Genomic DNA, 68599 nt, shown 5'->3' with positions numbered 1-68599 from the left:
TCTGTGATTATTAGCAGGTAAATATGCCCAATGGCCTGTGATGGGATGTTAGATGGGGTGAGATCTGAGTTACTACAGAGAATTCTTTCCTGGGTGTCTGGCTGGTGAGTCTTGCCCACATGCTGATCTCCATATTTGGGGTTGGGAAGGAATTTTCCTCCAGGGCAGATTGGCAGAGGCCCTGGAGGTTTTTCGCCTTCCTCTGCAGCGTGGGGCACGGGTCACTTGCTGGAGAATTCTCTGCACCTTGAGGTCTTTAAACCACGATTTGAGGACTTCAATAACTCAGACATAGGTCAGGGGTTTGTTACAGGAGTGGGTGGGTGAGATTCTGTGGCCTGCATTGTGCAGGAGGTCAGACTAGACGATCATAATGGTCCCTTCTGACCTTAAAGTCTATGAACTACATTTTTAGAGCAGTGCAATTTCCTGAATGGAGATCTTGCAATATTCTTCCGTCGTTTCTCCTCATTATTATACTAATTCTATCACAGGGATCATTCCCCCACATCCAACTCTGGTATGACGCACCCACCTGTTTTCTTCTCCCTCCAGTAGTGTCTTGTATGTAGCAATCTCAATCTCCAGGGCAGCTTGGCATGCCGCAGTTCCTGGTAATCATGCAGCGTACATGCCAGCTCATCCTTGGCCTTCCGTAGGGCATGCTGCAGTTCAACATATTTCTCCCGGGCATCTTTAAGGGCACCGTCACCATGTTGCTCAGCATCACTAATGGCTGATTGCAGACCGGCAACCTGTCACAGGAGAAAACAGAATGTGTTACTTCCTCTTTCTCTGTACCTTTATCTAGCTACTCCGCAATAAGAAATAAATTCTCTGAAAGCCCCAAACTCAGAACTATTGACTCAGCCTAAAAAAACAACAACCCATGTCGTCTCCCAGGCCAACATTCGGTCATTAACTCACTCTCCGGTATTATGGGGATGGTGGTAGCCCTTCCATAGTTTAAGGTTGAGATGAGTTTTTTTTTTTTTTAAGAGGCTTCCGGGCTTGTCTACATGTACAGCGCTGAAGTGGCACAACTGCACTGTGAGAGCTTCTCCCGTCGGCGTGTCTACACCGAGGGTTAGGTCGGCATAACTCACATTTGCATAACTACAGCACTCCGGGGTGGATTTTTCACACCCCTGAGTGATGTAGTTATACTGATGCAAGTTTGTAGTGTACACCTGGCCATAACCTCCTTGGTATTCTAGGTGGCGTCAGCTCCGGAAGTCCCGAGTTCAATCCCCAGTATACTGGCCAACGTAGCCAGACACAAATTGCTTTCGGTTTTCTTCTAACAGACTTAGCAGCACAGTTTTACAAATGCGGCCACACTGCAGCAACTTTTACCCAGGCAGCACAGACCCTGATCCATAGCCTCACAGTCTGAAGTCCTCACCCCGGAAACCCTTGCATCGTGTGCCCCAGAGCGTGAATGGAGGTGGCAGGGCTAGGCATGGGTGTAGGTAATGTTAAGGGCGGATGGGTTTCACACTAAGGCTAGGTCTACACTAAGGGGGGGGGGTTGATTTAAGATACGCAAATTCAGCTACGCGAGTAGCGTAGCTGAATTCGGCGTATCCTATTCGACTTACCCCGCTGTGAGGACGGCGGCAAATCGACCGCCACGGCTCCCCCGTCGACAGCGCTTACTCCTCCTGACGAGGTGGGAGTAAGCGCGTCGATTCAGGGATCGATTTATCCGTCTAGATGAGACGCGATAAATCGATCCCCGAGAGATCGATTTCTACCCGCCGATCCGGGCGGGTAGTGTAGACTAGCCCTTAGGCTATGTCTGCAGTGCACCTGGAGGTGTGACCGCAACACAAGCTGGGTAGGCAGGCTGCAGACGCCGGCTGTGCACTCGCATTGCTAGCCCGGGCCATTGCTATTTTTGGCTGGTGTGAGCCTGCCAGCCCACACTGCAATCACACAGCCGATTGCAGTGTAGACATACCTAAGAGGGACTACGATAAATTGCAAACCCTCCACCCACTCTCTGACTCACTAGGACACAGAGTAAGTGTGTGGTGTGGGCTGAGAATGAACATGTCTGAAGAGTTTATGCACCGTGCTAATGAGGTGCTTGGCTATGTTTTCTCCTCTTTGGGCTCATCCCTGCCGCTGTGCGAGAGTAACCTGGGGGCAGTGCAGCCTCCATCTCAGGTCACTCTCCGTCAAGTGCCTCTATTTTTTTTAAACCTTGCCCAGTACAGCGATACTAAGACTGTGGCTTTAATGTGTCTCCTGCGGCACATGATATTAAACCAGGGATTTAGTTATTAACCCGTCTAAGTTATTAACCAATCAGGATGCTTTTATTATGTTATTAACCAATTAAATTATCAACTTCCACTAAGTTATATATATATATATATATATGTATATCCTCACAGCAAATAAGTTATCTAAACATTTTCCCTGTCACACTGTTTAAATATGAATTCACACGACTGTGGTTCTTCTGGGTAATGTTGATCGCTAATTTGGCTCCTGAACCACAGAGGTCTGAGTATCACTGCCTTAGTGCAAAAATCAGGCCTCAGGTCTGCATAGGGTCAAACAAGGCTAATCCCTATATTCTTTTCAGACACTAGTAAAAACGCAAGCTCTTGGACAACCAGCGACTAGGACACTGGACTTCTGTGGTGAAATCCCAGCTCCGTGGAAATCGGTGGGAGTTTTGCAACTGACTTCAATGAGGCACAATTTCACCCTGGGATTCTATTCCCAGCTGTGCCACTGGCTTTATGTGAGACCACATCAATGCTCCATGCCTCAGTTTCCCCATCTGTAAAATTGAGATAATAATGCATCCCTTCCTTTGTAAATCCCATTGAGAGCTGTAGAAGAAAAATGTTAACACTAAGGACCGAACATGATTGTTAAATTTGGACTGTACTAACTATTTTATTATATATTCAGTCCAAATTATGTCTGACAAAAAGACAATAATAAAGGAGACGAAATACAGAGTGTGTTGTCTGATTATGGGTCAGATTTTCAAAGGCACAAAGAGCAACTAAGCGCCCAATTCCCACTGCAAGCTAATTACTTCTGGTGGCCCCCTTAGACAGCCAAAAAATATATATTTTTTCTAATTTCTGAAATTTGAAAAAGTCAAGAAAAATGTCAGTGAAATTTCTACCTCTAGAATTTTGGCATTTAAAATGTTCAGAAAATGGGAGAAATTTGATTAAATGTTTGAGAGATCTTTTCCCATTTTTTTTGCTCTAGCCAAAAAGATAATATCAATCACAGTGCTGTAAAGCAATAACTTGTCTTATCTGCTAGCCGGTCTCCAATAGCGATCAGTGCCAAACATTTCAGAAGATATGTAACCCCCTAAACACCCCGCAATAAGCCAAACCTCTCCAACGGGAACATTGCTTCCCTCAAAATAACAAAAGCCTAATTTACAGTGTGAAGGAAGATCAAGGATTAGCGTAACTGCAGGTTCCTGACAGCGCTACCCGTCACGCCCACACATGGAAAAGCAAGAGTGAATGAATTGGATTCAGCCATAACTAATGCAGTTCCAAACCTGAACAACTAGAACAACTGGATTTTATTCTGGGATGGGGGGACAAGCCACCTGGAGCCAGTCTGGGTCTACGTGTTTTCTCTCTCATATATCTTAACAACATGGGTGTGAACAGAAGGAACACACATCTCTTCTCTCTCCACTGATGCAACAGACACAGAGGTTGGCATTTCTGACATATCATGTTAATATGAAAACATATTCTGCGGGGATATCTCTAAAAACTGGCATGGGAAGAATCCATGGCTCTGTGCCCAAAAAGTAGAAAACAACCGTACTGCAAGGCAAAGTTGCTTGAACGTGCTATGCATTGGGATGAGAAAAAGAGCTGTATTCTGATCTCAGTTGTGTCTTTGAGAATCCAGAATAACTTCAGAGATTTCTGTAGGCTTCAGCCTTGCCAATTCTTGTGGTTTCTATTGTGAGTCTCGAGAGAGCTGATGTTTTTCCTAAAGCCCCATCTCCTGGAGTCATGTGAACATATCAGAATTTCCTCTCTCTCTCTATTGTTTTTGTCCATTTCTAGCCTTTGTAATTGTAGCGTAAACCTTGAAAACATGACTCACACACATCCTAAGCACTCACAATCCAGAAGGTAAATAAAGGCTTATTCCCCACCTCAAATGAGCTGAGTGTTCCTTAGCCTCAGCTAACAATCGGTGCCAGTTCCTCAACTACACTAGGACATCCTTGTCCCGAAGCCAGCAGATCCAGATCCTTGTACAGAGCAGCTGCAGGTGTGGAACAATCCCAGCAAGTCCTAACTCACATCCACCCTGGCAGCCAGATCAGGGGGCATGGCTGGGGAAAATTACACTCAGTTACAGCGGTGAAGGAGGCCACAAAAGAAAGGTGTGGCCAGGTAATCTCTATGCCTCGATTCGCACCAGCTGCCCAAATGGCTCCTCGGAGCCACAAACTGACGATACAACCCTCCGGCAGCTCTTACTTGTACTGCGGTAGGTGTGGGTGCCCGGCTTGGCACAGATGAGGCCATAGATTAGGGGAGCATGAAGGTGGTTTAAGAATGATCCCTTCTGGCTTGAAATGCTACGGCATCTTGGCATGACTTCCCCCTCCCAAGAGCTGTCCAGATTCTTTTTGTGTGTTGTTTAATATTGGGGACGGTTTTTCTAGCATGAAAATACACCAGATCGTCTCCACCTATTTGGATTCAGTTGATGGAGCGTTTCGTTTACATGCCTGAGCAAGGTCTCCTTTTTTTAAAATTATTTATTGTTTTGGCTGCAAAGATCATCTCTGCTGAATTCTTCCCCGTCAGGAGTTTTGGAAAGAGGCCCAGGAGAAAGGGAGAGGGAGCAGAAAGGAATCATTTTCATCTGTGTTCCTTTGGAAGGCAAAGAGCACTCAAGCATCTCCAGATCTTGGACCAGAGCGACGTAATCATCAGAGTTCCGTTTTTGCCACGACTGCCCGAGTTCTCCTTTTTTCCACCAGGTGGTGCTAGCTGATGCACATCTGAATCTTTTAGTAGGGATGGGAATCCACTTGGTTTGTGTTGTCATCAATTTGCTAGCAACAAAACCGGTCGTCTCCAGCTAGTGGTGCGCTTCCATGGTGCCTCCAGCACTTGTGAGGATGGCTGCTCCTGGGCTGACACCCTGCCTCAGCGGGTCTTACTCAACTCTAAGTAACCCAGTGAACCAGCCACAATCCATTCAGCAAGAGCCAGCTCAAAGCGCTAGATGGCGAAGTTTATTTAGAGGCAGCGGCAACATGGGAACAAAACAAATGAATCATTGAAGCTAACGAAGCAAATCCTCAAGCAAAGACTACAGTGGAGTGCTTGGCTCCTCAACCCTGGCTGGATCTGGTCGCCCCATCTCAAAAAAGAGATATTGGAATTGGAAAAGGTTCAGAAAAGGGCAACAAAATTATTAGAGGTATGGAACGGTTGCCGTATGAGGAGAGATTAATAAGACTGGGACTTTTCAGCTTGGAAAAGAGACGACTAAGGGGGGATATGATCGAGGTCTATAAAATCATGACTGGTGTGGAGAAAATAAATAAGAAAGTGTTATTTACTCCTTCTCTTAACACAGGAACTAGGAGTCACCACATGAAATTAATAGGCAGCAGATTTAAAACAAACAAACAAAAGGAAGTATTTTTTCCACACAACGGACAGTCAACCTGTGGAACTCCTTGACAGAGGATGTTGTGAAAGCCAAGACTATAACTGGGTTCAAAAAAGAACTAGATAAGTTCCTGGAGGATCAGTCCTTCAATGGCTATTAGCCACGATGGGCAGGGATGGTGTCCCCAGCCTCGGTTTGCCAGAATGGGCAACATAGGATGGATCATTTGATGATTGACCGTTCTGTTCATTCCCTCTGGGGCACCTGGCATTGGCCACTGTTGGAAGACAGGACACTGGGCTAGATGGATCTTTGGTCTGACCCAGTATGGCCGTTCTTATCTTAGCCGTCTCCAGTGTCTTCCCCGGGCTAAACTAACGGTGGCAGAGTCTCCAATGGTGTGGAACAGCGTAGCTCCTTAGAAGTCAATAGAGCGACGCCGACTTACTAGCTGGTGGGCCAGATCTCCCCAGCCTAGCAGCAGGGGCTCAATGGTGAGCAATAGCTCGTCCATATTGCCTTGAGACATTGACTGAGATTTTCCGTGCTGAATAAGAGATTTCAGGGGGGGTTGCATGGCTGCATCCCTGTCAGCTTTGAAATCCCGAGCCATTGTGCCTTCTCCTGGCCTTTGCAAGTGGGATGCAGTCCACCCAGTGCCCCTCCTTCCCCGCTTATCCTTCACTGCACGGTTCTGCCACTGAGGGAGACAGTTTGGTCCCCTATCGTTTTGCCTTGTTAATATGATGGCTGCTACGTTTGCCAACATGCCAAGGATTAACCCAGACACCTCTGGAGCTAAAGACACAAGCAGCTACAACGTTCTAGACAGGGCTATAAGAGACACATCTCCTCTGTGGATCAAGCACAGATGAGGCCCTGAAACCCACAGTCACCCGTGGATCACATTAACATAGCTTATCTTTAATTATTATTTATATGACATGACCTAGAGACCGTAATTGGATAGAGAGCCATATTGTGCTAGTCATTACATGTATATATAGTAAGAGACAATCCCCGCTCCAAAGCGTTTACGATCCCAACACCCAAAGGAAGCACCATTATCTCCATTTAACAGATGGGGAACTGGCTCCCAGAGAGATTAAGTGACTTGCTCAAGGCTGCACAGGAAGTCTGTGGCAGAGCGCGGAGTGCCTGAAAGCATGGACGGAGGTGGGGGATGTTGGCCCCCAAAGTGTACACATTGACAGTGGGCGGGACACAATTTAAAGGTTTGGCTGCCCACCGAACAGCTCGAGTCATGACCCCCCTCCCTGGGCAGGCTCCACCCCTTATCCTCAGTCTCCCCGCCCAGCTGTTGCGTCTGCCTCTCCCCACTGGGCACAGCTCGCAGCTCGCCCGGCCTCCGAGGTCACTTGACTGGCTCGGCTCCGCCAGATGCCATGCAGGGAGGGGGCCCAGCGGCACCATGTGACCGAGCGCGGGGCCGGCTCTGAGTCAATGGGAAACTCACGCGCGGGAGTGGGGCGGCCCCGGCCCTACCCCGAAGCCCTGGAGGCTGGGTGGTTTCCAGCCATGGCTTCCAATGGCCAGTCCTGTGTATTAGCCCTCCTTCCTTCCCCCAGGTTCCTGCGTGAGACCAAACACACACCGGGGCAGGTGACCCCATGGCAGGCCCAGCCCTGCACGCTTTGGGACGAGGCAGAATTTGCCCCCTGCGCACAGCCTCATTGGCCTGGCTGGAGGGCCACTGCCTTCCCCAACTATGGAAGTCAAACTACACCTATGCCTAAAAGCCTCCTTCTGCTACAGCAGGGGTGGGCAAACGTTTTGGCCCGAGGGCCACATAGGGGTTGCGAAACGGTATGGAGGGCCAGGTAGGGAAGGCTGTGCCTCCCCAAACAGCCTGGCCCCTGCCCCCTATCCGCCCCCTCCCACTTCCCGCCCCTGACTGTCCCCCTCAGAACCCCTGACCCATCCAACTCCTGCCCCCCGCTCCTTGTCCCCTGATCGCACCCTCCCGGGATCCCCCACCCCCCTGGGACCCCACCCCCAATCCAACCCCCCCTCCACCTTGTCCCCTGACTGCCCCCGCCCAGGACCCCATCCCCTATCCAACCTCCCCTGCTCCCTATCCCCTGCCCTCTTACCATGCTGCTCAGAGCGGCAGGACGGGCTTATTGGAAAGCCTGGGAGGTGGGCGGGCACAAGCCGCGCTGCCCACGCAGCGGCATAGCTGCGGGGGAGGGGGAGCAGCGGGGGAGGGGCCAGGGGCTAGCCTCCCCAGCCAGGAGCTCAGGGTCCGGGCGGGACGGTCCCGCAGGCCGGATGTGGCCCACAGGCCGCAGTTTGCCCACCTCTGTGCTACAGGCTAATACTCTAACCACAAGAGTATCCTTCTTTCTTGTAAAAGCAGGAGAGTATCACTTCAGCAGGGCTATTAGAGGCTGATGTGCGGTATTGGAGTAGATGGCCATGCAGGGAGAATATCATTCCCAATAAAGCTGCTCCCTCTGACCCAGAAACACCGAGGGAACAGAGTGGCTGTGAACCCCACCTGCCTGCAGTGGGCCTATGACGGCTTCACGCTCGGCAAGCGGCAGACACCAACGTCATATCAACCGTCCCCACAGAGGAAGCCAGGGATAGGACCCTTGTTCTTCAGATCCAACCATCGCACAGGCTTCAAACAGCTGAGCCTGGCATTTAGTCTCTCTGTGGGAAGAGCCACTAGATGGTGCCGTGACTCACTCCACCACTTCTACACACGTTATTAGATGCAGTATTGCAGGAATGGTACCACTCAGAGCAGCACCCCACTGTGCTAGGCGCTGTACAAATACAGAGCAAAAAGACAAACAGGGGGCATAAACAGTAGGAGTAGAGGGGTTGGTTTACCTCTATTTAGCACTGGGTTGTGATCACTGCAAAATTACTGGGTCCAGTTCTGGGTTCTCACAGTTCAAGGAGGATGGTGATAAATTGGAGGGGGTTCAGAGAATGATTAAACAATTGGAACACATGCTTTACCATGATAGTCTCAAGGGAGTCAAATTTATTTAGCTTAACAAGGGCTTGTTCTACACTGCGGAGGAGGGAAAATCGATCTAAGTTACGTAACTCCAGCTACGTGAATAACATAGCTGAAGTTGACGTACTTAGATCGACTTGCCGCAGTGTCTTCACTGCAGTAAGTCGATGGCTGACGCTCTCCTGTTGACTCCACCTGTGCCTCTCGCCATGGTGGAGTATGATGGGAGAGCGCTTGGCGGTTGATTTATCGTGTCTAGACTAGACACGATAAATCGACCCCCGCTGGATCAATCGCTGCCGGTCAATCCAGCGGGTAATGTAGAGAAGGTTAAGGTGTGACTTGATCACAGTTGATCAGTGGGCTTGGCAGAATTTGATTTTTATCATTGTGACGGATAATACCCATGTTTAGTTTTAAGCATTTAAAATGTTACCTATTTAAATGTTCACAGTTGTGGAAAATTATGGGGGGAGGGCGTTCAGAGAATGGCAAGGGGGTCAGCCACTAATTATTTAATGATGGTAGATGTTGAGATGCAAGAAATTAAAGCTTAAGGTTAAGATTCTTTTGCCCTGAACCTCATGCATTTATTTACACCAGTGCAGGGGGGCTGGAACAATTTCTATAGTGGGGGGACTGCGAGCCATTGAACCAAACTGTAAACTCTGTATGTGATGGAAACCACTTCAAGCCGGGGGTGCAGCAGCACCCCCAGCACTTATGCACCAGTGTACAGTGTGTTGAAGACACTCCCAAATAAGGATGGGAATCATTTCACACCAACTTTGCATTTAATTTTCACCGGTGTATGTGACTACACAACATGTAAGCGAACAGAGAACCCGGCTGTAATGGTCATAATGTGACCTCAGTTGAACCTATGTCAAACTGGAGTCAATCCACTGAACTAAGTGGAGTCACTCGCAATCATGCCCCTGAGATCTAAACTCCAGCAGTGCTAGTGGTGTTGCAATTTCTCCTCCCCGCCCCCGCATTGATAACAAGTTCCCAGTCTCACCCTGTCCGTGAAGGAGGCAAATTTGTTGGAGCAGCTCAAAATCCTCAACTTCTCCTGCACTTGCATTCCCTGGATCTCTGGCTCCATCTCCGCATTTCATAGGGCAAGGAAGTTCTTCTGGATGATCGCTTTATGGATGCCACCAAGACTGCCTTCTGGAACTCTGCCAACAAACCCTCCAACACCACATCCCCTGGTGCCAAAACTTAAACCATCACCAACGGTGCTGCCCGGACCAGCACTACTGCCAACACCTCCAGCAAAATTGCTGATCATTGCACCGTAGCCAACACCCCCACCACTCCCAAGGCCACTTCAACTGCCAACGCTTCTGCTACCACAATCTCCACCAAGTACATTACCTAGGCCAACAGAAATCCTTGGATCATTACACAAAGTAAAAACTATTTCCCCATGCTAATTTTTCCCATGCTAATTTTTCCCCTACTGTTACTCACACCTTCTTGTCAACTGTTGGAAATGGGCCATCCTGATCATCACGACAAAAGTTTTTTTTCTCCTGCTGATAATAGCCCACCTTAATTGATTACTCTCGTTATAGTTAGTATGGCAACACCCATTTTTTCATGTCCTCTGTGTATATATATCTTCCTACTGTATTTTCCACTGCATGCATCCAATGAAGTGGGTTTTAGCCCACGAAAGCTTATGCTCAAATAAATTTGTTAGTCTCTAAGGTGCCACAAGTCCTCCTCGCTCTTTTTGCTGATACAGACTAACATGGCTACTGCTCTGAAACCTGTGATGGGAGAACAGGAGATGCTCCCGATACGAATGTGAGGAACAGGGCTTGGTTGCTATGGGAGTGAGAACATTAACGCAGAACCTTCGTGAGCGGGGCTTACCTGGGAGCAACACGTTCTCTTGTAATTATCCAGCACTTTCAATCTACCAGGCGGCTTTGAAGGGTCAAAACTGCTCGGCTCGCAGCCTTCACCCGCCTGGGGCTGTCTGATGGAACACGCTGTGTTTTGTACAGTATCCAGAGCAGCTGTTCAGAGATACAAGCAGAGGGCTACTTTCCTATCTTTCCCCTCAGTGTATTTTTTTAAAGCACTGTGCTAGGGCACATCAACCGTAGCCCCATTTCTTCCACAAAGTCAGGGCCACTCTGAGACCTTTCTTGTTTGTAAACACCAACAAGTGCTTAACGGACAGTGTCTCAGGCCCTCCACTAATGCAAATTGGGGCTTCCCAGCTTTCTGGCCCCTTCTCCAAAGATGAGGTGGGGAGCGAGTGGTCCCTACTCAGAGGGCTCCCCTAGCTTTGCTTCCCCTCCTTCTGTCACTCCCCCCCTTCCTTTCCAAACACTGCCTTCCTGTGCTCTGTTTAAGCCCCTTGACTGGTAATGGGCTAATTAGCTCATTTGCTTCCTAACCCAGGTCTGGCCTGGCAACCAGGCACACCCCTGATCAATTAGGCCTTCTTCCAGGGAATCTAATTAGTGCTAATAGAGATCAGCTTGCTGACTCAAGCTCCATCTCGAAGAACTCTGCCACAAGGGTCTAAATGCAGTGCCCTCTGGCAGGAAGTGCTTTGTACAGCTGAGCTGACAAAGCAGAAATTTGGACTAGTTCCTTTACAGCAGAGGTCCCCAAACTGGAGCACACACACACACACACACACCCCTTGGGGGGCACAGAGGAATGTTCGGGGGGGCGCAGCTGGGGCCTGGGCCAGACCCCATGGAGGGTGGGGAGGAAGCACCACCTAGATCCTCTCCTGGCCTGGGGATCTTCTCCCTGCCCCGCACTTGGACCCTGGAGGGGGGACAGGGATAAGGGGGGGCGTGACCCTGAAAAGTTTGGGGACCACTGCTCTACAGGCAGAAGGGTGGGTTTCCTGACACAAGTTTTCACAGCTGAGAGGCACAAAGAAGATGAGCCTGTGAGGGGAACCCCAGCAACTGTGACAGCAACACAAAGAACTCATCATGGGGAAAGAAGGCAAACTCTGTTGCCTCCGTACGCTCGCTGCCTTTATCTTCGTACTCTCTGGGCCCCTAAGGAAGCATATACGATACAAAACAATAGAGATTCAAATAGCCACCTGAATCACCAGCCATTGCTCATGCTGGCTTCATGGTACTGATAATGTCTTCCATTGAACGTCAATGGGAGTTAGGCACCTAACTCACTTAACAGTTTGAGTAAATCCCGCTAGATGTCTGGCTGCCCCTTTAGGCACCTAAATACCTTTGGGAATCTGCTCCTCGGGAGCTTAAGTCTCATGGAAAGTCAATGGGATGTATGCGCCTATGTTACTTGTGAAAATGGGACTTACACTACAAAGTCCCCCAGGTGCTTTTTGGGGGGAGGGATAGCTCAGTGGTTTGAGCATTGGCCTGCTAAACCCAGGGTTGTGAGTTCAATCCTTGAGGGGGCCACTTAGGGATCTGGGGCAAAATCAGTACTTGGTCCTGCTAGTGAAGGCAGGGGGCTGGACCCAATGACCTTTCAAGGTCCCATCCAGTTCTAGGAGATAGGATCTGGCAAGTAGTGTAGACATACCTTAAGTTACCCCAGTGCAACAAAAGACTAGCCCAACCAGCAGTTTAAGGCAACAGCCTAGTTTAAAAACTCAGCCACATGACGTTAATGACACAATGCAGTTTATTGGTGATGCACGGAGTGAAAAGCCGCAGGTCCTTTAACAACGAGGGAAGAATAAGGCAACGCTGTTACATTTTATGAACATCACACAGGAGTGGGCCCGCAGAAAGGAAGTAGTAGGGATGTGTTGACTCATGGCCTCTATTAACGTTCGTGATGCTAAATGGGTGGGATTCATGTCCTCTGCGGAGAGCCAGTACAATGCACCATATTCCTTGTCCTGACCAAGCCCTGAAACACCTGTGAGCTGATGCAGTGAAATTCAGGAGAAAGTGGCGGAGTGGAAAAACCCAGGGTTACTTCATGAGTGTGGAAATAACCTTGGACATCCACAGCAACCAGAACGCTGAAAACGTAGGGCCTGATTCTGATACACTGGCATAACTCAGGAGTTCGTCTGCTGAAGTCAACGGGCCTGATTCTCTGCTATCCTGCACCCTGTGCAGTTATTTACAGGGTCTCACACACATATTGCACCATGGCAGGGTAACGGAGAATCGGACGTGATGGAATTACCCCAGTGCAGGACAAACATAAGGGAGAGGAGAATCAGGCCCCCGGTCACTACACTGGAGTAAAGTTGGTGCAGTTGACAACAGAGCCCAGTCCTGAATGAGGCAAAGCTATAGGGAAAGTATATCAGCGCTTCTACGGTTATCTCAGTTTTCCAATGAGCAATGGGTCAGATGCCAACTCTACTCTCTCAGTTACTCCCATTCAGACCTATTGACTTCAGTACAACTGAGGGCAAAATTTTGTCCCAGGATGAGGGTTTTTTTCCCCATGAATGTTGAAAGGTGGGGTGGGAGTTCCCGTCACCAAGCAGCAAAAACCTGGGTTAATTCAGAGGTCCCTGAGTTGAGTTTTTACGCTTTATCTAATTAATTTTTTGCTTGATGAAGAGGATGTCGAGACATATTTTATGCTAGAGCTGCTTCCCCCTGCAGAGGTGACCCCCCCTCCGTAGCCAAAACTGCTTCCTCCTAAACCAATCCCACTCCCGCCAACACTGATCCCACTTTTACCACCAATTCCAAAACCACTCCCACTGCCAATTCCAAGGCCGAGACCACCTCCGCCACCACCAAGACTGAGGCCACTTCCACGACCTCCACCTCCTCCACCAAGGACATATCCGCTTCCAACTCCGCCACCGCTGCCAGCTACGCTGGTGGTGCTGCTGACCACAGCTGCAAGAAAAACATCCCTCTGGTTATTCAGGGAGCAGCTTGTGATTCCCAAAGAGAGACAAATTCTGGTGTTACATCTAATTAAGCTGGTTGAAAATTTTCAGCCACTGTTTTTTGATGGAAATTTGGGGTTTTGACCAAATAAAATTTTTCCTTGGAAATGCCTGGAAACCAAAATATTTAAATTTAGAATTGCTGCTGAAGTGCCTCATGGGAGTTGTAATTCAGACATGTGCCTCATGTCCCCATTCCCCTCTATGGACCAAGCTCCACAGCTGGGCTACAGCTCCCATGATGCACCATGGCCAAGGACTTCATCATGCACAGCCTCTGTTCACCAAGAGAGGAGACCATGGTGCATCATGGGAAATGTAGTCCAACCAGGGAACCCAGCCTATACAGGAAAGTGGATGTATGAGGCACCCAAACTACAACTCCCCAGAGACATTGTGGTGGCATTTCTGAATTGAATTTCTTCAGGTTTTGGCTGAAATATTTTGTGTGTTTTTTTGCTATTCTGGCCAAAATATCAAAAATACACACACCCTTCATTTTCGGACCAGCTCTAATTCTGACAAATGAAGGTGAATCCTTGAGATACTTACAGATGCTCACAGGATCAGCATATTCTCCAGACATCCTGTCGGGGAAAGAAAAGTAATTCATATAAATCACCCCATAAGTCACGATAATACAATTACTAAACTTTGAAATGTAGAGGGCTTAAATGCTTCCCAAAAGGACAAGGGGTCTGATTCTCATTCACACGAATTATGACAACATTTGCAAAAGATCTCAGGGGTAGATTTTCAAGGGCTCCGCACCCAAAATTTTCATACGAACCCAACATCTCGTGATCAGTGGAACTAGAGTCAAAGGACCAATGTTCCCTGCCAGGACTTTTATTGGGAAGACACCAGTGGAAAAGGGAATGTGGCGAGTTAGTCTGGAAGCAACTCAGCCACATGGACAGAAACTTTGCTGATTTATCCAGCCCCATAATTACCATACGCTTTTGTGTATTGCACCTACCTGCATTCTTCTCCCTCCAGCAGTTTCCTGTAGGTGGCGATCTCGATGTCCAGGGACAGCTTGACGTTCATCAGCTCCTGGTAATCACGCAGCAAACGAGCCAGTTCATCCTTGGTGGTCTGAAGGGCGTTCTGAAGATCAGCGAGCTTACCCCGGGCGTCTTTGAGGGCCAGCTCCCCGCGTTGCTCAACATCAGCAATGGCCGTTTGCAGCCCAGCAATCTGTAAGGGACAAATCATGAGATTCTAGTATTGGGAATTGTGACAAGGCTCATTCATGTCTGTGGAATGAGTCTGGAGATGATACTTATGCTGACTCCCCTAGCCTTTGTTTGGCTTTGGAGTTGTTTCTTATATCAGCTTGCTTAAGTGATGTTTTATAGGTTGCTATGTGGGTGATGTTTTGATCATAGGATGTGCCTAAATTGGACCACCATGGATATAAAATATCTGCTGCCGAGAGGCAGTCAGAGAAAAACAGGAGAAAGTCCATGATATCGAGTAAAGAGTGTAGTAACCTGGTCACGTGTGCATGATCAGTGGTAACGAACCCACTGGAAAAGAGCAATAATCAGATAAAAACAGCGTGGGCAGCAAACGTCCTGCAAACTGAGGCTTGTGCAGGTGTATTGCATGTGTGGCATAAAACACGTAATCCTGTACTTGATGGTGATTGGAAGAGAACTGATGGATATGTAATTTGGATGTGTCTAAAATGTGGTAGACTATAAGGGGTAGTCAGAGGTACGTAGGAGAAATCAAGCATGACCCACCTACGCCACAAGAGAAGGCAACTGGCCATTGTCTTTTTTCTGTATCTCTGTTGTTCATTGCTTTAGTAGTAATTGAAATCACAAGGCATGCTTTTGGGTCAAATAAAGGTTTGAATTAATAAACCTAAGAGTATGTCTACACTTAAAACGCTAAAGTGGCATAGCTATGCCACTGTAGCACTTCAGTGTAGACGCAACCCGTGCTGACTGGAGGGGTTCTCCTGTCGCTGTAGTTAATCCACCTCTCCGAGAGGCAGTAGTTTGGTCGATGAAAGAATTCTTCCATCAATCCAGTGTTGTCTACACCGGTGGTTAGGTCAGAATAGCTACGTCTCTCAAGAGGTTGGATTTTTCACATCCCGGAGAGATGTAGTTATACCGATGTAAAATCCTAGGGTAGACCAGGCCTGAGTGTCCAGCAACCAGTGTCACCCAAAGGGCAAGCTATGTAGTTAGTGGATTTCTAGCCCCTTGGATTTCTTTCTCTCTTCACAGTATAGAAGGAAGGACATGGGTACCCAACTCTTTAACCATTTTTGTTCCCGATTTCTCAGCCTTCTATGAAATATCTCTAAGATCCTGGCAGAGAAACACCTGCAAACAGAAGGCTTACTACTGGGAGTAGTTCCATTGAAATTCTTAGGGCAGATCTACACTATGGGGTTAAGTCCACCTAAGTTATGCAACTCCAGCTACATGAATAATGTAGCTGGAGTCGACGTAGCTTAGATAGACTTACTGCAGTGTCTACATCGCGCTGGGTCAACGGGAGAAACTGTCCTATCAATTTACCTAATGCTTCCCATTCCAGTGGAGTACCGGAGTCGATGGGAGACCAATCTGCGGTCGATTTAGCGGGTCTTCACTAGACCCGCTAAATCGACCCCCAGTGGATCGATTGCCGCAGCGTCAATCTACAGTAAGTGTAGACATACCCTTAGGATAGAAAGCACTATGGATACAATTCTCAAAAGCACCTGATTTAGGAACCTAAGCCCCATTTTCTACAGGGATGTAGGCCCAGATCCAAAAAGGTATGTACACGCCTACCTTCCATTGATTTCACCTGGGCTCATTTGAAAATGCCTCTGTCAGTGCCTAAGCCACTTTTGAAAATGTGACTTAAAGTTCTAACTTACTCAGACACTTTGGAAATTTTTGCCTTTAGGTGCTTTTGAAAGGTTTACCCTACATTCCTTACTGTTGTAAGGGTCAGATCCTGCATATATAACTGACTGAATTATGCAGTTTCCAGGAGTTCTGATGTTTATTATTGGTTTTTAATGGTGACATATACCAATCCGGATCATGGAGGAGAGTGTGTTTTATTCCATACCAAATGACATTCCTTTCAGAATGCCAGACAGCACTGTTTGAGATACCTGTGAATATTCTAAGATGCCTTGAAATGTCAGAATCGTTTTGCACTTAAATATAATTGGCCATATCCTCAGCTGGTATAAATCAGTGCAGCTCGATTGATTTCAGTGGGTCAAAAAACCACAGAAATGTAGGGCTGGAAGGAACCTTAAGAGGTCATCTAGTCCAGCCCTCTGCACTGAGGCAGGACCCAAGTATACCTAGCTACATCAATTTTTATCAGATGAGGATTTGGCCCAGAGAGCTTAAACAGAATCCTTTGACTTTAGCAGTTCCTTACATACCAGAAAACGAGTATTTCTAACCCCAAGCATTCAAAAATCAAGAGTTAGGTCCCCAAAAATCATAAGACTGGCTTGAAAATCAAACGTTTTTTTATGTGTCCAGGTTTTTGAACCTTTATGACATGATGGAGACTCATTTCCAAGCTTTACTCTGCAACCATGAGAGCTAGAAACTTAATTAAAAAACAAAATAAGTAAATAAATAAATAGAAGTAGAGATTCTCAAGAAATAACTAGACTACCAGAGCCAGGGCTTTAAGAAAAACACCAGATATCACAAGAGTTGGCAACACAGAGAGTAAGTATCACTCACAAGGTTACGGAGCTCATTAAAATGGTCTGTAATAAACACCACAAATCATGTCGATTCCATATCAAGATCTTTCCCACCTGTTTTTTCACACTATCTATTTCAGCTTTCAGCCTCTGGATCACCCGGCTCACTTCAGAGATCTCGTTCCTGGTGACCTTCAGGTCTTCACCGTGTGTCGTGGCCGTGACCTGAAGCTCTTGATACTGAAAGATACAAGCCATAAGGTCATTAGAGAAGTTTTTCATAACTGGAGTTGAAGACATGTTTCAAATTTCCAATTGGGAAAAAATTGAATGCAATTTTCCCTCTGTTTTTCTACCAGTTGGATGATTTTTTTTACGCTGTTGAAAATTATCTAAATTTTAACATTTTTCTATTTTTTCCCCCCATATTTAAAATAAATAAATAAATTGGAAGAGGAACTAGGGGGAGATGGAAAAAAATTGCAGTTTCTTCCAACCAGCTGTCAGCATAATATCAAAGGAAACGTTTACCAATGTGTGTGAGATGTTCAGATCATAGAGTCATAGATTCTACGGCCAGTAGGAACCACTGTGATCATCTAGTCTGACTTCTTCTATAGCAGAGGTCACAGAACTTCCCCCAAATAATTCCTAGAGCAGATCTTTCAGAAAAACATCCAATCTTGATTTTAAAATGGTCAGTGATGGAGAATCCACCACGACCCTTGGTAAATTGTATCAATAGTTAATTACACTCACCGTTAAAAATGCCTTATTTCTAGTCTGAATTTGTCTAGCTCCAACTTCCAGCCATTGGATCATGTTATACCTTCCTCTGCTAGACTGAAGAGCCCATTGTTAAATATTTGTTCCCTGTGAAGGTATTTATCGACTGTGAGCAGGTCACCCCTTAATCTTCTCTTTGTTAAACTAAATAGATTGAGCTCCTATAAGGCATGGAATCCTTCAATCATTCTCGGGGCTCTTCTCTGAACCCTCTCCAATTTATCAGCATCCTTCTTGAACTGCAGGCACAAGAAGTGGACACAGTATCCCAGCAGTGCTCCTGCCAGTGCCAAATACAGAGTTAAAATAAACTCTCTACTCCAGTGGTCCCCAACCTTTTCGTGGCCAGTAGCACATTCATGTTTTCAGAAGAGTGTGGTGGGCGCCAACAATTTTTCAAGGCTTATTTTGTATTTGTACATTAAATAATACGAAAAACATCATATTTAATATTACATAATATATGAATCCAGAGAGAAGGGAGAAGCCACGAGGATAGAGAACACCGGCGCCCGCAGCCCCGGAGTACTCTGTCCCCAGCAGGCGCGAGGCCCCGGCTTCTCTCCCCTGCTGGGCACTAGGCGGGCCCCGCGCCTGCCGGAGACAGAGAACACCAGCACCCGCAGCCTGCAGCCCCGGAGTTCTCTGTCCCCGGCAGGCACGGGGCTGCGGCTTCTCTCTGGCGCCTGCCAGATGTATATGTAACCCACACACCTTCTGGGTGGGGTATTCTGTCCCATCTAGTGGCATCAAGACCACTTGGAGAGAGAGAGTTAATGAGTCTGCTCTACAGCCTTAGCTAAGGGCCATATGGCTTGTAGCTCATGCACTAAACTCCAGAGACCCCAGGTTCGATCCTGCCTGCTGACGACCGGGGTCTGTCGGCGTTACATATACATTAATATTTAGCCACATTAAAACACGTGTTTGCTTACACTCCGTTTACCAAGCCATCTGAATCAGTGACCTCTCCTCTTCCTTATTTACCCCTCCCCCAGTTTGTATCATCTGCAAACTTTATCAGTGATCATTGAAAGTTTTGAAATTTTTATCCTCTGTCTTTATGACAGTTGGGCAGTGGATGGAAGCTCCATTTCATGAAAGATTTGAGGTTTCAAAATTAATTCTCCAGAAAGGCAAATTCCAAAAAAATATGGATTGGGGATGATTGAAACATTTGTTTTTGAAAAATCCAAACATTTCGTTTTGATTTCCAACGGTTTCTTTTGTAATATATTATATCATTTTAAAATTGAAATGAAAAGCCCTTTCACCGGGAAAAAATAATTGAAATGTTTCAGTCTGACCATATTCAAACTTTTTCCCCCTCGGTTTTCTTCCGACACGAAATTCGGGTGAACTTGACCTGATTTTGTGAAGTGTTTTGATTTTGGCTGAATGGCATAGTCCAAAGGACTATGGTTCCATTAGAATTTCTCCAAACAGTCTTTATGTTCATTTCATAATGCATCTAGCACACTTTTAGGCCCCACGTGAACAAATACTTTAATAACAGTTACTAAGCAGTGATATGACTGACACATTAATATATTAATTAAGTGGGGTAGAAAATCCATATGGGTCCCCTCACTTATCCAATAGGGATCATGTAAGGACATTCCAAGGAAATCATATTTTGACCCCAGAAAGTGAGAGCACAACTGTGGAAGTTGAGGCTGATAGGATTAGGATGGGTTGATATGCTGAGGAGCGCCATGGGTAACCTCCACTGGAAAAATCTGGCGTGTAGTTATAGTGTACTAGACTGACAGAGCTATTGTCATTGAGGACATAAGAGAGTGGCTGAGAACTTGGTTCTATTCCCATCTCTGCCACTGCCTTGCTGTGGGACCTTGGGCAAGGCATTTGGCCTATCTGTGCCTCAGTTTCCCCATCTATTATAAAGCCCTATGCAATTTATGGATGAAAAGCTGTGGATAAGAGCTAGCTGGTGATACACCAGTTCCAACTGGGTCTTGCCAGAGCCTGTTAAACTCTATGACTCTGTAAATCTAAGACCAGAAAGGACCACAAAATCATCTAGCCTTACCTCCTGTATATCACAGGTCACCAGCCACACCCAACATTCATTAAACCCAGCAACTGAAATTAGACCAAGGTATTGCAGCCCTCAGGAGACTAAACTCTTAAAGGTACAGTTCCCTACTGTAGGCACATTTATTATTTAAGCCGGTGAGGACGGATCATTTTGTGGTTAAATTAATCAGTAGAACTGGGTTCTATGCCTTGCACTGACACTGATCTCCTAGTTGACTTTGGGTAGGTCACTTTCCCACTTTGTTGCCTCAGTTTCCCCATCTGTGAAATGGTGATAATGAAGCTGGCATTCTTTTGCCAAGTGCTATGGATTCAAAGCACTGGGTCACAGCGACCTATGAGGAGAATTCTCAATCTACTCTTATATGCTCCATAGCAGCATGATGACTCACCCTACTTTGGTACCAAGCCTCTGCCTCAGCCCGGCTCCTGTTAGCAATGTCTTCATACTGAGCTTTGACCTCGGCAATGATGCTGTTCAGGTCCAAATCTCGGTTGTTGTCCATTTGCAGGATGACGTTGGTGTCTTTGATCTGTCCTTGCACCTGAGCTAGTTCCTGTAGGTAAGACAGCACTGGACATAGTATTCCACTAGTGACCTCACTCATTCCAGGAGTTGCATCATGCATACATAAAGCAGAGAAAAATGGGACGGGTCTTTCGATTACAACATTGTCGTTGGGAAAAGAGCAATGTGGTCTCATGGGAAGGAGCCTGTGAATAGGAGCCTTACCGCTTCATAGACAGCTCGCAGAAGGTTTATCTCATCAATGAGGGAATCCACCTTTGCTTGAAGCTCCATTTTTTTCATGTAGGCAGCATCCACTTCCTGAAAAAAAAAACACCAAATGTTGGGACAATGCTACCGAGGACAAGAGCTATTGGGTATGAGTCTGACCCCGTTTACACTCAGGGGTTTGTCTTCACTGCAAAAGTTACTCCACTCGAATTACTAGCTCAAGTGAGAGCAGCCACCCTGGAAACAACATTAACCAACCCAGAGCTGTAGCCTTTAGCTGAGTCCCCACTGCATTACTAGCTTGAGCATCGATAACACTTCTGCTTCAAAGTGGGGAGGGATAGCTCAGTGGTTTGAGCATTGCCTACTAAATCCAGGGTTGTGAGTTTAATCCTTGAGAGGGCCATTTAGGGAACTGGGGTAAAAATCTGTCTGGGGATTGGCCCTGCTTTGAGCAGGGGGTTGGACTAGATGACCTTCTGAGGTCCCTTCCAACCCTAATATTCTATGAAATCCCTCCTCCCACCAACAGGCCACTTAGGTCAAGTTTAAAACGCTAGAGATTTGTGTGTGTGGACAGGAATCGGATTGGGGCAACACTCGAGACATACCTAGAGCTAACACTGCAGTGAAGGCACAACCTAAAACTGCTTTATACCAGTCTGGCCCACTAAAGCAGTGTAAAGGGGTCTTTGTGCAAATGACTCAGGCCTAGGAGTGGAGTTATATTATCTTTGAGTTTGGTACCAAAACATCTTTGAGGATCGGGGTCTCAGTTACTGCAGATTCATGCTGATGTAACTGAGAGCTGAATTTGGCCTTTTAAATGTTTTGGCTGCATTTTCCACTGAGGTTCTGTTTATAAATGGTTAACAGATGTTATAAGCGTGTTACAAACATGTATTGTTGGTGGTTATAAGCACTTTGGTTGATGGTGTTATAAGCAACCTATTGGTCTGGTGGACTCCATAACAAACGATAATAATATATTTATTAAAACTATTAACTAATGAATATTTTAAAAGAAACCTTAATATAAAGCATGGCTAATTTTTCTTTGTCATTTCTTTCAAGAAAAATACACCACCACCACTCCCCACCACCACCACACTCACACACATACAGAAATGACAATGCAATAAGTAAGACGCTTAAATTAATGCAACAACTGTGGTTAGCAACTTCAGGACACAGGATGGATTTTAACAGAAATTATAATACATAGGAATTTTTCTTTGCAGTATTATCTTTTTAATTGTTTCTCGTTCAGTGTCTACAGTTCTAAATTTCTGCAATAGTCTGCTGCCTTATCCTCAGATAGCTACAGAATAATAAGAGAGGGAGAGAGAGAGATGCATTGCCCACCTTTTTAAGCACCACAAATTCATTTTCTGCAGATGTGCGCCTGTGGATTTCCTCTTCAAATCTGTTGGGTAAAGAGATATGTTTGAATTCTACCTTCTAAACTACGAGGAAAAAGTAGTAAGCAGTGATGCAAGGCATGTGTCTGCCAGGTTCTTACATACAATGCTAATCTCTGGCAACTTCACTTGTATGATGACTGCTAACTGTGAAGCCTCCAATGTTATACTTTGTTGCAATGGATCAGAGATATTATTCAACACACGTTAATTCAATACAACAGTAGTTTGGACCTGGAGCATTGCTGTGTTTTTCTGATCAGTATCATAGTTTTGCTATTACATCATGAGTGTGTCCCCTTTATCATCTTCGAGCCAAGATTATGTTTATCTTGGTGATTAAGGCTGAAATTTCCAAGAGAGTTTACATGGAGTTAAAAGCAACAGAGAGTCCTGTGGCACCTTTAAGACTAACAGATGTATACATCTTTTTACAGATCCAGACTAACACGGCTACCCCTCTGATACTTGACATACATGGAGTTAAGCACCCAAATTGTACTAAAAGATACTACAGTGATGAGAAGGTTAGAAGTGTAAGATAAGATAATATGATATAAAATAAATATATCATTGGTTAGATAGATAGATAGATAGAGATAGATAGATTTTATATGCTATAAAAATAATTTTTTCCAAGGTTGATGAGCATACCATAAAATCTGTATATGGTTCAAGGCAAACATTGCTTATTATGTTAATTATGGCCGTGAGAATTTTCCTGAAAGCAGAGCAGATTTGATTATCCTGTAATTACATGGTTTAAAAGTTCTCGTTATTTTAATAGGAATGAAAATAGCTCCCGCATGAACCACAACCAGAAATCCATGCCAAGAAAAGGCAACAAAACCATCACATTTCTCAGGCTGGTCTTTCTGACTTACTTCTTTCTGAAATCTTCCACGAGGTCTTGCATGTGCCTCAGCTCTCCATCTAGCCGACCTCTGTCAGTTACTAGGCTATCTAGATGCCGCCTCAGGTAATTGATATATGCCTCAAAAAGGGGGTCGATAGGGATCTTAGTGATTGTGGTGCCCTGCTGCTGCAAGAGGTCCCATTTGGTCTCCAGCACCTTATTCTGCTGCTCCAGAAATCGAACCTGAAACCCAACAGGCAAGAGGATGTTAAATGTTGGACAATATCCTTATGGCATTGGGCCAGACTCTGCTGTTAGTTACACAGGTGTAAATCAGGCTCGGCTTCATTGAAGTTGATGGAATTACTACCACTAAGAGAGTTGAAGCAGAAATCCTTCTTGGTTCTTCTTTTGGAATCAAGACGAGAGGGGAAGCTGTCACGTCAGAACATTGATGGACCAAGTCCTCAGCTGGTGTGAATCGACTTAGCTCCATTCAAGGCCATGGAGATACACTGATTAATGCCAGCTGAAACTTTGGCCCTAGTGGTGGGAGTCAGTTTACAATAGCTGCTGATTTACAACAGCTAAGAATCTGGCCCTATATGAGTGCTAAGCAGAGAGGCGGAATATTCCACTCTGGCATTTTCAAGGAAAAATTAAGATAAGTCATAATAAAAGGAAGTTGGTTATCCCCAAATAGCTGCATAATAAATAAAAAATATTAATAATAATAAATAATAATGATAGATAGATAGATAGATAGATAGATAGATAGATAGATAGATAGGACCTGATTCAGCAAGATACTTAAGAGCACATATAAATTTAATCATGTGAGAAGTCCCATTGAAATCCACAGGCTGACTCACATGCTTGATGCATCATAGTGCAATTACGTCCATATTTAAGTATCTTGTCAAATCCAGTCCGTTACAGCTAAGATTCAAATCCATAAGAGCCAGCTACTGTGTTGTGGAGGCAAACATGTGTGAAATACAACTATGGAGATAGAGGGAGACAGATGGGGGGGGACGGAGAGGAAAAAGAGAGAAAGAAAGAGATTAAGTTTTATTTGTACTGTTATAAACACCTGAAAAAAAATGTGCTTGGCATAGACATTGCAAATAACTCCTAGTTACTGCATATCATTTTGTGCATTCATGTCCGACCCAAACCTAAGGCCCTTACTTAGTTTTTCAGTCAGTCCTTACTTGACATCAGTAATAGGTTGCATGAGTAAGGAATGAGTAAAAATGGAATAAGGACCTAACTCCTGACCAGGTTGCTGCCTCGAGATGTGTTCTTCAAGGCCAACATCCAAAAGGACTATTAACTCCTTCTTCTTCTGCAGAACATGGAAGTCTCCCATGCTGTTGGATTCCTTGTGCCTGGGACGTTGAATTGTTGGTCTCACCTTGTCGATGAATGATGCAAATTTGTTGTTGAGGGTCTTGATCTGCTCCCTTTCCTGCACTTTCACTTTCTGGACCTCCGGGTCAATTTCGATGTTGAGGGGCGCCAGGAGGTTGGGGTTCACGGTGACTTGCTGGATGCCGCCAGGAGACAAAACAGGACCAGCTCTGCCGCCACCAAAGCCTCCGCCACCGTATCCCCCACCAATCCCGTATCCTCCACTGACATACCCACTCGAGACAAACCCACTGCTGCCACCAAATCCACCACCACAACCAAATCCACCACCACCAAAGCCGCCACCACCACCGAATCCAAGCCCCACACTCCGGAAGCCTCCACCCCCTATGCGGATGGAAGTGCTTTTGTTTCCGCCCAGGCTATGGAGGCTTCTGCTGCCAAAACCACCACTGTACCCTCCACTTCTTCTCCCAACGCGAGACAAAGAAGCCGAACTGAAGCCAGCTCTGTTGCCACTGGAAGTGGTGGTGGTGGTCGCAGAGCGTCCACTGAAACCCCTAGCCCCGCTCCCAGACTTAGAACTGAACTTCCTGTTCATGGTGACCTGTCGGAAAGAAGAAACCGAAGGGTGTGATGCAGGATGAGAGCACAGAGAGAGAGAGAGAGAGAGAGAGAGAGAGAGAGAGAGAAATGAGACTGAGCCCCCTCTGAGATGGAAGCTATGGCTTCCCCTTATATACGATTGAAGGGCTGAGCTTGGTTGAAGCTAGTTAATTCATTAAGATTGTTTATGGGCTTGGTTTTGCCTTGCAGCAACTCACCCTTTTCAACTCCCTTAAGCACATCTTTGAAGTGGATAAAAACACAGACATCGCTTGTCAGCGTTCATGGCATGAAATTATCTCTGTTACTCAATGATCGTCTCACCTCGCATTGTCTTTTTTTCCCCGCACAGAACTTATTAATGCAAAATAATTCAAAGGAATCTACAAGGTTTTTAATTACGAGTGTGAATGCTCTGCAACATCTTACTTCAAAGCCGCGTGCTTTGGACATCTCCTTCTCTCCGTTAACAGCTAGAAGTTTTTATGGCCACATTCAGCTCCCACTTAAGTCAGTTTTATATTACAACATTAAGGGGCTTAGGCCCGGATTCTCAAAGGTGTTTAGGGTACAATGTAAAGAAGAAGATTAGTAATGTCTATATCTATCTATCTATCTATTCTAAGTGACTTAGGCGCTTAGGAGCCTACGTCTCTTTGAAAATCAGTGGATCTTAAATCACGTAGGTGCTCTGGAAAATTTCACCCTCAGATAGTGGATATCGGTGCAGCTGCTGGATCTGGCTCTATGAATCCCTTGAAGTTCACTCTCACTTTACTTAGATTTCATCCCCACCAGCGGCTGCTGTTGTGTTGTGATCACTCCCTATCGCCAATATTGTCTCACTGTTTCCTTAAACTCCCCCATCTGTCTGTATCCACCTGTTGTCTCTTGTCTTATACTTCAGTTGTAAGTTCCTTGGGACAGGGACTGTCTTTTTGTTAAGTGTTTGTACAGCACCTAACACAATAGGCTCCTGTTCCATGACTTGGGCTCGTAAGCCTTACACTAATATAAATAAATAATAAATATTAATAATACACTGGCCAAACAACCTGCACTACTAGTTACCTGTGTTCTACCAGCTCTGGACCTATTCCAGCACTCCTGACTGATGGGTAAAGTCCAATTTCTGTTCACTGGGAATTTTGCCTGTGCTACAAGTTAACCACTGAGCCTTTCTTCTGCAAACAGCGGGGTCTAATTTGCAGAACTACTGAGCAGCCACAACTCCAGCCAAAAGCAACGGGAGCTCCAGCTGATCAGCATTTCTGAAAGCGAAGTCAATATGGCACATTTCACAAGCATTACGTTTCCCTGCTATAAATAAAGACGGACCCCTTCTGGTGTTTTGTTCGGAGTCTTACACTAATGATGAACGTTGGGCTACACGAAGCATTTTCTTTCTTGCAAGCGAGCATGTCTGCACGTTACTGATGTTTCTTTATCATACATCGCACAGCTATCATTACATTTCCTCTTCCCCCAGAGCACAAGCGTTTGTTGGGTCAGAGCCCCCACGGATGTAAATGGAGACACACTCATTTACCCCAGCTGCGGAGCTGTTTGAAAGTCAGGTTGGAACAAGGGTCTGATTCTGATCTCAATTACCCCACAGCAAATCTGCAGTAACCCAAGCGAATTCATTTAAGCCTAGTTGTCCACTGCCTTGCACTCTGCATCATCAGTTTCACCTGTGCACACTAAGCGAGCGTAAAGTCTGTGTCAGAGCTCTCCCTTTTTGATATAGTGCACATGAAAATGACTGCACAAGGGGCAAAGGTGGCGGGGAATCCCAGGGCCGCCCGGGGGGGGGGCAAGTGGGGCAATTTGCCCCAGGCCCCGGGCCCCGCAGGGGCCCCCACGAGAATATAGTATTCTATAGTATTGCAACTTTTTTTTATGGAAGGGGCCCCCAAAATTGCTTTGCCCCAGGCCCCCTGAATCCTCTGGGTGGCCCTGGGGAATCCGACACTGTTACTGTACAGAGCCCACACATTTCCACTTACAAAAGGCCAAAGGCATGACTCTTCTCCCATGTAAACTGACGCGAATTTCACCACCGACTCCAATGGATGCATGTTTGGCTGCCAAGCCCTGAGTGAAGCCACCGGGAGTTTTGCCAGGGGTTAAACTAGAGCTGGGATTTGGCACAAACCCTGGGAATGGCGAGGAGAGTGCAGGGGGGTGACCTAACTTGTGCTTTCATGCAAGAGCTTGGTTCAAAACTCAAGAGAGCAATAGGAATTGCACAATGCTGTTTCCCAGCAACATGCAGCGTCGAGCCATTTGCAAAAAACTGGTAACGTGGTTATTTTATATACACATCAGAACAGCATTTTTGGAGGCTAGCCAACCAGTCACAGGTGTTGCATTTAGTGCTGGACATCCTCCTGGCCACTGACACGAGCAGATTTTGCATGGCTATACCACAAGGCTCAGGAAGCTGTCCCACATGTGAGAGCATCTTCCATGCTCGCGGCATGCTCAACCTTGGCAATGTACCTGCCATTCTACTGTACTGTTCTCCTACGTATATGGCTCAGCAACATGGCATTTCTTAGGCCTGCTTGCTTCCTTGTGTGCATTGGCGTGATGGGTGCCGGCAGCAACTTGCATGTTCCTGGACATTCATGTGTCACCCTGTCCATGGAGCATGGACCCCTGAATAACTGTCCGGATTAGGCTCTCATCAAGTCCAAGTTGCCAAGTACATACCACAGCAGTAGTATAATGGTGTGGACTTTACAAACCTCCCATTGACAAGCCTGATGCTTTTTGCATCAGGGGGAGAGTTTAATCATAGAATCATAGAATATCAGGGTTGGAAGGGACCTCAGGAGGTCATCTAGTCCAACCCCCTGCTCAAAGCAGGACCAACCCCAACTAAACCATCCCAGCCAGGGCTTTGTCAAGCCTGACCTTAAGAACCTCTAAGGATGGAGATTCCACCACCTCCCTAGGGAACCCATTCCAGTGTTTCACCACCCTCCTTAGAATGCTAGAGATCCTGGGTTCAAATCCCAGGACAGTCCTGGCAGAAATAGAATTGCGTTCCCTGTAGTTCACCTGGCAGCAGCTTGTGCGGCTGCTTCAAAGCCCTGCTTACAATGGGGGTATGGTTGTTGCAACTCTGTATAGCAGTGCTTCTAGTAGGGGAGGCAGGAAGGTGGCATGAAATTCTCTGCCTTGTGTTATATACAAGATCGGATTAGACATTATTAACGGTCCCTTCTGGTTTTTAAAAGCTATTAAAATTGACATGGCTGTTAATCCAATCCAAATCCTGGGACTGGAACTACGACTGCGGCCAGACATCCGAGGCTAAAACTGTGTCAGGCCCTTCTTCTCGCTAGCAGGCAAAATGCGGCAGGCCCCTTACCCCTTGATAAAGAAATGTCAGGAAATTAATCTCAGCACCCAGCAGCTCCCACCCTGGCCATGCAGCAGTGCTTTGTTAACATAGGCAGAAACTTCATCCTTGTAGGAGCACAGGCAGACGTACAGCAAAAGGAAAATCAAGCGACACCGCATAGAATCATAGAAGATTAGGGTTGGAAGAGACCTCAGGAGGTCATCTAGTCCAACCCCCTGCTCAAAGCAGGACCAACCCCAACTAAATCATCCCAGCCAGGGCTTTGTCAAGCCAGGCCTTAAAAACCTCTAAGGAAGGAGATTCCACCACCTCCCTAGGTAACCCATTCCAGTGCTTCACCACCCTCCTAGTGAAATAGTGTTTCGTAATATCCACCCTAGACCTCCCCCACTGCAACTTGAGACCATTGCTTCTTGTTCTGTCATAGCTGATAAGGGCCTGAAAAATGGCAGTCTGTTAGCTACAAGCCTGGAGAGCACTGTTTTAGGTCTTGCTGGCTGATGTTCTCTCCTGACCAGAGGTAAACAACAAACAGCAGCTTTAATTAAAGTTATTAATCGAAGGGGGGGTGGGAAACATCTTGTTAGTATATAGGCTTGTTTGTCAGCCTGAGATAGAATTTTGGGTTTAACTTTTTGATACTCTTATATCTTATACTAATATGTGTGAACAAAGAACAAGGACACCATGTGTGTTGCTTCTGCTGGGCCAAATGGGTTTGTTAGTATAATGGGAAAAAATAAGGGATAGAGCAGGTAAAGTGTTCTGGAGCATGATGGGAATGTAATATATGAGCATACACTGGAAGGCTGCCTGGCTCTTCTCTCATGCCAAGATTAAGGAACCAGTTAGAAGGGAAAAGAGGCTGCAGGGGAAGGCATAAGACACACTAAAAGCCAAAGAAAGGCCTGGCTTTGGCCAGATCACAACCTCACTCCTCCCCCATCCCATAAAATACAAAAAAAAGAGGGAAACAAAGACCCCAGACCTATGACCCTCCAAAACAGAACATGATCATAAATTGTAAGGGGTGGGACCACCGGCGTGCATTGCAGGTATATTTGGGACTGCTAAGGAGGAGGAGGAGGGAAATGGGAAACGGGAATAGGGATACAGGCAAGGCTCTGCAGCGTCAGAGCTGGGAAGGGGGACACGGGGTAAATGCTCTGCGTCAGAGCTGGGAACGAAAAACTGGGAAACAGACTCTGCCGGCGTGTAGAGCTATGCATATGCTTGCTTGGAACTAATCCCAATAAACATTGCATTGCCTGCATTTCAGACTTCTGGTCTTCTGCTTTCTGTCTGCGTGACAAGAACCAGGGGTGGGGGTGAAGGGAAAGCCCTCTAACACATCTCTCTGTTTTAGGTTTGACTCTCCTCTCATTGTCAGCAGTTCTATACAATTCCTCCTCCACTGGGCCCTGTGATGCTTCTCTGGCCATGTAAAGTGGCCTTAAAACAGGCAGATCCAGCCCAGCTGAAAACCCCCTCTTGCTAAGGGCTTCCCTCACCCTACAGCTTTTCCTGCTCTCATCTTCCACTGTGTAGCCAAAGTGCACTGTAATATGGTTATTTACTTTCCAGGATCCCTGGGAACCAGAGAGTAAGTTAGAGCTTGAAAAATGTGATCCACCTGTATCTTCCAAAACTGGAAGGCATGGAAGGAAAATAAATATGGTGGGGTTGTTGGGTTTATTGTTTTTTTTTTTTAATCTCGTGATCTTTGAATGACTGGAGTTTGCAGAGCTCTACTGCCATCAAAGGAGGTAAAGCTGATTAGCACCAGCATATAATTGGGCTGATTGCTTTCACAGCCGTGTACAATTGATATGAAACCAGTAACAATATGGGTCAGATCCTCAGTGTACCCCTGCTGAGGATTTGGCCTCGGATGACCCTCCCACTAAAGCTTTCTCACTCTCTGAACCCTGAATGACAGCTGCAGTTTATTGGAGATACACCAGGAAGCGTGGAATGTTCAACAGTACATCAGCACGGAGGTGAACCTTGCCACCCAGTAGGCACGCAACATACAGAAACCACATACAGAGCGCATCCTCCTGGCTAGTTTGTCCAGTGAGGACCAGAGGATTTTCTTGAGCTCCCTTTGAATCAGAGACACTTTTGTGGGGGTGGAATATGAAGATAAACATACGGACGTTGTCCTGCTAGGAATTAAGAGCCCAAAACTGTTGCAAAGGCAATGTCTATAGTAGGAGTGCACTAGCAGAATAGGAGTATCAGTACACTATCCTAGCAAAGCTGTGCTTTTATTTGTATAATTTATTCCACCCTCCCTAAGCAAAACAAGCCACACTGGGGATCCTGGTGGCACAGTTGTACTGATCAGGGATCACGCCTCGGAGACCAACACAGCTATGCTGGCAGAAGGCTATAGTGTAGACAAGGCCCAAGTCCTTATTCAAGCAAGACTCCTAGTGACTTCCATGAGAGTTTTAAGTCCTGGTCAACAAACAGATTGTGTACTAATAGAACTATTTCAGTTAGGGGGGGTGTTTTTGCCAAAATAGTTATGCTGGTACAACCCGTAATGTGGACAGTCACATAAGAGTGCTTCTACCAATATAGCTTATTGCTCTGCGTGTACAGGAATAAGCTATATTGGCATAAACTGTTTTTTTAATAGTATAACTTCATCCACACTATAGCACTAACTCTACCAGTGAAGTTAAAGTGGTACAACTTTTGTGTGGTATCAAGGCCAAGAGAGGAGTTGGAACTCCCAAGATTTGTTCCTAAGATAGGAATGCATCTTGTTTATTAGTGGTAATGTTTCATACCGCTCTCAGAGCAAGGAGTACAAGGGCTTACCCTGCTGAGCCAGAGAGTGGGCCAAATTCTCCTCTTCGTTACCCCTAAAGCTGGGTGGAAATTTTCAGGTGAATCCTTTTTTCGCTGAAAAATTGGGTTGATCAAAACTATTTGTGAATTGGGGTCAATTTCAGCAAATAGCTTCAGCTGAGACAGAAAAACAATTGGAATTGCTGAAATAAACTGTTTCGACTTTTCGTTTCGGAACGACAGTTTGCTCAGGGGTTAACATAAATGTAATTTGGGAAAAAAAACATTTAAAAATGTTGAAAACCCCATGAACATGAAACTAAATGCAACTCGAAAACTGAAGATGTTTTTGTTTCGGATTGAATGAAACTTTATTCAATACGAAACCATTTTTTCCCCAAATTTTTGAGTTGACCCCCAAGCCGAAAAATAGATTATTTGCCCAGCTCCCTAGTTATTCCTTCATTTTCAATGGACCTGCACCAGAATTTTGGCCCATTGGGATTAATGTATCCAATGGAAAGAAACTCAGTGGGACTAACTCTGTGACTTTAAAAGAATATTAAAGATGTACACACTGCCATAGAAAGTCAATGGGAGTCAGATGCCTGAGTCTTTTAGCCCCATTTGAAGGCCCTGGCTTAGAAGAACAACACAGAAAATGTTTCTTTCACGGCTACAACAAGTACAGTAGGAACACACAAAGCAGAGAGCAAGCTACAATCCATGATCGCATCCAGACTGCAGAAATGTATGGGATTTTTCTAGTGCAGTATACAGGAAGTTGGATACAAAGTGCAGTAGAGATGGGGGCAGGGGGAATGAATTATCTTCAGGCTCAAGATCTTTTTGGTAAAACTTTTCTGGGAGGGAAATTCAGAAGAAACAAGATCTCTGGTCACAGCAGTTGCGTTACTGTGATGTTACCAGTCACTTTGTCAGTGATAGTGTTGGGTGTGAGCATGTGGATATTTGGTCTCAACAATAATAATACCTACCTCAATTACAGTGTTTTTCATCAGTGGATCTCAAAGCGCTTTACAGAAGAGGTTAGTATCATTATCCCTATGTTACGGATGGGGAAACTGAGGCACAGAGCCCTGTCCAAGGTCACCCAGGGAAGAAGTGGGCGAGCTGGGACTAGAACCCAGGTCTTCTGAGTCCTAGTCCAGTGCTCTGCCCACTACGCCACAATAAAGGTGATAATGACTACAGTTCCTAGGCTTTAGCATCTGGTGGTTCTTTTGCTTGAAGAGGTCGTCGATATGATTTTCACACAGGAACTCCCTCCCCTGCCTCCATAGCTGTATCCTCCAATGCCTCTTCCGCTTCCAGAGCTGGAGCCGCCTCCTCCGACACTGAGCCCGCCTCCTCCTCCTCCCCAGCTTATCCCACTCCCGCCTCCAGAGCTGCTGCTGACTACTGCTGCAAAAGACCGAGATGTTCAAGTTATTCCAGCGGCAGCCCATGACTTGCAGAGCGAAACCCAAACGCATTTGTTTAGCCAGTGTCATGAACTAGCTTATTGGGTCATGTCTGGGGATTGGTCCTGCTTTGAACAGGGGGTTGGACTAGATGACCTCCTGAGGTCCCTTCCAACCCTGATAGTCTATGATTCTATGATCCGCATTCTACCCCCTTTTTAGTGGCTTCCTGGATTGTGTAGTCTGACCAGGGAGCCCGGCCCATGAGGCACATGTACTCCAACTCCCATGAGATGTCCCAGCTGTATTTCCAAATCAAGGTATAGTGGGGTTCGAATTTTTGCCAAAAAAAAAATTTTAATTTTCCATTGGGGGCGGGCAGAAACGACATTTTCCAAACAGTTCTAGTTAGGGCCTCTATGCATCACTCAGGTTGTGCAAAGGGTCTATAATCAGGGTGCAAATGCACAACTGAGAAGTCTCGTGTTTGCATTGATACTGCTGCTCATCCCCTGCATGGCATGAGAAGCATGTCAGGGGAGGGAAGGCGGCATATTGGCTGTAAAAGGGGGCATGGTGGAGTATAGTTCCATGCTGCCAATCCTCCACTGGCATTGGGTTTATTAAGGACCCTACACCAATGGTGCAACTTAGAGCAGCTACTGGGCTGCTCTAAGCATCATTAGAGCCAAGACCAGTGATAACCACCAGGAAACTGTTTCCCACTCTGTCTTGTGCTGAGTAGTGGTCGGGTGGAGGAGAATAGAGGCTTCCAGTTTGCCTGTTCCTATCTTTAGCAAATAGACGCTCAAGTTACTTACAGATGTTCACAGCACTGGCACACTCTCCAGACATCCTGTTGAGGAAAGAAACACCATTTAGGTCATTGATTTAGCCTGGCTGCTACAAGTTAGGACACACCCTGAAACCTGAAGTCAAGGGAAGCCAAGTGTCTGCAGAATTTCCTTCCCAATAGTAGACAAGGCATGTGCTTTCAAAAGGGCGCAGTGCAGCTCCTAGCGCTGCATTTCAATGAGGTCATACGGTTCTTAGAGCAGGTGTGAGGCAAGTTTTGGGTGCCTCCCCCAAGGTTTGGACACCTCTTGTATACCAGCAAGCACAGCTCACTGGAGACTACGAGGGTGCGGTCACATGATGGAAGAACAGTGATTGGAACAGGGTTATTCAGTCCTCGAAGCTCAGAGTTTCCCCAACCACTGGATCTCCATCTAATCACCTGTAGGTTAGAGCTGGTCCCGTGGGAGATTCCGAGATTTCAAAATTTGGATTCATCCCAAAGGGGACGAAAAGTCGAAATCTCTGGATTTTTGGTTAAATTAAATATTCCGCAGACAGTGTTGAACCTATTGAAACGTGTTTCGACTTTAGCATTTCAAATCTATTAAAGTCAAAACAAAATGTTGCGATTACTTCCCGTGAAAATGTTGATGAAACTGATAGAACCCTGTGAAATATTTCGGTTTCTGGAATCAGCCAGCAGAAACCTGCAAGCACGATGATTTGTGGGCAAAAAAAGTATACACCAACCGTAACAGAGGCTGCTTTGCAAAAGTCAGGACCTATGTATATATTGCACCTGCATTCTTCTCCCTCCAGCAACGTCTTGTACGTGGCAATCTCAATATCCAGGGCCAGCTTGATATTCAAGAGCTCCTGGTAATCACGCAGCAAACGAGCCGTCTCCTCCTTAGCTTTCTGCAGGGCCATTTCCAATTCAACCAGCTTTTCTCTAGCGTCCTTCAGGGTAAGCTCCCCACGTTCCTCTGTCTCGGCAACAGCCGACTGCAGTTTGGCGCACTGCAAAGAAAAGAAGAAAGCAAACTAACCATGTGGTCATCCATTCTCAGCACCTCATCTGGAACCCCATGACCGTCAATGAGCATCTTCCCATTGACTTCAGTGGACTTTTGAAACAGGCCTTAAGACTTTTAAATGAACTCTTTATCATCAGACCTTTGGATCATCTTTACTCCATGTAGACCAGAACCAGTACCTAGATACTGTGGTGAATGACACACTATAAATGTGATAGGTAGATAGATAGATAGATAGATAGATAGATAGATAATCTAGGTGTATTTAAAGATGATTAGGTGGGTAGACAGATGGAAGGAAAGAGGCATTAGATGGATAGATAGATGATCTAAGTGTATTTAAAGATGATTAGGTGGGTAGACAGATGGAAGGAAAGAGGCATTAGATGGAAAGAGAAATGAACTAGGTGGAAAGAAAGAAAGAAAGAAAGAAAGAAAGAAAGAAAGAAAGAAAGAAAGAAATCCATTTCTTTCATTCCTTCTTGGTCTTTACTGTAACTGAATTAGATCAAGGCAATTGTATATAACGCCTCACAATATCATATACAGATGTTAAATTCCATAGGCACTTTTTAACTATTCTTCAGAGAAATCATGAAATATGTGGATGAGACTTGATTTGCCCTGGGACTAACTCCTTTCATTGACATTGTAGGGCCTCTTGTGTCATGTTTGGCATCACTATGGGCACCATGGCAGTATTCAGGACAAGAAGAGCACATCTGTCACTCTGTACTAGCGGCCAGGGTTCATAGCAGAGCTGTGTGGATGAAGGATTTTTTGGTTGAGTGGCAATTCCAAAAACTAGAAAAGAAACTGTTTTGTGTCGAACCGAAAACAAAATGTATCAAATTTTCAGCAAATCAGAAAAGTAAAAGACAAAACTTCCCTTTAGATCACATTTTGGTTCTACACAATTGAAACATTTTGTGTTGATGTTGACTATCTTTTTTATTTAAAAAAAATGTATTGACATTTTGAAATGAAAAGTCATTTTGAGCCCCCCAAAATGGAAACATTTTGAAAATGTCAAAACAAAATGTTTTGATTTTGGGGGGAATTTTTTTCCCACCAAAACAATTCAGCGAAACCAAAACGTTGTGGTGTTGCTGTTTCTGCATTTTTCACACACACAAACGTTTTGGATGAATTTTTTTCCCCCAGCTTCAGTTCAGGATGAACACATTTGTTTTACATTAAGCAGAAACAACCTCCTTGTTTTTAGCACCATTACAGGCACCATGGCAGTATTCAGGACGAGAAAAGCACATCTGGCAGTCTGTCACAGTTGCCCTCATGTCCAGGGTCCATAGCACATCTGCTCATTTTATAATAAGAAGATGTGCTCTACCTGTTTTTTCACATTTTCAAGGTCAGCCTGCAGTCTGTGGATCAGCCGGGTCAGCTCCGAGATCTCCAGCTTGGAGTTTTTCAGATCATTGTCGTGTTTCCCAGCAGTGACCTGAAGCTCCTGAAACTGATGGCCAGAAAAAAAAATTATTATAATAGACTATATTTTCCAAAGGCAGATCTAACCTGATCAGGGCTAATTCTGAGAAGCAACTAGGAGCATCAGCTGCTCCACACCTGCTTGATCATGATTATCCAATCAATGGGAGATGGATATATTTCACAGCATCCTTAATTAAAGTGACAGGTACCTCTCTTATTCCTGCATTATGTTCTGTATTCCTTAGCAGGGTGGTTAGGGTGCTATCCTGGGACTTGAGAAACCATAGTTCAATTCCATGGTTTACCACAGACATTGGTAAAGAGATCTTGGGCAAGTCACTCTGTGCCTCAGTTTCCCCATCTGTACAATGGGAATAATACCTGCCACAGAGAGGTGTTGTGAGGATAAATACATGAGGCATTCAGATACTATGCTGGTGGGGCCATAAGTAGATTTTCAGATGTCATTAAGAAGTCAGAAAAATCAATGTGACAAGATATCACTACTATAAACATTGTATTAATTATATTTAGTTCACATAAGTGGTGCTGAATTGGAAAACTCTATTTTATCCACAGAATAGGTGCACAGAAGATCTGGTTGACTCTTTTCCATGTGGCAAAGCCATGAGCATTGTATGGCTCCATACCTTGAAGCCACACGATGACTCACCTTGCCTTGGTACATGGAGTTGGCTTCAGCTCGGCTCCTGTTGGCCATGTCTTCATAGTGAGCCTTCACCTCAGCAATGATCCCATCTAGGTCCAGGGCTCGGTTGTTGTCCATAGACAAGATAACACTGGTGTCACTGATCTGTCTTTGTATTTGTGCCAATTCCTGAAAAACATACAAAGTCCCCATCAGTGAGTGGCCCTTTCTAGATGCCAGATGCTGATTAAATTGCAGTAAGGGCAGTTTAGGTTGGACATTAGGAAAAACTTCCTAATTGTCAGGGTGGTTATGCAATTGCCCAGGGAGGTTGTGGAATCTCCATCATTGGAGATTTTTAAGAGCAGGTTAGTCGGGGATGGTCTAGATAATCCTTAGTCCTGCCATGAGTGCAGAGGACTGAACTAGATGACCTCTCAAGGTCCCTTCCAGTCCTACAATTCTATGATTCTCTCTAGAAACCTGTTGCTCTCATCTATTATCATTCTCTATGTATTTCTTCCTCCTTCCCCCAACTCTTATTGCTGTCTTTCTAGCTAGCTCGCTGTGCCATACGTATGTACTTATTTATCTAGCTACCGAAAATAAAAATGAGGGGAAATGACTCGTATGGTTAAATGTTGTACTGAGCCACAAGGAATGAACCTCACAGTCCTTACCCTCCTTTACTCATGTCTTATTCAAACGCCCACTGATGTTAATGGTTGTTTTGCCTGAATAAGATTTAGCCCAGAGTTTACCCATCAGATAACTCTATGCAGAATTTTCATGGGTGTATTTTTTTCTAAGTAGTTGGTCTCCAAAAGCCCACATCTATCAGGCTGGTCACTTGTATCTGTCATTATTTCCTTGCATATATCATCTAGCCTGCATGGTATTATTCTCAGGTATGTCTTACCGTTACAGGCACCCTCTTGGCCAACATCAGGGAATGAATAGATGACCTCTGGAGCTTTAAGGATGAACAGCTACAACTTGAGCTAAAGCTGAGAGTAGGGGAGGGGCTGTAACAGCTCAAATTCTCTGGGACTTGTAACACACACTCACATTGGGAACACAGGAATTACCAGACTGGACTAGACGCAAGGTCCATCTAATCCAGCATCCTGTCTCTGACAGTGGCCAACACCAGCTGCCCTGGAGGAAAGTGCAAGAACACTATAATAGGCAGGCGAAGGATGGTCTCATCTTGATTCTTAATAGAGATTGCTTTGAATTTTAGGCCTTCCTAAACTCTTATGTCTTATCTAAATGACTACAGAACTTCTGCAATGATGTTCTTCCTGAGGGGGCCCCACTCTGAAGTTCTTCCACCAGTGGAATTCTCTTTGTACTCGGTATGAGTTTTGCCTGGGTGCGTACCGAGAGTCTAATCCTGAAGTCAACTGGAGTTTTGTCATTGACATCAGTGGGAACAGGGTCGTGTTCTTGCTAAGGACATCAGGATCAGATTCTCGGCCTTTTCCTGGCACTTTGCATCATAGGTGCTGGAACTAGGGGCATAGGCGCCAACTTTCCCCGGCGCCAGTGGGTGCTCAGGCCCCGGCCGGCCCCGGCCCTACCCCGACTCCACTCTTTCCCCGCCCCCACCCCGCCCCCATTCCAACCCCTTCCCCAAAGTCCCTGCCCCAACTCCGCCACCTCCCTGCCCCTATTGGACCCCTTCCCCAAATCCCTGCCCCGGCCCCGCCTCTTCCCCAAGCACACCACGTTCCCCCTCCACCCCCTCCCTCCCAGACATGCAAAACAGCTGTTTTGCGGCGCAAGCGTTGGGAGCTAGGGGGGAAAAGCTGGCTGCAGCGCGCTCGGGGAGGAGGCGGAGGCAGAGCGGCGGCAGAGGTGAGCTGGGCGGGGGGGGCGGGGAGCTGCTGGTGGGTGCTCAGCACCCACCAATTTTTCCCCATGGGTGCTCCAGCCCCAGAGCACCCATGGAGTCGGTGCCTATGACTAGGGGTGCTGCCACACCCCATGGCTTGAAGTGGTTTCCATCATATACAGGGTTTACAGTTTGGTTCCATGACTCTCAGCAGCCCCACTACAAAAATTGTTCCAGCACCTCTGCCTTGCATGGTCATTCACACCAGCGTAGTGAGGGTAAAATGGATGTAGATTTCTACCTTTTAGATTCAGTATTGTTTGCTCTCATTTTTGCACTGGTGTATATACAAGATGCAGGTCAGGGGAGAATGTGGCATTGAGTGTTGGATCTTTGGGCAACTATTCTACTGTCCTCCAACTTCTCCTGCTATTTAGACCTTTCCGTTCCTTAGTGTTGGGCCATGCTGCCATGTTTGTAAGTTTTCTGGAAGCAGTCAGGGGCTTGCTTAGAAATTCCACCACTGCAATTTTTCTGGTGACAGGTATAAGACATATATAAACATTTAAGGTGCTCTAGAAAAGTACTAAACATGATGTGGGGCATTTCTGTGTGGAGTAGGAGAACCGAGAACATCCTCACCGTCTCATACAGGGCTCTCAGAAAGTTGATCTCATCTGTCATGGCAGCCACCTTGGCCTCCATCTCCACCTTTTTCATGTAAGCAGCATCCAAGTCCTGAAAAATGGCCATGGAGATCATTCTTTCAAGCTCAGGGGAGCAGGTGACAGTTTCGAGAACAGGAAGGGCTGATTTCCCGTTGCCTTGCTCCTGGTGTGGTAATTTCCAGTAATACGAAGTAAATGCAAAGTGGATGCAAAACACCAACAGGTCAGAACAACAGAGTTTCACACACGCCTTGCACAGGAGGCAAGATACGTCGGGGCCAGGACATAGGGAGCCAGGTCTAGTGGTTGGAGCAGGAGACAGAGTCAAGCCAAGAGTCAGCACTGGAGCCAGAGACCAGGAGGGCAGGAACCAGGAACAGGTCAGGAAAGCATGGTTAAGGAGTCAGGCAAGAAGGCAGGACCCAATGTAGCAGCCAGGCAGAGCCCAGTTGTGTAGACAACTTCCTGCGCCTCTCTTTGGGTTTAAATAGGAAGCCCTGACCAATCAGAGAGCACGATGTTCCTCCAACCAGGCCCAGGGAAGCCCCCCCTGATGTAACTTCAGGTTTCATCATCTCTCCTGCTCAGTTGGTTCATAGGGAGACAGCGGGTGGGAACAGCGAGGTGACAGTCTGCTGGGTCCCCTGGGGGCCCAGCTTTGAGACACAGGGACACAGGACTGGAAGGGATCTCCTGGGTCATTGAGGACAGTCTCCTATGATTGCAGGTCACACTATTCATTATAATGTATGAAGCTCCATCTAAACATTTGTTAGACTGTTTCCCCCCATTACTCCTACTGGGAGGCTGTTCCAGAACCTCCCTCCTCTCATGGTTAGAAACATCTTCTAATTTCCAGCCTCAATTTATTCCTGGCCACTTTACACCCATTTTTTCTTGTGCCAACATTGTCCATTAGCTTAAATAGATCTTCTCCCTCCCTGGTGTTGAGGTCTCTGATGCATTTATAGAGAGCAATTATACCTCCTGGTGCTATAAAGTGCCATGTGGAGAGAATCTTCCCCAGTGTCTCTCAGAATGGGAAATGTATTCCATATTCTAGATAGGTTGACTTTGCTGCATCCAAAACACCTGTTGCTTGTGTGTCAACTAATACTGAATAACTCTGTGCTTTCAGGGACAGATGCATTGATATAGCCCAGTGCAAAGCAGCTATCAGCTTCATTTAGCCAGTTAATCCAGATTTATGGCCACTTTGCATTATCAGAGTAATGTGCAAAGCAGCCAGAGGATAGAGATTAGGACTGGCCAAAACTTTTTTACCCAAACTGCGTTTTGATTGAACATCGTGTTTTTGTCTCAATTAAATTTTTCATGAAAAGTGTCTGCTTTCCACGGAAAATGTTGATAATTTTGTCACAGTACCGAATGGCTCAAAATTGAAAAATTTTTGACTAAACCCAAAATGTTTCAGTTCACACTGGGCCTTATGGGAGTTGTAGCTCAAGTGCCTTACCCTTCCATTTTCTTCTGTGGGCTGGGCTCTCTGGTCGGCCTACATCACCCAGGATGCACCACTCTATCTCCTCACCAAGAGGCAACAAAGTAATGCATCATGGGAGATGTAGTCCAGCGAGAGAGCCTGGCCCACAGATAGGGTTGCCAGGTATCCTGTTTTCGACTGGAACACCTGGTCGAAAAGGGACCCTGGCAGCTCCAGTCAGGACCACTGACTGGGCCATTAAAAGTCCGGTTGGCGGCACTGCCGGCACAGTGGAGCTGGCAGGCTCCATACCCGGCTCCATGCGTCTCCCGGGAAGTGGCCAGCATGTCCCTCCAGCTCCTAGGCGTAGGGATGGCCACAGGGGCTCCGCACGTTGCCCCCACCCCAAGCCCCAGCTCCACAGCTCCCATTGGCCAGGAACTGCGGCCAATGGGAGCCGTGGGGCGGTGAGCAGAACGCCGTGGCCCCTCCGCCTAGGAGCCAGAGAGACATGCTGGTCACTTTCCAGGAGTCACCTGAGGTAAGCGCCACCTGGAGCCTGCAGCTCTCCCCCCCTCCCATGCCCTAACCCCCTGCCCCAGCCCTGAACCCTCTCCTGCACCCCAAACCCCTCATCCCTGGCCCCGCCCCAGAGCCCACACCCCCAGCCGGAGTCCTCACCCCCTCTGCACTCTGAACCCCTCAGCCCAAAGCCCCCTCCTGCACCCCAAACCCCTCATCCCCACCCCAGAGACCGCACACCCAGCCGGAGCCTTCACCCCCTCCCACACCCCAACCCCCTGCCCCAGCCTGGTGAAAATGAGCAAGTGAGTGAGGGTGAGGGAGAGCGAGCAACGGAGGGAGGGAGGATGGAGTGAGCAGGGGCGGGGGCTCGGGGAAGGGAAGGGCATGGCAAAGGTGTTTGGTTTTCTTCAGTTAGAAAGTTGGCAACCCTACCCACAGAAGAGGAGAAAGTGAGCATAAGGCACCTGAACGACATCTCCAATGTGGCACCATAGCAGCATTTTGAATCAAATTATTTTGGTTTTTAGCCAAAAGATTCCAGTTTTCAATATTTTGCCCAAAAGTAGCAATTTTCCATGAGAAAAAATACTTCGTTTCTAACCAGCTCTAGTGTAGATGCATCTGGCCCTAATGCTGTGATACATAATGTTGTATTCCAAACGTGCCTTCCAGTTGTACTCTAGCTGAAATTTAACACCTCAGTCCTTTCAAACTGTGTAACTATCTGTATCTAATAGTCACCTGTCTATCTATGTGCACATATACCTGCATTCCTAGCTATACACTTGCCTGTGAATCCCACTCTTAGAAATACAAACGGTTTAAATAAAATCAAACCTGGCTTCTATTATGTAATTTATATATTTTTAAAGTCTCTCACCCAAAATTTATGAACATTCATGACCTTCTGTCCCAGTTAGGTAGGTCAGTATTGTGTGCCTCTTGCAAATGGGGAAACTGAGGCATACAGCAGGAAAGCAACTTGCCCAAAGTTACTCAGCATGCCAGTGGCATTCAGATGCCCTGGCTCTCAGTCTCTTGCTTTAACCACTATACTGCATTGCCTTCAACTTATGCCTATGGCCAAGCCTTTTCTCCATATCTTTAAAGCCACTTCCCTTCTTGTGAACGGTCCAAGGTTTCCTTTGTTTTAGGTGTTTTTATTTTTGTACTATCTTCTCTTCCCCATGCATGCCCCCTGCCAACATTATTGTTATGTTCATGGCATACACACAGAGAAGTTAGACAAAGAACATAAAACACCTTTTCTGGAAGGTTGCAGCAATACACTACTTTATTTCTTAGAATCCAGAATCCTAACACACAAGAACCAAAGAAAAAGCGAGACAAAGCAGACTGCTTCCTAACAAGGAGAGGCCTGGGTCACCTTGCTCTAGGCTGATTGTTTGCAGAATGACTGCTCAAAGCCCAGATCGCACGCTTTCCTACAAAGCCCCCCAGCCTGCAAGCAGGACTAGGAAACCCATCACACTTAAAGGGATAGCATGTCATTTTCACACAGTTTTCATTACATCACAAATTATCCTGCTGAATCAGGACCCCATCGTGCTAGGTGCTGTACAAACACGTAGTAAGACAGTGCCCCTGCCCCTGACAGCTTGCAAACTAAATAGACAAGACAGACATAGGAGAGGAAACAGGCAAGAAATGACTCGCCCAAGGTCACAGCCAAGAGGAGAACATAGGTGTTCTGAATCCTAGCCCAGAGCCCTAACCACTGGACCAAGGCATATGCTCCAATTAGCATCCATGAGAGTGGAGCAGAGACAACCAACCCTTAATCTTTGATAAGGTGTTACTCACCTTCTTCAGCAGCACAAACTCATTCTCCGCTGCCATGCGCCTGTTGATTTCCTCTTCGTATCTGTCAGGACAGAAGACAATACGCAGTACTACTGCTGACAGGTCCCAAATAATGCAAACATCACAAAAATACCATCACCATGTCAACTCAATGTAAAATGAAATTCAGAATGAAAACTTTCAGAAACCAATCTTTTTGTTTCAATATTTTTCCCTGTGCAGGAATTTTCGTCCACATTTTGATACAATTTCACATACCCAACACACGCAAAATTAGTTTGGTCAATTTTCCTCTTTCGATGATGTTTTTCCAATCAGCGCTGCTTGCAATTCCCGTGCTATCCCTGCACTGGTAGATGTGCTGGCTGGGACTTTCGAAAGCATTCGTGGCTGGCGTAACCCTGCTCCCGTTTTCCCAGCAATGTCAATGGGAGTCGAGTTAGGCCAATGCTCAGTGCTTCTGAAAATCCCACCCGGCACCCTTTTGCACTCGCTCAGGTTAAAAAAAATCTCTCATCCAGCACCTGCAGCATTGTTAAATGCTTCACACTGTCCAAGGACTTATTGCAAAGCACCAGCCCAGAATTCTTATTAGGGTTGGCAGAATTCAACCTTTAGGTTTTTATCATTTCGACAGATAACGTCGATGTTTATTTTTAACCTTTTTTTTTAGATTTTATCATCAATTTAAATGTCCACAGTTCCACAAAACTATGGGCTATAAGCATATTTGAACATTATTTTTATTGATTTAAATGGTCCCAATTGCAGGAAATCGTGAGGTGAAGGTTCAGACAATAATTGCTTAACGGAGGTATTACAACACGTTTTATACACATGAAGAGGGGACTTGAATAAGTTCTCAAGCAGCAGTTTTCTTATTTTGCCTGTCAGTACATTCCGATTAACAACTATTGAAATTCTTTTCATTGGTTTGCGTGTATACGGTGAAATCAACATGTTCGAACATTGGCACATAGCCTAATAGTTACGCAGTGTCAAAGGACCAGAGTTTTAAAGGTATTTAGGCACCTAAAGATGTAGACAGACACTGTAACAGGGTATACTGGCCCTTAAATATATAGGGGGCCAGAAGACCCCATTCCAGAAAGCGGGAATGAATAAAAACACTGGAAATTGCCTTGTAGTGCAGTGTTTCTCAAACTGGGGTCGCCGCTTGTGTGGGGAAAGCCCCTGGCGGGCCGGGCCGGTTTGTTTACCTGCCCCGTCCGCAGGTCCGGCTGATTGCGGCTCCCACTGGCCGCGATTCGCTGCTCCAGGCCAATGGGAGCTGCTGGAAGCGGCGCGGGCCGAGGGACTTACTGGCCTCCGCTTCCAGCAGCCCCCATTGGCCTGCAGCGGCGAACCGCGGCCAGTGGGAGCCGCGGCCAGTGGGAGCCGCGATCAGCCGGACCTGCGGACGGGGCAGGTAAACAAACCGGCCCAGCCCGCCAGGGGCTTTCCCTACACAAGCGACGATCCCAGTTTGAGAAACACTGTTGTAGTGGAGAAGAAGTAACAGTCCCAGGAAATTAGCTGTTGGATGGGGGAGGAGGGGAACAGGACACTGTCCCTTTAAGGGTCCAGGACCAGGAGCCCTGTAGTCTAGGATGAGTTAGGGCTCTCCTCTCTTCCAGCCAATCAAGAGGATTTCTCTGGAGGAAGGCAGGATATAGACAGCCTTCTCCCTCAGAACAGGGGAGAGGCAGGTAGGAGAAGGAAGCTATATCCGGAAGGCTGAGCTCTAGCTAGAAACAGCTACGAGTAGCAACCCTGCAAAGAACAGATGCTGGCAGGAGAAGAACTCCACTGGGGTGGGCAGAAAAGCCAGAGACTGGAGTGAAGCCCTGGGGTTGCAATGCTGGATTTTATTTTTGAGACACTAAGGACTATGTGGAATTGTCTGCAGTCATTAAACCAGTCCCAAGTAGAGGTTGGCACTACTCACAAGAGAGACTCTGTGGAGCTCATCAGGGGCCCCGAAGAGGGACAATAGAGGGACAGCACTGCATGAGGAGGCGCTCAATAAATGGCAGCTCTGTCACAAACGCCTAGTGGGATTTTCAAAAGCACGTTGGGAGCTGGGCACCTAGGTGCTTTTGAAAATCCCATTAGGTGCCTTTCTGCATCTTCAGGAGCCTAAATGCCTCTAAAAACCTGGCCCTTAGTCCATGGAGAACATGAACGCGACCCAGCGCTTTCTTCACATACTTGTGCTTCAAGTCCTCCACCAGATCCTGCATGTTCTTCAGTTCTGAGTCCTGCCTTCCCCTCTCCCCCACCAGACTATCAAGATGCTTCCTTAGGCTGCCAATGTAGGCCTCAAAGGCGGGCTCCAGGTTGTTCCCAGCATTTGTCGTGGGCTGCTGCTGCAGCAGGTTCCATTTGGTCTCCAGAACTTTATTCTGTTGCTCCAGGAATCGGACCTGAGATCCAAACAGAGAAAAGAGGCCCCAGATGTTGGAGACGATCCTCCAGAGCACTGGCAGGTCAGTTACCCTAGCAACCTGCTCATCTCCCATTCCAGCGTCAGGGAAATCTTGGTTAGCCCTCAACAGGATTTGGTCATTTGCTATTCTCAATTCTATGGAAATTAAAAAAATCTGTAGCATCTGACCCTCTGTTTATTTATCAATCTACCCCCTACACATTCCACTACTGATCAACCTATTGATGACTCTATGTATCCCCCTACACACCTCTCTAGCTGTCCTTAGATGCAGAGTAATGATTATGATGATTTCAGCAGGACTTGGGCACATGCTTAAATTTAGGCCCATGCTAAAGTGTTATCACGACTATGGAGGCTTTGCTGAATCTGCAACAATGATGACGACAATTAAAATAATTAAGAAACTACCGGGCCCACCTTGTCGATGAAGGAGGCAAACTTGTTGTTGAGGGTCTTAATCTGCTCCCTCTCCTGCACTCGCACTTTCTGGATCTCTGGGTCGATCTCCAGGTTGAGTGGCACAAGCAGGTTCTGGTTGATGGTCACTTCTTGGATGCCACCAGGTGGGCAAATGGGGAACCCAGGGCTACTCCTCCCACCACCAATTCCTCCACCGAACAACCCACCACCACCAAAGCCACCAGCCCCACCACTAGTGCCAAAGCCACCACCAAAGCCACCGCTGAGCCGCCAGCCTCCACCAATCATGCTATTGGAAATGCTTTTAATCCCGCCTAGATTATAGAGACTTCTGCTGCCAAAGACACAGTGTCTACTTCTTCCTCGGCTCAGAGAGGTGCAGCTGGATCTGCCCCCACTGGAAACAATCGCAGAGACGCTGCCGAAGCCCCTGCTGCAACCTCCGGCTCCGGCGTTCAGCTGCCGACTCATGGTGGCTTGTTCCAAGAGGACTCCGGAGCACTATGACAAAGCTACGGCGTGAGAACAGAGCTGGGACAGGAGAAGTAGGCGCCCCCTGACATGACAGCTGCTCCGTCTTCCTTTATATGTCTTTGAGCTGGGGTTGGAAGAGCAGGTGTAAAGAAAACAATCTCAGCTATTCATGGGCTTGGTTTTCCTGGCAGGAAGCCCATTCTTTATTCCAACCTACTAAACACTTAACTTCAGCTAAACTCACCCCCGGCACAAAAATTATTTTCGTTCCAGGGTGGATGGGTTTTTTGACGGTAAAATAAGCGCTGTGTGACGATCCCCAATTTGGCCAACACATCTGGGGTTGGACCAGCGACCACCAGAGCTAAAATCATGAGCGACTGCGTCTTTCGCTACATGATGGGCATTAAACAAGTGGAAGCTTTTCCGGGATTTGAGGAAGGATGGGCCCATGGTTAGGGCATTCACCTGCCATTTGGGAGATCTGGGCTCAAGTCCCAACTCTACCACAGAATTCCTGTGTGACCGTGGCAAGTCATTGACCCTCTTTCTGTGCCTCATCTATGAAATGCAGATAATAGCACGTCTTACCTCCTAGGGGCGAGGGAGGATAAATACATTAAAGATTGTGAGGTGCTCAGATACTACTGTAAAGGGAGATAGACCTGATGTGAACCGCTGATGCTTCCTTTGTACCCAGAAAGTAACCCATTGATGAGTGCATGTTCCAGACCCTCCTTTGTGTCCAATCCACAGAGGATATGAGTCTGTTACTACCCCTGTCTAAGGAGCTGGAGCAGCTCATGTTTTTAGCTCTGGATATCCCCCGTTCAATTCCTGATGTGTCGATCAAGAAGGCAGCCTTCACACAGAGGCTATGTCTAGGCTACAGGCGCAAAGGTATGGCACTGCGGTTTTGTCCTTGTAGCTTAGACACTTCCTGCGTCAACAGAAGGGGTTTTTGCATTGATGTAGGTAATCCACCTCTCCGAGAGACGGTAGCTTGGTTGACGGAAGAATCCTACAGCATCTACAGTCAACATCTACAGTCAACCTAACTATATCAAACAGGGTGCAAAATATTTCACATCCCTAACCCATGTAGTTGGGCAGATATAATATTTTGGTGTAGGCAGGCCTAAGTCAGATGCCAATGATGATGTTGCAAAGTTAACGTGGTTAACTTTTTCACGGTCGTCAACGCACATAGGAAAGGAGAGGAAAGCTCGGATTATGAAGCTCTACCCCAGCTTTCCACAAAGTGACTAACCGTCAGGGCATGGAAATTGTATCAGTTAGGACAGGTAAGACACATGGAAGGGCTGCAGGTGGAATCACACCTGGTGTCATTATCATGAAAGATGGCTCAGCTTTCAGAAGTTGGGGGAATACTTTCCGAAGATATTCAGTACGGTTGGTTGAAAAATGTTCCCACCTGAAAATATGGTTCCATCTAAATTGCAGTTTTCCACTGGAAACTTTCCAATTGGAAAAACGCAAAGCCACTGAGAGAGTGTGAATTTTTCTGCACTTTCTCTCACTTTTTCGAGTGAAAAAAAAAATGGAGAGAAAAAGGGGTAGGGGGAAAGTACAAAACTGCAAATGGAAATCTGAAATTGTTGTTTCCACAAACCGAAATGCCATTTTATGTTTGAACAAAATGAAATTTTTCATTTAATTTCAAATCAACATTTTAAAATCACATGAAAGTTGATGTTTTGTTTTGATAGGTCCTACAGAAACTGGGGGGAGGGGAAATTTTGAAGGAAAATGTTGGTTTTCCAATATTCTATGTAAACATAGGTTGTTATTATTATTATTATTATGGTAGCAGCTCGGAGCCCCAGTCATGGATCTGGACCCCAGTGCGCTAGGCACTGTACAAATACAGAACGAAATGATGGTCAATTTCCCAAAGAGTTTACAGTCTAAGGCCAGGCCTACACTACCGCGGTAGTTCGACGGCTGGCAATCGAACTTCCGGGTTTGATTTATCGCGTCTGGTCTGGACGCGATAAATCGATCCCGGACGTGCTCGCCGTCGACTGCGGTACTCCAGCTCGGCGAGAGGAGTACCGCGGAGTCGACGGGGAGCCTGCCTGCTGCGTGTGGACCGCGTCTGAACCGCGGTAAGTTCGAACTAAGGTATGTCGACTTCAGCTACGTTATTCACGTAGCTGAAGTTGCGTACCTTAGTTCGAATTTGGGGATTAGTGTAGACCAGGCCTAAGTAATGCTGGATTTTTTATTATTATTTAATAGCACTTACGTTTAATACATCTTACGTTTTGAGCTGGATGGGAACCAGATTTTCTGTTCACTAGGACAGTACTGAAATGGAACAAAAATCTGAAACTTCTCATGAAACAAAATTCTGAAAAAAAAACCTCATCAACACATTTTGTTTCAATAAAATCAAGATGTTTTGTTCCAACGTCAACATTTTTTAAATCCTTATAAATGTTTTATAATATAAAAGAACATTTGAAATGAAAAATAGAAATGTCACAGTCCAATAATGTCAGAATGGAACAAGCTCATTTATTTCCCACTTTCTGCAAAAGGTGTCACTTTAGATGAATCAAGATTTTCCAAGAGAAAAACCTTACCCTGGAAAATTTCTGAGCCGCTTTACTTACATTTGTTCTTTGATAGCATGGGATCAGATGCACCTCATCACTGTAAGTGAATAATGGAAATTATTTTGCCTTATTCTCCTGGTACGGAAGCTATTTTAGAAGCTGTCATAGCATGAACAAACGTATAGCTCTAGTGACTTTCTCTACATGCAATTGTCAGTCTTTGATCTCATCATGTCACCTGGGTGCAGAATGCTCTGCACTGCGGTCACCCAGCGTGTCTTAAAGATGATCATCTTTTTCTGCCAGAGGCAAGGGAATTATAGTCATATCAAATCAGTATCAGGAACTGGGGTGACGGAACACAGCAGTGTTTGCTAATCTTATTAACAACCCAATTTATCACTAAAGAGTGATTGAGCGGTACGTGACAATGATAGTCTTGTAAAAAAAGATTAATTGATTGCAAAAATAGGTGAAAGATTTGGGCCAGAATCCCACCTCCTGTTTTGGCCACTTTTCACCACTCAGCTGGTAGAATCTGCATCTAACTGAATATCCCTCTCACTTGGCTTGGCTTCTTCCCTTTGAGGTACACTGTTCACATACTTTTAGCATACACTCCCAACTAAACAGGGAGTGATATATACCCTTGAGGATCAGTTTCATGTCAGCAGTGTGGGTGTTCTGAGCTTAATGAAACCATTTTAAGTGGTAGTAAACGTGGTAATTATGTATGTTGGCTCTGGATCACCATTCAATCACCCTCGTGTGAAGTTGTTCGCCACTGAGCTGTTGGCTGCAGAAGAAAAGTTGGACGAGTATTGGAGCTTGCAAACTTGGCTATTGTTGCTGTTATCTTTCATAAATACTTACTTGCCTGCCTATTGAGGATGTTGACGGGAGAATTAATGTTTGACGAGTGCTTTGAACATGTAAGGCACTATATGATTGATTAATTATGATTATTATGACAACATGCTTTTCTGTAGCACTCATTACCATAGTATCCACTCTCAAAGTTATCATAACTAGGACCTGATTGTGCAAGGTGCTGTACAAACACAGAACAACAAAACAGTCCTGTGATGGGCTGTTCACTCCATACAGGGCCTGGAAGGGTTAAAATGGCTGAGTGGGCCAATAAACTGCCCAGGCTACATCTGGAGAAGGAGACAGGGAGCAGAGATTTAAGAAGACCAGGCTCAGCTGGCAACAGAAAGGACTGCAGGGAGGTAGTCTGAGGTCACTCCCTGGCAGGAGGGAGGTGTGTTAGATCTAAAGAGGGTAGTGCAGTTATTCCCTGGGAAGAGGGAGTTGGGAGGCTGGCAAACCCAGAGAGGGCAGAAGCCAGGAAGGTAGAAGCAGGCTCATGGGTAAAGCAGCGAGGAAGAGGATTGTAGACCTTGGCTGCTGAACGGAGGGTCCCTGAACTGGAACCCAAAGTAGAGGATGGGCCCGGGTTCCCCAACCAGCCCCTGGGGATGTGGCACCGACCAGGCAGAGGACAGTGGGCTCGCTGATTTGTTCCAGAAAGACTTTGTTACATACCCCAGAAGGGGGAATCATGTAGTGACCTGGCCGGAGAGCCGAGTCACGAAAAGAAGGCTGTGGTTCCTGGATCGAGAGGAATCCGCGGGATGAAAGGACAATGGGGGAGACACTGCCAGAGGAGAGTGAAATGCCTGGTCAGAGCTAATCCCCTGAGCAACCAGGAGAAGGTGCCTCCTGTGGTGAGTGGACCCCGTGACAGGTCCCAATCCCAAAGAATTTACAAAAATAAAAATAATTAGATTAATTTCTCTTCCAGTACTGCCAAAAGAGAGGCATCTGGTTCCCTGTCTGAGCACTCCGAGGGTCCAAGGTGTTTGGATCCAGGGTTTTGGTTCTGGGCTACTTCAAAAGTCCTCACATAAGGTCTCACCCAGCTCTAATCCCCACAGCCCTGCTTAGCAACATGTCACTTTCCACCGAAGATTGACAGCCCCACACACTCCGTCCGGCCCATCAGATGCTCCCCTTTGAGCCTTCAGATCGCCGGTGGGGTGGGCAGAGTGTCAGCTCATTCCATCGAGTTATTTGCACAGTGCGTGTGATCCAAAAAAAGACCTTAATTGCCTTGGTAAAACCAGTTGGTCGTTTTCTGTCACTGCAGAGAGCACGTCTGCCCTGAAGGCATCGATTTAATTAATATCAGACTCTCCTAGCTAGTTTCCACTCACACAGGACAGATGTCGGGAGCCAGAAGAGAAAAGAACTTGGCCGAGTGCTATAGTTGGGGACTGTAACAACTCACATCCTGTAACACATGGCTGCAAGCGGGTTACAGAGACATGCTATCAAAGGCAAAGTATTTAGCAGTAACAGCACTGTGCCTCTTGCGGCAACAGCCTTTCTCTGAAAATATCTTGCCCTTCTCTTCTAAACATTGAATCAACACTTCAGCCAGAATTGCTGGTTCAGAATTCTCTTGCATTCTTCCCTATTATATATAGCGTACAGGCGTGTATGGTGGTAAAAGAAGATTGCAGACCTGTGTTATTATAGTGATAGTGTCTCGTAAATGTCGGCAGTGTCTGTGACTCCCCTAAAGTATCCGTCCGTGCCTTTTCAATTTGCCAGGCTATTAATTTCCCTTCTTTCCTGGGGTGTATTGAAAACGGCTTTAAAATTACAAGCTGTCCCTTTAAATTCTAAAGGGTTTCCTGGTCCTGCTTGCAGGCTAGGGGGCTCTGAGGGAAGCCTGCAATCTGGGTCCTCAGCGGTCAGCCTGCAAAAGAATGAGTCTGGAGCAAGGTGGGTGGAGTTGTGCCCTAGGCAGCAGCCTGTGTGTCTCTCTCTCTGCATTTGGTTGCTGGGTGCTAGATTTCGACCAGCCCTAATCAAAGCAGAAGCTGAGCAGCGGAGAAGGAAAGTGACTTGCCCAGGTACATGATACCTCCCCCACCCCAGTTTACTACCCTTCTCAGACTGTGACTCTGGCCACAATGAGAACGCTCCTTCCAATGACTGCAAGCAAATATGGAGGACAGGGCTACAGCCCTCCTTATTCAGGGAAGACCGTAAAGTCGATCACCAAGGGAATCATTGTCAGGACCTGGGCCAGAACCCAGGTTGCTTGAGTTCAAGCGCCAGGCCCAACCTACTGGACGATTAACACAGACAGTCTAAGCCTGCTCGTTCATGTGCTGTAATCTTTCCTAAACTGCATTGAACTCAATGAGTATCGTGTCTTTATCAGCGGGCACAGCGCCTGCAGGCTGCACACAGCTTCCGAAGCTCTACTGCCGCTCCTGGAATTCCAAGGATAATCTTATCCCCAATCAAGGCCCGTGCCCGGTACATATGAAAAAGTTCACAGGCCTTACCAGCTTCTTCAACTTCTCAATTTCAACTCGCAGGCTCTGGATACACCTGATTAGCTGCTGGGTCTCTCGTTTGGTGTTGTGCAGGCTGTCCCCATTCCTTCCAGCTGTGTTCTGCAGCGCTTCATACCGATTGTCACAAACAACCTCCAATTGTCACAATCGCCAGTGGCTACATGACGGCAAGTGCGGCACACAGGGCCGGAAATACTTGACAAGGATGTCAAAATGCATATGGACGTTGCCGAGGTGCGAAGAAGGATTGGTCAACCTGGGGATGTTTAAATCATCCCCGAACAAGGGCAGGGTGTGGATGTGGGGCTATTCCAACTACCCAGACACATGGGACCAACCATGGAACATCTGTTGGTCTCCCAGCTCCCGGAGGAACTGTGCACTATAGAAGATCTCACCGGGGCTACAGCCTGGGTCATATCATGGGCCCAACCCTGGAAAAACCTATGATTGTGGTAGAAGCACATGAGAAGAAGAAATCACAGACAAAACAATCATTGAACTACATAGTTGCACAAAAAAGTCCTTTGCTTGTTTCCAGAGTCACCCTGTTTATAAGACCTAGTCAAAAAATTTTAAACATTTTTGGGGGTTGAAAAACTGCTTTTTTTTCAAAATCTAAACTTTTCAGGACATCATTTCCTTTCCTTTGATGAAATCAGAAAACATGTTTTCATTTTCACCTATTATACGAAAAAGGGAGGGAAGAACTGGGGGTAGGAAATAAAGGAGGAATCTGCAAAAATTGAGAGGGGAAATGAAAAATCAGCCTTTTCAAATAACTTCAAAACAGAAGCAATTTTAAAATCTTGCAAAAATTTTAAAAAATTTTCTTTTTTTTTTTTTTTACCAGCCCTAGTAATTACATGGAATTTCAGCATTTCTGAACAAGGCTACTTCAGTAAGCACTTTTAGCTGGGAACCCAAGGGTGAAATTCTGACCTCATTAAAATCAATAGCAAAAGTCCCATTTACTTCATTAGGACCAGAATTTCACCCAATGCCTGTGAAGTGCTATAGTGTGCCAAGTATTCTTGAGGCCACTTGTGACAAGACAGAAAATAGAATTGACACCTCCTCCCACTCCCCCCAGCATTGAGTTAAGTCCATTCTCCTGTGGCTAAAATTATCAAACATGGTTACTTACAATTGGGCATCTAAACCCATATTTAGCCTCTAAATATTTGGGCTGATTTTCAAATGTGAGGAGCACCCATAGCCGCTTTTGACTTCATTAGAAGCTCGGGTACTCAGCAGCTCTGAAAACCTAGCAGCCTAAAGGTGACTTTAGGTGTTGTGGCATTTGATTTGTAGGTTAGAAACGAGTTGGTCTGTATCTGTATGGCGTCTGGACTCTCTGGCACAAATGTTTGCAGAAGGAAAAAAAATGCATCATCGTTTTCAAACAGAAAACCAAAAGAAACCCAACCCTGGTATCTAATAAAATCAAGCCCCTTTGGAAAGGGCCCATATCACCCAATTACCAGCTGCTCAAGGGACATGGAAGATCCTTACCTGCTCAAATATATATCTCAGGAAGTTGATTTCATCAGTCAGAGCTTGCACCCTTGTTTCCAACTCTACTTTGGCCATATAGCACAATCCACATCCTGAAGGAAAGATCAGAGATACCGTGAATTGTTTAATCTCCCATTAGGTATGGCAGAAATAGCATTCTGTGTTCCCTGTCAAGAAACAGCTGTTCTGGTGTTGGGGCTTCCACTGTAGCGCTCAGAAAGGTGTGGGGAAAACAGGACCTTCGGGATTAGTTATTTTAATACCCATTGCAATAAAATCAAGGGGGACATGGCATAAAGTCATTCATTTGCACCACTATAAAGGTTAGAATGTCCTTTCTTTCTTTCTTTCTTTCCTCCACTGCTCTCCCTTTACCAACTATCCCTTTGGCAACTTTCAGGGACAGTAAGTTCAGAAGCTGAAAAGGGGACTTTAAAGCACAAAAATGTGGTAATTTTGGTGAGGCACTCAGATGCCACAGCGATGGGCATCACAGAAATACCTGTATAGATTGAGAGGTGGACATATATTTTGGGGGGCATTTTCTGGGGAGACTGCATGAGAGCACCAGAGGTAGTGCTGGGTGCAGCGTTGACTGCACACCAGGGGAAAGGTCTCTGTGCTGTCTGCATGGGGCACACCAATTAAAGGCCATGAAGGGGAAAGGCAAGTGGTGGGCTCGGGAAGAAACCACTGGATCTTTGCTTATGTGAGTCCAGCTGCTTCAACAACCTGTGCAACTGATGAAGAGAGGGTTCCATACTGGCCTAACTGAGCCATGGACGGGGAAGAGACTTAATTGGGGGAAGCAGCAAATGAACACAGGAAGGGGTTTAAACCACTGATGGGGGAGGAGAGGAAGGAGGAAGGGAGTGAACAAATAATGAATGAAAAACAAATCTAGGATGAGTTTTTTAAAAAGGAATAGAAAATAATGATAATCCAAATATGCCAACTAGGTTTTTGTTTGCAGTGTTGGTCCCAGGATATGACAGACACAAGGTGCATTAGGTAATATCTTTTATTGGGCCAACTACATTTGGCCAAAGAAGCACGCATTTGAGCTTACATGGAACTCTTCTTCAAGTCTTAAGAGCTCCGTGTAAGCGTGAAAGCATGTCTCTTGGTCCAATAAAAGATATTACCTCACCGAACTTGTCTAATTATTTTTGCATGACATTTTTTAAAACTTTAGGCATTTTTCCAAATTTCCTGCAAAAACTATTGTTTTTTGACCAAAACCAATCGTGTTCATTGTTCAGAAACTGTATTCTGTAAAGCAAACAAACAAAAAACTAGTTTTCGAAAAACAAAACCCCAAAACTGAACCAAAATCTGAAACGTTTGGACAAAAACAGAATTTTTACCAACATTTTTTCAGTTTCCAGTTTTCATCAAAAAAAGTCTTAGAAATAATAATCGTAATAATAATTCCACCAGTTCTACTGATAATGCAAACAACAGGGTAAGTCATATCATGGTAGATATAAGCATTGGACTAATGACAATGATACATCCAGTACTGAAGGGTTAAAAGAGAGGGGGGTTTTTTTTAATAAAAAAGGAAAATCAGAGTAAATATTATACTAAGAGGTGAAATGATTCTTTCTTCTTTTCCAATTTCTTTTGTCTGCATTTAGATGGTCAGATCTTTGAAACACAGGTCTGTCTTGTTTTACGTCTATAAAGCACCTGGCTTTGAGGCGCAATGCATACAATGTAACTCACAGTGATGGTGATGATAATTAATAGCCATCTCTAATTCCAGCCGTTATGAAGAATCCTCCCAGCTATGTGTCATTGCAGTCAAATTAGTTTTGACGCAATGGGATTCCCCTCAGTGACATAACTATGAGTCCCCAGGCCAAACTGACTGGAGTTATACCAGTACATTCCTGACTGCGTATGTAATATTGTATATCTTTCCTAGGAGAATTTCCTGGTAAATATCCAAGACTATCATCTGATGTCTTTGCATTGCTAGGATACTAGTCCTGGATGCCAGTATAAAAGCCTATCTAGATATGGATATGGTGCTACCAGAAACGGTTAGAAAATCGGATTTTAGTCCTGCAAAAAACTGAATTTAAAAAAAAAATCATCCTAAATTGGGGTGAACAGACAAAATTTTGAAAAAGTTTTGTGAAACCAACTTATGAAAAAAGATTTGTTTCAGGTCAAGCGAAGTGTTTTGTTTCAACAAATTCAAAATGTTTGGTTTCGATATTGTCCTTTGAAATTTGAATATAAACTAAATGTCCCCTTACTAAATCTCAGTGGGGGTGGGAGGTTGGTTGGCTAGCTCCCAGTCCCAAAAGAAAGGGGGAGGGTCGATGGGAAATCAGGACCCTGAGATTGATAGTCCTCAGGAACAATGGGGAGAGGACTATGCTCCAGGTCAGCCTGATTGACAGGGCAGGCAGGCTAATCAGGGAGTCAGGAGGCCAGGGGGATCCCATCCTCTGTGTGAGACGGAATTGCCTGGGTCAGTCAGCGTGGGGCAGAGCTAAGGAGAGAGCAGGGGCCCGAGCTGAGCTGGGGAGCAGAGCCGGGCCAGCCAGAGGGGCCAGAGAAGCAGCCCAGGGAGCTGGAGGCAAAGCAGCAGCCGTGCTGAGGCAGAGTGGAGCTGAGGCAGAGTGGAGCTGGGGCTGGGGCCGTCCGGAGCCGGGTGCAGTGAGAAGCTGGGGAGAGCGAGGGGGACCCTGGGCAGCGGGCCCAGCGCTGGGAGACGCCCCCAGCCAAGAGGCTTGGCAGGCCAGACTTGGAGGGGGATCGTAACCCCGACGGGGCGGGGGCGACGCTGGGAAGAAGGGTCCTGCCACCTAGAGCCTGAGGGCGTGTGGCCACCGCCAGAGCAGGTATCCGGCCCGCAGCATCCCTGAGCACAGCCAGGGCCTGGGCAGGGGCCAGGGACATGTGAGGAACAGACTGAACTGCCCTGACATCCCAGAGACGCTGCTTGTGATGTCCCCGTGCCACAGAGCGGGATGACAGGTTTTCCTTCCACCTTTCCCATTTTTTCCTTATTTGTTTTAATTGGTTGCTGTTTAATAAATTGTATCTCCTTTGAACTGTGTGTGATGATCAGTGGGTCAAGGAAGCGTCCAGAGCAGAGAGAGCCCCCCGGAGTGGGGACACCCTAGCCCCTGCCCTGAGTGAGCACAACAAGGTTGGGGGTGGAGCCCCCCAGGAATCCTGGGCCCAGACTTGTCGCGGTTACGAGGACTCAGCCACACAGGAGAGATGGAAGGGGAGCCCTCGAGGTCAGGCAGGCCTCTGGGTAAAGGGAGTGGGAGCGAGGACTCAGATCCTCTCACTAGCCCATCTCACCGGGCTCGTGTATAAGCCAGGAAAGTTCCCCACAATAGCGGGACCTTCCCCCGCTGACATAAAGTACATTTTGAAACAAAAAATTGTTTTGACATGAAAAATTGTAAGTCTTTGGTCTGCGAATGTCACAACGGGGCATTTTGACATTTTCAGAATGTTTTATTTTTTCCCCATTATTTCTTCCTAAACAAAAGCAATACGAGCAAAGATCGCTTTAAAGCATCTTTGTGCTCCCTCTCAACTTACCAAGGGTTGTGGTGGAGTCACCAGCCACTGGCAAATTTTAAAGCAAGATTGGATGTGTTTTTCTAAAATTTGCGCTGTAGTTCAAAGAGGAATTAATTCAGGGAAGTTCTATGGCCTGTATTATAGAGGAAGTCAGAGCAGATAATCACACAAAGGTCCCTTCTGGCCTTATAAGCTATCAATCTATGAATCCCGAACACTAATCCGGTGGCGTGTCAGAGACCAAATCAGTGCAAGTTAGAGCAGCCCGAGGGCTTCTCTATTTTGCATCTGGCTGCCTAAGGCCTCAAAGGACTGATCCAGCAGTTGCGGGTTACTGAGGAGTAGAGACACCTTTGCCACATCCATAATGCCAGGAACAAGGGAGTGTAAACGTGCGGACTCACCCCTGCTGCGCCTCCTGCTGGTTGTCTTGAGGAATTAGCTCTCCAGCCGTTGGAGCGCCCTCTGCAGGCCAGTCTCCCGCTACTGCTTGGCCCCTGTGTCCCTCCCAGGACCCTGGTGCCCCTTTAACTCGGTGCTGCCCCCTGGCAGTACCCCCACAGTCTGGGTCTCCCTAGGGTTACCATATCTAACAAATAAAAAAAGAGGACCCTCCACGGGGCCCTGGCCTCGCCCATTTCCCATCCCCAGCCCCGCCCCAACTCCGCCCCTTCCCCGCCCCAACCCCGCCCTAACTCCGCCCCCTCCTCCCTCCCACTCCCAGCCACGCGAAAAGGGCTGCCCGAGCGCTACCAGCTTCACGGTTTGCCGGGCAGCCCCCAGACCCTGTGCCCCTGGCCGGCATTTCCCCAGCGCAGCGGAGCCCAGGAGGGGAAGCGCCCAGCCGGGGGCGCAGGGTCTGGAGGCTGCCCGGCAAACCGTGAAGCCGGTAGCGCTCGGGCTTCGGGCAGCCCCCATGCCTCTGGACCCTGCGCTGCCGGAGCCCGGGAGGGGAAGTGCCTGGCCAGCGGCTGGGGTCCGGAGGCAAGGGGGCTGCCTGAAGCCCATAGCGCTTGAGTGGCTCAGCTCTTAAACAGAGCCGAAGAGTCAGGGGAGGAGCTGAGCAGCCGCGGGAGGGGAAGTGCCCGGCTGGCATTTTTCCCGAACATGTGCGGCTTTTTGGCAATTCCCCCCGGACGGGGGTTTGATTGCCGAAAAGCCGGACATGTCCGGGAAAAACCGGACGTATGGTAACCCTAGGTCTCCCCCTCCCAGGGGAACCCCCACCCACTACCCCCACTTTGCCTCAGTCTTGGCTACTGTCGAGTCCCCATCTAGCCCCCGTTCACTGGGGCAGACTGCAGTATCAGCCACTCATCACAGGCAAGGGGTTCGGACCTGCTGCCTCTGCCTACCCATGGGCTGCCCCCTGCAAACCCGTACTTAATAGGCCTTACCAGGCCTGCAGCCTGGAGCTTTCCTAGGCCGGAGCTCCCCGGCTCCCTTGGCCTTTCCCCAGCCCTGCTCCACAGTACCTTTTTCTGGCCTTTAACAAGGCCTGCAGCCTCGGGGGTTTCCAGGCCGGAGCTCCCCAGCTCCTTCTAGCCTTCCCCGAGCCCTGCTCTACTTTAGGTACCCTCTCAGCTTCCAGGCAGCCAGGCCCTTCTCTCTCTACTACTAGAAAGAGACTGCTCTGCTCCTGGCTTCCCTGGCCTTTATAGGGCCCGCTGGGTCTGTTTGGGGCGTGGCCACAGCTGAGGCTGTTTCCCCAATCAGCCCAGCTTTCCCTGCCACAGCCCTCTGCCAGGGCTGTTTTAAGCCCTTCAGGGCAGGAGCGGGGTAACCACCCCGCTACAGGGAGGTTGGGGTGTAGAGGCGCTTCAGCCGCTCTATGCCACCTGAGGATTCCCCTCGGCAGGAGAACTCCTTTACTAGCTGGTTACGCCAGCATGGTGATGGATTTGCACTGTTAGGCTACGTCCACACAACAGCTGGGAGGTGCGATTCCCAGCTTGGGTAGATGTACCCCCGCTATCTTTGCCTGAGTTAGCACCTAAAAATAGCAGTATGGCCGTGCCAACTCAGGTTAATTGCCTGCGTACAATCCTGGCTGAGCCCCTGTGTACACCCTCGAACGGCTAGCCCATATTATTATTATTTTTTGACAGCTAATGCAGGTTCTTTGGCATTGAAATTTTCCACATAAACAATTTGTATTTTTGCCAAAATAATTTCAATTTTCCATGACAAAAAATCGAACTGAAACACTTCGTTGCAGGTCAGTTTGGGCCTAATCAAAATGTTTCACTTTGTCAAACTGAAAAAAAAAATTTTTTTGTGTTTCAAGTCAGTTTGACATTCACTTGAGCTACTGCTGTGCCCCATGGGAGCTGCAGTTCGGATGCTTCATGCCCCCATCTCTCTCTCAGAGCCAGGCTTACTGACTGGACTACATCTCCCATGATGCACTCTACCATTGGGGTGATTCTGTACTCAAAACTTCCATTCATTATAGCCCTTCACCGGTGACATTTACCAACATCCCCATCCTGCTGAGAGGTAGGCTGTCGGATGCTCTGATTGATCCCCCGCAGCCTCATGCCCTCAGAGCACTGGATGAGTCCTCAGGCTCAACCAACGCGGTGCATCATGGGAGTTACATTACCACAGTGCTTCATGGGCACCCAGCCCATCGAGGAGAATGGACACATGAGGCACTCATATGACAACTGCCACCAGGCTCTACAGCAGCTCAAGTGGGACACACAATAATGTCAAACCGAGGCAAAACAAACCATCTCAATTTGGGAATGTCAAAACAAAACGTTACGAATCCAAAATTTTTGGAATTTCCCATTCTGCCAGAAAAAAATTGATTTTTCAGCTTTTGGCACCAATTCAGGACTAAAATAAATTTTGAAATATCAGAATTTCCCACTGGATGAAAATTCCAGTGTTCAATCAGTTCAAGTTACAACTAAGCTGGGGTTTCTTCGGAAATTTGCCTATTTATTGCCCTTCGGAGCCCAGAGAGGTTTAAGACCAGAAGGGACCTCTTCTAATCTCCTGCATGTCACAGGCTGTAGGATTTCACCCTGTGATTCCTGCATCATTCCCATAACTTCTGGCTGAGCTAAAGGGTACATTTTAGAAAGACATCAAGTCTTGGTGCCCATGTGATGGAGCATCCACCTCTTCCCAGGCTGGTCCAATGGTTAATTACCTTCTCTGTTAAAACCATGCACCTGAGTTCCCGTGCATCTAGCTTCAGTTTCCAGGGATTAAATGTTGTTATGTCTTTGCTAGACATAATGAGCACCAAGCTCCCACCTTACACAATGTGCTGGTGAGAATTGTTCCACGGACACTTCTCTTTCGCTGCTCAAAGGACATGCGTCTCAGATTCAGTAGCATGTGGGTCTTGTCTGCTGTGACCACAGTAATGTAGAGACCTAGGTTTTATTCACCACTCCATAACATGAAGTGTGACTCCCTTGATTTCAGTAGAGTCACACTGGCATAATACTAGCATAACGGAAAACCAGGCCCAGTTGTTGTTATTTCTTTTCAGCTGCACGGTGACCTCAAAAAAAAAAAAAAATTCAAACTGCCCTGCCTCTAGGAAATGAACCCTATGTCAATAATCTTAACAACATTTCAGAACACACGGGGCCAGACTGTAAGCTGGCCTAGGTCCATGGACTTCAACAGACCTTCACTGATTTGCATTAGCTGAGAATTTTGCCCAGAGTATCGTTTTAGGTCTCTTTTTTAACCAGAAGAACCGCTCTTGCTTTTCATTCCGGATCCTGACCACAGACCGATTCAGTCTTGTATAATAATAATGACACATAGACATGAGCTGACTTGTCTGCAGTTTATTGAAAATGGTCACGCCCCAAGAAAATGGGATGGCCCATGAGTAGGAAAGGTAGGTAAATGGTGACAGTGCAGTATATTCTACATCACAGAATGCTTTGCAGTGAATCGTTTGCTCTGTTATCTTTACAATAAAGGCACAAATACATCCGGTGGAATCAGGTGCAACTAAAGGAGGATGGGGGATGAGTGGAATTGGTTTATGGTGAACGTTGGTTAGAGCCTGTCTTTGGATACCCAAAATAACAAACCTGCCTAATCATTCCTTAAGGGGAAGCCTATCGTGTCTAGATAGCCACACAAACATTTCTAACTCCTCGACTCAGCTGAAGGTGGATTATAATTTCCCCCCACATTTACCGCAACTCAGACCTATTTGTAAAGCACGCAAAGAGGAGATGCAAGGCACAGGAAATACAATAGCACCCAAGAAAACATAGCCATTTCAGAAGAAGCGCTAGGAAAAGAGAAGGAAAGTTGAGTTTTATACACATTACCCCTTGACAGCCACAACAGCCAAAAATCTACAGCACACCCAGAGGGGCAGAGCTCTCCCTCCTCTAAATCAGCTCGCTGCTTATTGATATCCTCAAGTGATGCATTACTTTACAGGGTCTTATAACATTTAATCGGTGGGTGCATTTCAATTGATACGGACGTTTGGCTTAAACCCGGCAGGCGTTGCTGCCAGGATGGCGCGTCGCTCCCGCCCTCCCTTCGGGGAAGATGCGGTCGGGATCAGGTGGTGTTTCGAGGGTGTGGGCTGTAAGGGATACAGTTCGTTTCTTTTCTGGATACCAGAGTTGGGTTAGGTGGGCTGTGCTGCTGCCATTTGAAGATAAAAAGATGCTTCTTTCTTTCTGGGGCCTGGCTCCAGTGCTCAGTACCCTCCTGAACCGGATTTGGTGGAGAAAGACGTGGTGGTGCATCGCCGTGTGACCGAGGAACCGCCGCTGGAGCAGATGCCGCTGCCGCCACCTCCATAGCCTCTTCCACTTCCAGAAGAGAAGCCACCACCTCCAACGGTTCTGCCGCCGTATCCACCACCACAGACGACGACTCCGCTTCCGCCACTGAATCCTCCGCCTCCACCGAATCCACCGCCACAGATCCCTCCTCCGCTTCCGCCGCCAAATCCTCCACTTCCACCGCCGAATCCTATGTTTCCACCACTGAATCCACCACCACAGATGCCGCCTCCGCTTCCGCCGCCAAATCCACCCCCGATGACTCCTCCACTTCCACCTCCACCAATGACAGCTGCAAGAAAAGCACAGGGTCACCCCGTCAGCGTAAGGGCAGCCCACAAACCCCAGGGAAATACAAACAACATATATCAACGTGAAGACCACAAGCTACTTACAGACATTCACATGGCCACCTCCGGCTATCCTGTGTAGGGAAAGGGACATAGGTCATTCATCCAGGAAAGCAGGTCATGCTTCCACAGAGCCCTGCTCATTTGAGAACTTCCCATCCTTAGTGCAAAGGATGTTGCTAAGTATTTCTTTATTTCCCACTTATAATAGCTCCTACCAGCAAATCTGGGAACTTGAAACCATTGAAACACAAATCCCAACAGGCAATGCACCTACCTGGACTCCTCTCCTTCCAGCAGTTTCCTGTACATGGCAATCTCAATATCCAGGCCAAGTTTGACATTCAGCAGATCCTGGTACTCTTTCAATAAGTTAGCCAGATCCCCCTTGTCTTTCAGCAGGGCATGTTCAAGCTCATCCAGTTTTGTCCTAGCATCCTTGAGGGCCAACTCGCCCTTCTCCTCTGCCTCAGCGATGGCAGAATTCAGATTTGCGATCTGCAAAAGAGGAAAGGCAATGTCTAAATTCCACTCTAGACCTACTTCATCATCGGATTCACCAAAGCTACGTGTGGCTGGAAAACGACCTGGGGCATTGCCAAAAATTTCAATTTTTCATTCCCCCCCCCCCCCGCAAAAAAAAAGTGGCTGTCTCCACATTGTGTATGCATGAGCAGCCTAGTGTGACTCAACAGCCCCCAGGAGAGCTTGGCTCTCCATTTCCCACACTACCCCATATTACAAAGTGCTGAGAGATGGAGCCCGCCAAGGAGGCAGATGCGTTCCAAGCAAGTGCTGACTCTCAAAGATCTGCAAGTTTCACCGACTTCAACCAGCATCGGTGTTTTTAATCAGCAGATGCCACGCCTGCAGGCTGCAAAAGGGCTTCCAGAATTCTACTGCTGCTCCTGGAATTCCAAGGGAATATTATCCCTGATCCAGCCCCGCACTGATACATATAAAAAGTTCCCGAGCCATACCTGCTTCTTCAGACTTTCAATTTCAGTCCGTAGTCTCTGGATAATCCTCGTTAGCTCTTGGATCTCTGTCTTGGTGTTGCGCAAGTTGTCTCCGTGTCTTCCAGCTGTGCTCTGCAGCTCTTCATACTGATGGGCAGAAATAAAGCAACCACTGAACCACATATTGTCAGGGTGGTTAAACACTGGAATAAATTGCCTAGGGAGGTTGTGAAATCTCCATCTCTGGAGATATTTAAGAGTAGGTTAGATAAATGTCTATCAGGGATGGTCTAGACAGTATTTGGTCCTGCCATGCGGGCAGGGGACTGGACTCGATGACCTCTCGAGGTCCCTTCCAGTCCTAGGATCTATGAATCTATGAATCTATGAATCTATATCGCTGATACCTACAGAACACTTGGTAATTGTTAGGCAGCTGCTGTGCTGTGTCTGCTGCCCATCAGACTGGCCTATAGTATCTCCTTTAGGCGCCTACATAGATGCAGAGATCTTTGGGAAATACAAGATGGTTCTCTGCAGTGTGAAGCCCCCATGACCCCATTCCACATCTTTGGTTCTATTCAGAATTCGCGCACAAACATGAACCATGGATCCTCTTGGATTGTGTGTAAGAAGGGAGCTCCTGCCTGGAAGTCTATAGGTGTAAATATTTGCTTACTATGTGTAGTTCTTCCATTGCAACTGAGCTGTATTTATGAATCAGCTGTGAGCGATATTTACCATCCACGTATCTTTAGCCGCTTGATTACTTACCCTGGACTGGTACCAAGCCTCTGCCTCAGCTCTACTTCTCTGAGCGATGATCTCATATTGATTTCGGACTTCCTGAATGATGCCATCCAGATCTAGATGTCTGTTGTTATCCATGGATACAACCACTGACAAGTCACGACTTATCGTCTGCAACTGAGATAATTCCTGCAAAGCACCAAAACATTAGTCATCTCTCTCCTGTATCTTTCATTCACGTTATTTCCCATCTCTGCCCCTTTTCCTATTCTCCAGTCTAAAGACTACCTATAGAGATCCGTTTACTTCCATTTAGAACAGACATAGCCTGTCATAGAATAAACACAGCTGAGGAGGAGGAGATCTTTCAGAACTGAGGGTGGTACAAAGAGGTCTTTGGCTTGTTTCCAAAGTCACAGCAATTATGAGGGCTGCTCAAAATTCTTAAAGGAAAATAAACAGCCTTGTCTCAAAAAGAAAACTTTTTGTGGCTAAGTTTCATTCTTCAGTTGAAACTGAAAAATGAAAACATTTGCCTTCCCTCCCCCCCCCATTATACAAAAATAGAAAGGAAGGGGTGGGGAGAATGTGGCATATTCTACAAAAATAGATGTAAATATGAGAAATCAGCCCTTTTTCAAGAACTCCCAAACAGAAGCATTTTGGAAATTTGTCAACAAACATTTCCCCGTTTCCCCACCAGCCCTGGTAATTAGACAGCATGTCAGCATTTCTGAACTACAGGAGTACTGGGCTACTTATTTCAGGAAGTTGAAGCCAAAGGGTGAAAACTTGGCATAATTAAACTCAATGGCAAAAGTCCCATTGATTCATTAGGGCCGCGGTTTAACCCAATGTCTGTGAAGTGCTATACAATAAGTGCCAAGAATTCTTGAGGCCCTTCAGTGACAAAGCAGAGACTAGAACTGGTCCCCAGCCTTGAGTTCAGTCCATTTGTCTGCGGCTACAATGATCAAACATGTTTGCTTAAAGTTAGGCCTCTAGATCCATATTTATGCTCTGAATAAATGGGCTGATTTTCAAAAACAAGGAGCCCCTATTGACTTCAGCAGAAGCTGTGGGTGCTGAGCAGCTCTGAAAATCTGGCATCCGAAAGGTGATTTCAGGTGCCTGGCATTTGGTTCCAGGTTAGAAATGAGTCAGTCTCTATCTGTATGGAGTCAGACTTTCTGGCACAAATGTTTGCAGAAGGGAAAAAAAATCATTGTCAGTTTCCAACAGCTCTAGCCATCACCCAAGAGAAACCCAACCCTGGTAGCTAGTCAAAGTCAAGTCTCTTTGGAAGGGATCTACATCACCCAATTACCAGCTGCTCAAGGGAAACGGAAGACTCCTTACCTCCTCGAATATAAATCTCAAGAAGTTGATTTCATCAGTCAGACCTTGCACCCTTGTTTCCAATTCTACTTTAACCATGTAGGCATTATCCACATCCTGAAGGAAAGATCAGAGATACCGTGAATTGTTTAATCTCCCATTGGGTATGGTTGAGCATGGCAGAAATAGCATTCTGTGTTCCCTGTCAAGAAACAGCTGTTCTGCTGTTGGGGCTTCCAATGTAGCGCTCAGAAAAGTGTGGGGAAAACAGGACCTTCGGGATTAGTTATTTTATTTTATTACCCCTTACAATAAGACCAAGGTGATGTAGCATCTTTGGAAGATTTTGTGGACATTAAGTGGAGAAGCTGAAAACCTGACTTGTAAGGCACAAAAATGTGTTAATTTTTGTCAGGCACTCAGATAGCACTGTGATGGGCACCATAGAAATACCTGCATAGGCAACAAGGAGTCTGGTGGCACCTTAAAGACTAACAGATTTATTTGGGCATAAGCTTTCGTGGGTAAAAACCTCACTTCTTCGGATGCATCCGAAGAAGTGAGGTTTTTACCCACGAAAGCTTATGCCCAAATAAATCTGTTAGTCTTTAAGGTGCCACCAGACTCCTTGTTGTTTTTGTAGATACAGACTAACACGGCTACCCCCTGATACTTGACCTGCATAGGCAGACATATATTTTTCTGGGCATCTGACAAATTCAGTTACCCAATCACAAGTGGATATTGGGTTGTAACACACAGGTGGTAGCAACTCGGGTATTTTGGTGCAGGACTGTGTCTAACTGGCATTTTTTTTTGCTTCTAATTATGATTGTCATTGGTTATATTTTCATTGAAGACAGAATCCCGCTGACCCCCTGTTTACAGCCTCCCACCGCATTCTTTAGTTAGCATCGCTGCTTACCTTCTTGAGCACCACGAACTCATTCTCAGCAGCTGTGCGCTTGTTGATTTCGTCTTCGTACCTGTTTCAAGTAAAGAGACAAGCTGGGTTTATTTGAGTTTTGCTGCTTCAGTTACCAGTAAAGAAAGGCTAGACTCAACTAAGGTTCAAATCAAGTCTAATATCAAATAATCGAGATATTTAAATCAGAGAACCTGTCTAACTCTCTGTTCTCATCTCCTTCTCTTCCCCATTTTACTACACCAAAGATGTGCATCTAAATGACCCTTCATGTTGTATTACCACTAACTCCTTCTTGCTAGCATCCAGATGGGATCCAATTCATCACTCCTACATCCTTTCCACCTTCAGATCCCTCCTCAAAACACACTTCTTCCTCGAGGTCCACAGCCCATCAGCCACCCTCTTAAGAAAAGAACTGCTGTAACACAACTGATTTACAGCAGGATTAGAAAGAACATTAGAACTCAGGGCTTATTATATACCTATAAACAGAATGGGGTGGGTTTTTTTTTCTTAAGTAGTGAATAAAAATGTTTCTCTGTTCTTGGGCTTTAGCCTTCTTGTGATTTTCAAACCACAGATGGGAATTAGCGGTCCAATTCCCATTGACTACCCAGGGTCAGGTGCCTCTCTGCCATTTGTGCCTTTGAAATCAGGCCATGTTGGGATTTTCAGCCATAACTGGTATCAAAGAGTTTATGCATGGTGAAAACTAGCCGCTGCCCTTTACCACTGAAGGCACAGTAAATTGATTGATCGCGTTTGCTACAGCTGTAATAGGTTTTAATTTAATTTAATATTTTGCTTCTTACTCTTTTAATGCACTTACTTGCGCTTGTACTCCTCGACATACTGCTGCATGTTCTCCAGTTCTGACTGCAATTGTCCCTTCTGATTTTGGAGTCCATCGAGCCTCCTCCTCAAGTTTTGGATAAAATTCTCAAACAAGGGCGTTAAGTCCTTCCTAATAATTGTTCCGCCTTGCTGTTGTAAGAGTTCCCACTTGGTGACCAGAACTTTATTTTGTTGTTCCAAGAACCGGACCTGAAACCCAAAAAGCAGATGGATTAAATATTCCCTATAATACTTGGAAGAGTGGCACTACTCAAAGATCCCGCTGCATTGTGCAAACAGCAGAGTTCTTTCTCAGTTGAATGGTAATATCGAAGGTGGTCAAAGTCATCAACGTTTGAAAGGTTGATGAAATTTCAAGATATGGATGGCATTTGGGGATTTGAAACCAAATAGCAGAACATTTCAGTTGCATTTTCACCCTGTTTTGCAAAAGCTTTGAGCACATTGAAATGCTTCAACTTTTTGAAAATGTTAGGAGAACCGATTTTTGCAAAAACCTTTCTGACCCTTTCCGCTCACTGCCCTCCAACCAGCACTTTGCAATATAACTTAGGACTATTCCGTCAAAACTCAGCATGGCAACCAAACAGAATCTGAAATAGTGAGCGCCATCACTGAAAACATTCTGGGGCAGATCTTGAGCTAGTGTAAACTGTCCTAGTTGCATTGAAGCTGAGGATCTGCCAAATTAGAAATCCTAGTTTTCCACTGTAAAAGGGTCATTTGATAATCAAATTAGGTAGCATTTGACAGGAGGCCATGTGGAAAGAGAAATTCACAGTAGTAAGACCAGCTAGCGAATGCTAAAGATGTTGTGATGACTTGAACGTGACTTTCTGGAGCATCCTACAGCTCAAAGCCACAGAGTAGCTTGGGGTAGCTGAATCCATGGCAAGGCCCATGCAGGAGAAGCTTTTGATCTCTCTCTGTCTCTGGATGAGAAATTCTAGCCTATTTCTGATCACTGCTCAATTTTCCTTTCTTACCAAAACTGAGATGGAAATACAGAAACCACCCTTTCTGCAGTACACAAAGCCGTTCAAAGTGCCCCCCTACTGCCCTGACTTCTCACCTTGTCGATGAATACTGCAAACTGGTTGTTGAGGACCTTGATCTGCTCCTTCTCTTGAGTTTTCACTTGCTGGATATGGGGGTCAATGTCCACATTGACCGGCTGCAGGAGGCTTGGGTCAACGTGAACGGGCTGGATGCCTCCAGGCTGCCCAGGTCTGCCAGGTCCAAAGCCAGGTCCAAAGCCAGGTCCACCAAAGCCCACTCCTCCTCCAAAGCCGCCCACTCCTCCTCCAAAGCCGCCCGCTCCTCCTCCAAAGCCGCCCGCTCCT

The 68599-nt window shown here is 46.4% G+C and overlaps 3 protein-coding genes across 3 annotated transcripts in view; all 3 read right to left on the bottom strand.

The window, feature by feature from the left end:
- Positions 1 to 13171: 13171 nt before the first annotated feature.
- On the bottom strand, positions 13172 to 25067 carry LOC112125548 (keratin, type II cytoskeletal 75-like). Its single transcript, XM_026660764.1, has 9 exons — positions 24510 to 25067; positions 23121 to 23335; positions 22181 to 22241; positions 20810 to 20905; positions 20469 to 20633; positions 17347 to 17472; positions 14521 to 14741; positions 14094 to 14128; positions 13172 to 13488 (listed from the first exon to the last, which is right to left on the bottom strand). Exons 1-9 carry the CDS (start codon positions 25065 to 25067, stop codon positions 13172 to 13174), a joined length of 1794 nt encoding a protein of 597 aa, XP_026516549.1.
- Positions 25068 to 32475: 7408 nt separating this feature from the next.
- LOC112119690 (keratin, type II cytoskeletal 5-like) lies at positions 32476 to 46251 on the bottom strand. Its single transcript, XM_024218449.2, has 9 exons — positions 45778 to 46251; positions 45120 to 45334; positions 42909 to 42969; positions 39090 to 39185; positions 36635 to 36799; positions 35861 to 35986; positions 34272 to 34492; positions 33496 to 33530; positions 32476 to 32675 (listed from the first exon to the last, which is right to left on the bottom strand). Exons 1-9 carry the CDS (start codon positions 46249 to 46251, stop codon positions 32476 to 32478), a joined length of 1593 nt encoding a protein of 530 aa, XP_024074217.2.
- A 14908-nt stretch (positions 46252 to 61159) lies between these two features.
- Positions 61160 to 68599, bottom strand: part of LOC112123351 (keratin, type II cytoskeletal 5-like) — a 7944-nt gene continuing 504 nt past the window's right edge. Inside the window, exons 2-10 of the mRNA XM_026660771.1 lie at positions 68329 to 68552; positions 67231 to 67445; positions 66399 to 66459; positions 65495 to 65590; positions 64160 to 64324; positions 63407 to 63532; positions 62704 to 62924; positions 62472 to 62500; positions 61160 to 62368 (exon numbers count right to left, since the gene is read on the bottom strand). Coding sequence (XP_026516556.1) covers positions 61989 to 62368; positions 62472 to 62500; positions 62704 to 62924; positions 63407 to 63532; positions 64160 to 64324; positions 65495 to 65590; positions 66399 to 66459; positions 67231 to 67445; positions 68329 to 68552 — 1517 coding nt within the window. The 3' untranslated portion in view covers positions 61160 to 61988. The remainder of the gene's footprint in view (positions 62369 to 62471; positions 62501 to 62703; positions 62925 to 63406; positions 63533 to 64159; positions 64325 to 65494; positions 65591 to 66398; positions 66460 to 67230; positions 67446 to 68328; positions 68553 to 68599) is intronic.

Source organism: Terrapene carolina, unplaced genomic scaffold (genome assembly GCF_002925995.2).
Source record: "Terrapene carolina triunguis isolate 2854851 unplaced genomic scaffold, T_m_triunguis-2.0 Scaffold836, whole genome shotgun sequence".
In the NCBI taxonomy this organism is placed as follows: Eukaryota; Metazoa; Chordata; order Testudines; family Emydidae; genus Terrapene; species Terrapene triunguis.
This window is presented reverse-complemented; position numbering and strand designations above follow the sequence as displayed.

What these genes read in the sequence shown, in the direction of transcription:
- LOC112125548 (XM_026660764.1), bottom strand. Translation starts at nt 25,067, where the DNA reads ATGAACAGGAAGTTCAGTTCTAAGTCTGGGAGCGGGGCTAGGGGTTTC. An exon ending in GTGGAAGATTTCAGAAAGAA is followed by an intron (nt 22,242 to 23,120) that starts GTAAGTCAGAAA and finishes TTTACCCAACAG; the next exon opens with ATTTGAAGAGGAAATCCACA. An exon ending in CTGGAGGGAGAAGAATGCAG is followed by an intron (nt 14,129 to 14,520) that starts GTAGGTGCAATA and finishes TTTCCCCGACAG; the next exon opens with GATGTCTGGAGAATATGCTG.
- LOC112119690 (XM_024218449.2), bottom strand. Translation starts at nt 46,251, where the DNA reads ATGAGTCGGCAGCTGAACGCCGGAGCCGGAGGTTGCAGCAGGGGCTTC. An exon ending in ACTCCATGTACCAAGGCAAG is followed by an intron (nt 35,987 to 36,634) that starts GTGAGTCATCGT and finishes TCTGGCCATCAG; the next exon opens with TTTCAGGAGCTTCAGGTCAC. An exon ending in TTGAAAATGTGAAAAAACAG is followed by an intron (nt 34,493 to 35,860) that starts GTAGAGCACATC and finishes TTTTCTTTGCAG; the next exon opens with TGCGCCAAACTGCAGTCGGC.